This window comes from Oryctolagus cuniculus, chromosome 8 (assembly GCF_964237555.1).
Source record: "Oryctolagus cuniculus chromosome 8, mOryCun1.1, whole genome shotgun sequence".
NCBI classification, from domain to species: domain Eukaryota; kingdom Metazoa; phylum Chordata; class Mammalia; order Lagomorpha; family Leporidae; genus Oryctolagus; species Oryctolagus cuniculus.
The window spans coordinates 91,789,104-91,859,974 of NC_091439.1; the positions used below are offsets into that span (position 1 = coordinate 91,789,104).

Sequence of the window (70,871 nt, forward strand, 5' to 3'; positions counted from 1 at the left end):
TAAATAAAAGAACTCGTAGAAGAGATGCTCAGAGACACGAAGCCCAGTCCATGTGATTCAGGAGCTATTTTCTCTTCTTTTCCTACAGAAGTGGGCTCTGTTTCAGGAACAACCCCTGCTGAGTTTCTTCCTCCTTTCCCAGGTCAGCTGGAGTTGCCACTATAAAGAGAGAATGGTCGTTGGTGCTCGGAAAAGCTGGCTGCAGGGCACTCTTGTTCTGTCCCCCAGCCCACTGGGCTCTTTCCTCAGCCTGGTGCTTCAATGGCTACTACCTGTGGTGGCTGTGCCCTGCAGCAGAGACCTCCGGGCTGGCAAAGCTCTTAGTTAGGAATGGGGGTTGAGTGTGGTGCTGAGGTCTCTACTGGGATATTAGCCACACACAGCCAGAACCTATTGCTTTGTCTGTGGCACTGGACTCACTTAAGCCTCATAGCAACCTCATGAAGTAGCTACAGTGATAGCCCCTGTTATAATGAGTCCCAAATAATCTAAAGAATTGTGCCTTTGAGTCACCTGAGCAATGGGTCTAGATGTGTACCCAGTGCAGTATCTGAAAAATCTCAGCTCCTCACCACCAAGCTTTAGGGACCATTTTACAAAGCACTGTGGGGTCTGCTCTCAGGTTGGAAGCCCGACAGGAACTGGGGGAAATGTGTATATAACTTTTTGGTAGATCCAGCCAATACCAGCATGAATTGTAATGAGTGCAGCTGTACCGACGTTCACTGGAACAGGGAAAGGCTCTGGTTGGGTATGGAGGACACGAAAGGTCCTCTGTCACCAGAGCACAGCCGTGGTCCCGGTGGCAAATTGCTCTCGGTCCTGAGCTGCCCCCTGCCCTGTCCTGACAGCATTTCCAGGGGTCCCAGGGGTGGGAGCAGGGCCTGCAGCCGCGGGTCCCGGAGCCCCTCACTCACTTGCTGAGCCTCTTCTGCAGGAATTTCTTCACCATGGGGGCGGCGGGGTTGAGACAAGCTTCCTGCCCGGACTTGAGCGTGGCTCTGCAGAGAGACGGGAGGACCCGCGTGAGCCAGGGGTCGGGCCAGAGCAGGTGCGGGGCGGCCGCGGCGGCTGCGGCGGCGGCGGCGCGGAGCGGGCCGGGGCGGGACTTACATGACTTCGGTCTGGGCGCAGTGCGGGCCCGGCGACAGCACCTTCAGGTTCTGGATGTTCTTGAGGTGAATGCCCTGCACGGTCTGCAGACACTGGCAGCGCAGCTCGGTGAGCGCGGGCGCCCCTGCGGGGAGCGGAGACACGGTGAGCGCGGCTGTGCGGGACGCGCGCCGCCTCTCCCCCAGAACCGTCCCGGCCCGCGGTGGAGGGCCCGACACTCACCTGCTGCTCGCCTGCTGGCGGCCAGCAGCAGCAGCAGCAGCAGCGCGGTCCGCAGGAGCCGGGGAGCGCTGGGCGCGGCGGGGCACGCGGCGGGGGCCATGGGACTCGGCGGCAGGTGGCGGCGGCGGGGGGATCTGGAGCGAGGCAGCTGTGGCTGGTGTGGCCGTCCGGGCTCTGTGGCTCGCTGCGATCGGAGAACCCCTTTTATGCCCATTCGGGGCGGGAAAAGTGGGAGCCCCGGGGCCCGGGGAATTCCCGAAGCTCCTGGTGGATCTCTGGTCACGGAAGAATGACACCGGCCCCGCCCTCCTGCGTAACTGTGCGGGACCCCGGGGTGGGGGCCAAGCATTCTGCCCTCAGTCCTTAGGGAGATGAGTGGCCGCCGCGCCAGTCACCGGCTGGGAAGAACGCAGCAGTTATTTGGGATTTGGAGGCAGAATGCTTGCTCGCCTCTCGGGTTGTGCATTCTACAATCACACAGTCTCTCATGTGGATTTCCTTTTTGCTGGGAGCAGGCATCGGTGGCAAAAGCCGGTCCAGCGCTGACTGCAGTGACACCAACGGCTAGAAAGTGACTTCCACTTCCTGCATGACTCCCTTCTTCCTTCCCTCTGAAACCTTGGGACTTTCAAAATTTTCAGGAGCTTTCCTTTAACACGCACGAGACGGGCAGATTTGATCCATGGCACGGGCGAGGCAGCTCAGGGGCTGGATGCAGTGGGCTCCCAGGCCGCGCCTTCTGGCTCCGTCTTGGGACAGTGAGTGGGTGGGTGCGCCTTGTGCGGCAACCTGGACCCTGCAGGGTCCCAGCCTCAAGCCGCCTTCCATTCAAAGCAGAACCTTGGGGAGTCGGGACCCTGGGGGCCGGGGTGGGGCTCCCTCCTCCTCTAAGGCACACCAAAAGGCCTCTTTTGTCCAGACTGCGACTTTCCAAACTCTGTTAACCTGACGCTTTTCAGAGGACATGGTTGCACTTGTCGTGAGGTTTCAGAGTTGTGAGCTTCCAGGTCCGATTCACACATCTAGGAGACACGGAACATGATGGGAAGTGGAAGAGGAGAAAGAAACGCCCTCTGCCCTAGAGCAGGCTCAGTCCGGTCCCACTCAAGGCAGAAGGGCCCTGCCCTGGCCATCCTGTCCCCTGGATTTGCTTGCCGCTGACCCTTTCAGTTGGCTAAATCTCTGTGGTCATCCAGGGGATTATGTGAAGCCAGTCAACACCAGGAAAGAGGAAGCCAGGTTGAGCACATCCTAAATGTTTGTTAAATAAACAAAATGGAAGTAGACTCAATATGTTGTGAAATCTTGTATAAAGACAGAGGAAGAAAATTAATAATAGCTTAAAATGCTAATGGAAAAGATCACTCCCCAATTGTTCTTTTCACACTGAAATTTTTCTGTAGGAGCTACTGACACCCAACTAACTGTCCCTGACTGTTTACAACACTGGCAGGAGAATCGTGAAGAAATCAAGGCAGCATCCTAGATCCAGTGTCCAGAATGCCATGTGGTTAGCGATGCCCGGAGTACCTGTGCTGGTGTCACCAGCGTCTTGGGCAAGGATGGAAAGGGTGTTGCTTTAAAGCATTGTTTAGTAGACTATGAGCTCTGGCCTTTCCAATCACTTCTTTTCTACATGTCCCTGACTTATGTTCTCGGTCAGCAAGGATGTAAGGAAAGCACTGGCCCCATGGAAGCCAAGACACCGTGTCCTAAATGTCACCTGCAGTTTCAAGCTGTAGCAAATGCTGTAAATGTCTACATTGTAAAAGCTCAGTTGAGAATTTACAAAAATTAAAATGAACAAAATATTCTGTTTCAGGCTTTCAGGAGAAAAAGTACTATGGAGACGTGCACTTGGGTTTGGCGCTGTGGCGCAGTATGTTGATCCGCCGCCTGCGGTGCTGGCATCTCATATGGGTCCCAGTTGGAGTTCTGGCTGCTCCTTTTCTGATGCAGCTCTCTGCTATGGCCTGGGAAAGCAGTGGAAGATGGCCCAAGTGCTTGAGCCCCTACACCCTTGTGGGAGACTTGGAAGAAGATACTGGCTCCTGGCTTTGGATAGGCTCAGCTCTGGCAGCTGCAGCCATTTGGGAGGTGAATCAGTGGATAGAAGACCTCTCTCTCTCACTGTCTGTAACTCAACCTCTCAAAAAAAAAGTGCACCTAGATTTTTTTTTTTTTTGACTTTTGAGATGAGTCACTGATTTATTTGGTAGTCTGACTTTCAATTATTTCAGTTACAGAAAGGGAATGTGAATAAAAGTGATCTTTATTGGAAATGATGGATGAAATGAATGACTACCTCAAAGATACTTTACTGTTAGTCAGTTTGCTCCTAAAAGAAAAACTAGGAAAATTAACGGGAGATCAATATTTGTGTCAGGGACTAGGAAATGAGAAATACTCTAACACTTATGACATATGTGACTAGCTCATGAATAATTGAGGGTGACTCCTCTTTTTCTGGGATTGAAGGAAAATTAGCCCAGAAACATGAAAGTGGTTCTTTAAAATTTGAAAAAATTTTATTTGATATCTACTTGGAGTTATAACACATATTCACTCCATATCATTTATAAAAGAAACATATGAAAAGTTTTTTTCCTCTTTAGTCTATCTTAGCTTTTGCCTATGGAGCAAACTTTAACAAGTCACTGAAAATTAGTTTCATTTTCTCCAGCAAATGTATAGGCTAAATTTTCTCTCTCTCTCTCTCTCTCTCTCTCTCTCTTGATAGGCAGAGTTAGACAGTGAGAGAGAGAGAGACAGAGAGAAAGGTCTTCCTTCCGTTGGTTCACCCCCCAAATGGCCACTACGGCCAGCACTTCGCCGATCCAAAGCCAGGAGCCAGGTGCTTCCTCCTGGTCTCCCATGTGGGTGCAGGGCCCAAGCACTTGGGTCATCCTCCACTGCACTCCCAGGCCACAGCAGAGAGCTGGACTGGAAGAGGAGTATCCGGGACAGAATCTGGCACCCCAAGCAGGACAAGAACCCAGGGTGCTGGCGCCGCAGGCAGAGGATTAACTTAGTGAGCCACAGTACCAGCTGCGGCTAAATTCTAAGACCTAAAGGATTCTCAGTAAATATGAACTGTCACTTTCTTTATTTAGTTGCCCCATACCATGAACAAGTAACTGAAACTCTGCACCCACCCAAAGGTCCACAGTACTGACTTTTTCTCTCTGAAGCACTTTACAAACTTCAACTCATTCAGTCTTCTAAATAACCTGTGCAGTGGATACAATTGTTAGCTTTAGGAAGGTCAGAGAGGTTTAAGTAACTTTTCAAAGATCCTACATCCTTAAGCCTGGAGACCAAATCCAGAGAAAAGCACCTCTTAAACATGTTACTATGGTTAAAAACCTCTGTGATATATGATTAATAGCATCAGGAAAGGAATCATTTTTAAAAATCTGTTCATTTTTCCATAATTTGAATTTTCCTAAGTGAAAATTAGGAAAACAATCCTATAATCCCACAGTTTTATTTCACTAACAGCATCACTCTCTCCTGTGGCATTGACATAGCTTGTTATATTTTCTTGTAGTTCCCAATTCTGAAAACCAAAATAGTACCCTTACTACAGAGACACCTGCTAAATTATCCCTTTAGCAAAGGATGAAGTTTGACATCATTACTGTGAGATCACATGGATATAATTCCCTGCTCTGTCATGGGAAGTGTATTTCATGTCTTTGGAATTCTTTCCAAAATTTATGACCCAGATTTAGTATTTTCAGCCTCCAGAAGTTCAAGTTTAGTATTTTTACTAAATCTGAAGAATATTAAATAGCTGAGCAGTACTCATCAAAGCTGCTAAGTTTATGAAAAATAAGAAAAGGCTTAGAAATATCACAGTCCAGGCCTGAGGTTATGGTGTAACGGGTTAAGCCACACCTGCAACACTTGTATCCCATATTGGGTAATGGGCTCAAGTCCCAGGGGCTCTGCTTCTTCTCCAACTCCCAGCTAATGTACCTGAGAAGGCAGCAGAGGATGGCTCAAGAACTTGGATCCCTGCCATTCACATGGGGAGTGCATATGGAGTTTCTGGCTCCTTGCTTCAGCCTGGTACAGCCCTGGCTCTTGTGGGCATTAGGGAGTAAGTTGGTGGATGAAAGATTTCTCTTTTTTTCTCTCTCCGTCTCTGTTTCTGTCTGTCTCTCTCTCTCTCCCTCTCTCTATGTGTCTCTTCTTTTCTGTCACTCTGCCTTTGAAATAAATAAATAAACGTTTAACAAGAAAAAGAAAGAAATCATCACAGAGGAAACTATGGCAGACTCCACAACTAATTGCAGTGTGGGAACCTAGATTGGACCCTGGAAAAGAAGGAAGCCACTGATGGAAAAACTAATAAAATTCAAATAAAACTTGGAGTTTAGTTAAGAGCAATGTGCCAATGTTAGTTTCTTAGCCTTCAAAAATCTACCACGGTATTATAAAATGTCCACGATAGTAGAAACTTGGTGGAAGGCACACAGGTACTGCACTATCTTGGGAACTTTAATAAATTAAAATTAATAAAACTAAAATGTTTAATTTCTAAAAGGTGCACTTTCTAAATCAATTTAGAAAACCATCAAAGTGATATTAGTGAAGTTGTACAAGGATGCTTGATAAAGTTGGTGGGAAAATGGAATGGAATGATAATTTTTTTTTAGTGCAAAGCATTACTGAAATCCAAACATCAATTTTTCATAAAATGCATCTCCTTGAACTTTTTGAAGATGGCTTTTGTAGATGAATTTCAATTTTCTTTTGTACTAAAATAAGCTTATCTTTTATTTCACTTTCCTGAACCTTTTAAATCCCCCTGGTATGCTTTATCTGTTAACTTTCTAGAAAGGGAATAGAAATTTTGCTCAGATACTAACACAAATCCTCGCTGTTGCAGCTTGTCCACTTCATCATGCTTCATAGGATTAATAGCTTCCTTTACCTTTAAACACACTGCCCAAATCTGTCATCTATTTCTTGTAATTGAATGAAAACAGAAAGTGCTTGCTGTAATGGCATCCAGATCCAACCCTAAACTGACGTAAATGAGAGTACTCAGGGAGAGTAGAACTCTAATTTGTCCCCAGGAGCTGGCAAAAGATTGAAGGAAATAAAACATGTCACAATGTAGACAGCCTCTGCAGACTATGGAGAAACTTGACTCCCAGGAAAAACTTAAACAAAACCGCTGGTTTTGTAAGTAAATTAAGAGTGAAAGTCTTGTTATCATCCTTTTCTCCTTAATACACCACCATCCAATTCTAATTCAATAAGCAAGCTTTTAAAAAGGATTTTAAATTAATTTATTTTAAGCATTTTGTTGAAATATAATATGCACATCAAGGAATGCACAAAAATGTAAAAATAAATGAGATTTTTACTCTGAGCACACTCATACCAACACCCAAATTAAGAAAAGAAAAAAGCATTACCCTAGGAGTCATACCATTTCTCCCTCTCCATTTCTTTAACATGAAGAAATATACAAATAAGAAAAATCATGGGATATTTATCTTTGTGAGTCTGACTTGTTTCACTTAGCATGATCTCCAGTTGCATCCATTTTGTTGCAAATGTTGGGATTTCACTCATTTTTTATGGTTGAGTAATAGTCCATCAAAGACACACAAACACACACATATCACATTTTCTTTATCTAATCATCAGTTTATGGACATATAAGTTGATTCTGTATCTTAGCTATAATGCATTGAGCTGCTATAAACAGGATTTTTATTTATTTATTTAACTTATTTGAAAGAGAGAAAGGAGGGGAGAGAGAGAGAGCGAGAGAAGTCTTTCATCCACTGTTTTTTATTTTCCAAATATTTGCAACAGCCAAATTTGGGCCAGACTGAGGTCAGGACCCTGGAACTCAATTCAGTGCCCCATATGAGTACTAGGGACCCAAGTACTTGAGCCATCACCTGCTACTTTCCAGGGTACATACTAGCAAGAAGCTGGAATCTGGGATAGAGTTGGGATTTCATATGGGATACAAGTGTCCCAAGCAGTATCTTAACTGCTGCACTAAATGTTCACTCTAATAAGCAGATTTATTCTCTTGTTTGAAGACGTATTTCTTCAAGCCAGTGGCTTTTGAAGAGCTAAATGTTAGCATCTGTAAATGCTTGTAAGCAAATATCCCTAACGTGGAAGAATCTTTAAAAATGGAAACCAGCGTGGATAAATTCTGTTTGTCCTGTAATCATTATGGAACCTTCCAGTATTGAAAATTAGTAAAATCTAGGGTGCTAACATCTTTGATCGTGGTTTTTTCTTACCTTTGCTGTGTCAAGTATACATATGCCAGTATCTCACATCTTTTTACACTCAAATCAACTTATGTTTTAATTCTATTTTCCACAAACTTTTTGAAGTGCCTCCTATTTTATGCTCTGGTCGTGTTTCTCAGTTGCTGTCATGAAACAACATCTCTTGCCCACAATGAACAGCAGCCAGTGGATACATATTTCATTGTGCTTCATATTTCAGGCAGACATTCCACATTATTCCTGGGAGGGTCCCTAGCAGGATTGAACCCTAGCTATTCTCACCCACATCTTGTTTCACTCTGCTCGATTCTTTAGTCCACTAATTGGACTGAAGCACCCTGCATGGCAGGCTCACGATTCAGGTTCTGCTGTTTGAGTACAGCCAGAACTGAGAACTAGACAGAGACTGAGACCGAGAAGATACAGTGCCTTATCTACTGACCGGCAGGCAGGCAAGGGCATGTATCGCTTTCTATACTACCCCAGATTGCCTTAGAACCCGTTTTCCCACACCTGCCATTCAAGTTCCCTAAAATGATCTTTCCTGATGTAATGACTCTGCCCCTGAAAGTGGGAAGAGAAAATATCTGAGCATGAGATTGAATTTCTGGATCCATCCATTCCCGAAGTCCAAAGGCTCTGTGCCAAGGTCAAGGTCAGCCTCCCCAGAGACTGCTGGCTCCCATTTCTCTTTCCTCTGGCAGCACACCCTGGGTTATTTGCTCTCAGTCTGTGAGATTCAGGCAGAGGGATCCAGTCCTCAGTGCCTTTGGGATTCAGTCTTGAACTCTGCTGATTTATACAGCAGAAGTAAAGTGAGCTAAGCTGACCAAGTCAGAAACAGCCCCTGGAACTTTTGCTGGAACAATTGAAGAAGAGCTCCTTGATTCTACCTGGGGTTGTAAAACTGGTAAAATGGGGGCCTGAGAGTTCCTGCCAATACTTGAGAACCAGCCTAAGAAAGAAGCTGGCCCAGCAAAGAGCACAGGAAGTAGGGAACATTTGTAAAAGCACTAAGACACCTGTGCCCTCCAGCTGTCTCTGACTTACTCAACGCCTTTTGAGCTCTGTGGGCCAACAGAATTCTTTTTTCTTTCATTTTTAAAGATGAATTAAATCAGATGTCCATATCTTGCTGGTTAAATAGTCTTTAACACCCTCCATCTTCTTCAGTTCTGCACAAGATAGCTTTCCAACACAAGTTGACTTGTTACTCTATTTTTAATGCATCTACCCATTCACCTAGTCCTCATTTATGTACTGTATATAAGCTGTGATGTAAATTAGGTTCTCAGGCCACAAGAAGTGAAAAGTTTTTGCCTCTACTGAACTCATAGTCTTCGGAAAGATTCGGAGTTGTCTGGAGGCCAAAGGTAATCAGCAAAGGAGAGAGCTTTGCAGGCACTCAGAGGAGAGCCCCTGCCTCCTTCCCTTTCTTGGAAATATGGGAGCTGCCAGAGAAAGCTTTCTGGAGGAGGTTGCTGTGTAAGGTGAGTGGCAGGGGACCCATTACAGAAACCCAAGACCAAGTGAGTAAAGGCATGGAAGCTGGAAAATGTGTACAATGACTTGAGAACAAAGTTAAACAGTTTATTGTTTTAGCCTGGAGCTAAATATTGAGGCAGGGCTTGCAGAGAGAGAAAGTGGTAATGAGGCATGGCTCAAGTACCAGGCATCTGCTTGCCACCTTTATCAAAAGCTCATCATTTCTTCTGAGGGGTTATGTTGGCCCTGGAATACTGATCACATTTTGTATGGGGGCACTCAGGTATGGGGGACCTTTTTTTCTGTAAAGGGGCATTTGGATATTTATAATATTCAAAAGCCACAAAACTATCAATGGAAAAATTAGCCTGCTATAGATGAGTTGAATTTCAAATTCTTCCTACAGTTACCCTGGTAGGGACAGACCAGCCTGTGGGCTAGACATTCCTCACCTCTGGCCAGGTCGTGTGCATGTAAACTATCATATCTCATTTCTTCTTGCATCCACCAGTAGCCAGTATAGATCCGGTCATCTTAAGTACCCAACAAATACTTATTGAAATGATGCAAGAATACATGGGTTCAGGCCATAGTTTCATAACCAAAGTGTCCTGAAGTCCAAGACATTACAAAACTATCCTTGAAGGATAATAGAAGCTTAAATTTCCTTACGTTCTTTTGCTTAGTTTGATCACTTAAGAGCTGAATAAGAAGACATCTCATTGGACATAAGTGATCCCAGATGAGAAAGTTGAGCCACAGCCACAGTTTGAGTTCTAGAAGAGCTAGAAAAAAATATTTTACCTGGGACAGCCAGAGAAATGAATTTGGAACCAACTCCTTAGAATGTTCTGAGGCCAAGGTCTGCCAAAAATTCCAAGAATACAGATGAGACTTGCAAGTACATTCTAAGCTAGAGGGATTATCTATCCAGGTTTGGAACAAATGGGATCAATGTCAGGAGTAATGCAAGAGAGGTCCTGGTTGAGAGTCACAAATGGAACTGGGGTCTCTGAGTTCTGCATTTATAGTCCATTTGCCTCATGGGCATGCATAACCAGCTATTGAAAGGAACACAGTCCAAGCAGAAAGTAAATAAATAACAGGTATTCATCCTCTACACTTTTTATTCATCTCTGAAAATAAGGCATAGCCATAGGTTTAGTAGAAGAGGTAATGTTGCATAAAACTCAACTTTTTTCACAGTTTTATATATTTATTTATTTAAAAGGCAAAGTTACACGGAGACTAGGAAAGACAGAGAGGGAGAGAGAGATCTTCCATCTGCTAATTCACTCCTTAAACAGCTGCAAGAGTCTGGACTGGGCCAGGAAGAAGTGAAGAGCATGGAACTCCATCTGGGTCTCCAATGTAGATGTAAGGGGCCCAAGAGCTTGATCCATCTTTGTCACCTTCCCAGGTGCATTAGCAGAGAGCTGGGTGGGAAGTGGATGTAGACATTGTAGGCAGCAGCATGGCATGCTGCACCACAACACTGGTCCCCAGTGTTATATACGTATGTTATAAAAAATTAAAAGAAAAAAGGAGGAGGGAGAGAAGGGGTAGGAAAGTATCATTGGGATCTTGCAATCATATCTATGAACTTCACGAAATCTGTTCTCTATGTATTATTAAATAAAAAAGAAATTTTTTCCTAAAGTTTTTGAAAGCGGTACTCAGTAAATAAAGTACATCATGACCATATAGTGTAAAAAGAAGAAATACAGGATTGCCAAAATGACAAAAGAGTAAGGAAATGAGATAATTGCTCATGGAAAATATCACATGATGGATTTGTTTTGGAAATGAATACATCATTATGATTTTGATATTATGGAAGCAAAATTTAGGAAGTTGAAAGGTGGATGTATAAACCACAAATAAAAATAGCATACATAGCCTAAAGACACAAATTTCATCTAGGAAATTTGTGAATCATCATTAAAGCTTAATATTAAGTATACCATAGTATTTTTCATGGTTAATTATTCTGTAATTTTTTGGCCCAAAATAATTTTTGTTTTTATTTTTCCTCTAAACTCTGTCCATATACTCAGGCAATATTATTTTTAAAAATTTATTGTTTTTGAAAGTCAGAATTACACAGAGAAAGAAGGAGAAGCAGAGAGAGAGAGAGAGCGGTCTTCCATCCTCTGGTTCACTCCCCAGCTGGCCGCAACGGCCGGAGCTGTTTCAATCCGAAGCTAGGAGCCAGGAGCTTCTTCCAGGTCTCCCATGTGGGTGCAGGGGCCCAAGGAATTGGGTTGTGTTCTACTGCTTTCCCAGGCCATACCAGAGAGCTGGATCAGAAGTGGAGCAGCCGGGACTCAAACCGGTGCCCACATGGGATGCTGGCACTGCAGGGGGCGGCTTTACCCGCTAAGCCACAGCGTTGGCCCCCAGGCAGTATTTGAGGTAGAGAGGTCTGGATGCTGTTGCTTTCAAAGGAGTCACTTAGTCACTTTGCTGGTGTGTGACTGAGCTAGTTTGTTGATTAACATTTCTGAAGTGGTTAAGAACACTAAAGAAAAAGGAGATCCAATTAGATGTGGTAAAAACCATGGTGGAGTTGGGGAAATGTTGGCATAGTTGTGCATATTTTACATGTGTATGTTATAAATTCAATGTGATTATTTACAATCAAATTAATTTTTAATGAGCTGAGATTACAGCATCTGTGTGTGATTAGAGAGTGTGGATGGACAAATGAGAACTCTTAATAGATTCTCTATTAGTTACAGATGTGATGCTAACTGAACCATCAAGCAAATCACTGATTGGGCAAATGGCCTGTGTGTACTGCAATGCCCAGGAACACCTCTGTGTGATTTCTGAGCCTAACTTGGTTAGAAGTTGAGAAAACAGTGTCTTTCACACTCAATTAACTGTTGCCTGGGGGTGCCTTGTCCTCATGAGGCAACCCCACCATGCAGACCACCACTGACTGCATGATTTTCTGTGTAGCTGATATTGACATTTCTGCAAGGATATTGCGTCAGGCATTTTTCTGGTATCAGAAATAAAAGGAGGGAATCAGTTTGACTTTTATGCCCTACTTTTAAATAGGGAAACAGACAAAAAAAATCACAGGGCCATTTATTACTTGGGTGCATAATTTGCTTTAATCCTTATTTTCTATTAGTTCCAGAAATTATCACTAGAATTAATGAGGAAGAAGACTGATTCTCCAGCACAGCTGATCAGTAACAGCTAGTTGTCCAACTCTGCTCTGCTTTCCAATTTTCTTCCATCTAAGCACTCACACTGGATGATAGTATAGTCTCCACGCTGTGTCTGCCTCAGAGGAAATAAATATTTGGCAAGTTCACTTTGGTGTGGTTTGAATGGGTCCCCCAAACTGGATTCCCAAAATAGCTCTGTTGAAAGGTGGGAACTTTAGCTGGCACCGCGGCTCACTAGGCTAATCCTCCGCCTGTGGCGCCGGCACACAAGGTTCTAGTCCCGGTTGGGGTGCCGGATTCTGTCCAGCTCTCTGCTGTGGCCCGGGAGTGCAGTGGAGGATGGCCCAGGTCCTTGGGCTCTGCACCCACATGGGAGACCAGGGGGAAGCACCTGGCTCCTGGCTTCGGATCAGCGCAGTGCACCAGCCGCAGCGTGCCAGTTGCAGTGGCTATTGGGGAGTGAACCAACGGAAAAAGGAAGACCTTCCTCTCTGTCTCTTTCTCTCACTGTCCACTCTGTCAAAAAAAAAAAAAAAAAAAAGTGGGAACTTTAAGAGTTGATTAGGTCATGAGACCTCTGTGGTCATCAATGGGTTAATGACATTACCATGGGAGTGGGTTCATTTTCCTGGGAGTATGATCCATATGTGAACCAATGGAAAAAGGAAGACCTTCCTCTCTGTCTCTTTCTCTCACTGTCCACTTTGCCTGTCAAAAAAAAAAAAAAAAAAAAAAAAAAAAAAAAGGATGAGTTTGCCACCCCTGCCCCTATCCAAGTGATGCAGCAACAAGGCTTTTGCCACATGCAGCACCTTCATCTTGGCCTTCTTTGTCTCCAAAACCAAAAGTCCAATAAATGTCTGCTCACTATTAATTATCCAGTGTGTGGTATGCTGTTATAGCACCACAAAATGGACTAAGAGAATGGCCTTCCAAGTTTATGACTTTTCTTATCTTATTTGCTAGATAGTTAATGTCCTGCATATTTTATAATCTTTGGATATGCTGGTTGATAAACACCATGGTATTATTATTTGATTCTTTTAGTTGTTACCATAAGTGGACAATATCACATGTTTATCATTTTAACTTCTTTTCTAACTAGCTGCCTATACCCAAGCTTTGTGCTACGGTTCTACGTGGGGAATTCTGGGCTTCTTCACTGGGTTCTTATTAAGTTGCTTGTTAGTTCAAGGGTTGTGGTCACCAAGGTTGGGAAATGAAATAGACGCTGGGGCTAAAGTTCCAAGGAAAGGGAGTAAAAACAACAGGGGAGCTGTTAGTGTGATTTGCTCCTTTTAGGAGCCCCACACAACACTGCCCCCTTTTTGCAGTTGAGGGAACAAGAGATTCAGTCACACAGGTTCAATGTTTAGCCCAAAGCTCTTGTCTTAGCCTGTTTTGTGTTGCCAAAACAGAATATCATGGGATGGGAAACTTATAAAGAATACAAATTTATTTCTTAGAGTTCTGTAGGCTGAGAATCCATGGTGCAGAGAGTGGAGGATCTTGTTGTCCGTGTTAAAACATGGTAGAAGCGGTCACATGGTAAGAAAGAAAATGAGAGGAGGGTAGTAAGCTGAGGAGCAGAGAATTCAAACTCATTTTTACAACAACCCACGCACAATAATGAGCACACACCTACTCCCATGACTTAATCATCTCTTAAAGATTTCACTTTCCAATAAAGTCACTGTGGCAATTACATTTCAACATGAGCTTTGAAGGGGACATTCTAGCTACAGCAACTGCCTTACTTATAAGTCCATTGGGCAAAAGCTGGCATTCACAGGAAAAACAAAGAAAAGAGCTATATCGGAAGAAGAAACCAGTGTAACACCACTAATTAATCCTAGTGAATGTAAGAGTGCTTACTTTTTTAAGCCCTTCAAGAATGCAATGTGTTTCTAGCCTTAGTTAACTTTGCACCACGCTAGGGTGTGCATGGCTGAAACTGAACCAGAATGGACAGTGAATATATCTGTAAGTAATAAATATATCTGTAAGTATCCTTGTTGAAAAGGATCTATAATCTCAACAATCCAGATGGCATCCTCTTTGGTGTGAGGTCTTCAGCTCAAAAGCTCTTCCTCTTAGAGCTTCCAAGGACTCCAGACCAGGCCCTCAATGCAGACGCAGATTGAAGGAAGACCCTAGGCAAGGAACTTGAACAGTGCAGCTGCTCCTGAGCATTTTCTCCCTACTTACTCTCCAGGGAGCTTACCCAGAGTGTGGATTGCCACACAGAATGTCAAAATTTGACTCAAATCAAAGAATTGGAGTAGTGTTTTTAAATTACTAGTCATGGTTCTTCTGTGGGTTATGAGATCACTTCAGCCTGGTCCAGCCAACTTTTAAAAAAGTAGACTATGATAAGCTAGGATAGTATACAAACAAAATACCAAGACACTCAGTACAAACCAAGCATAAGTACTATATTGTAAGCTTGTTTTATGTGTGGTGTATCTGTGTGTAAACACATACACAAATTCCCACATAAATAAATACAAAGTAAATATATACACACACATAACCTATTCTGTATAAGCGAATGCTGGATCACATGGGTTTGCCATTCATCCCCTGGCTAAGGAAAGCTTACTCAATCTCCCTGGGACTTGTTCTTCTATCTGTTAAATTGGGACAATTTTCCATCTTTACAGTGATCTTTTGAAAAAAATTTAATTTAAATTTTTGATTAGTTTTTAACAGATTCAATATAATTCATAAATAAAATTCTAAGACTTGAATGATATTCTCTTCCTCCCTTCCTACCCCCTTCTTCCCTCTCTCCAGGTCAATCTCCTGCTCTCTAATGGCTAGCAATTGCAATTAAGTAAATGTTAAGTAAACTAAATATTTCCTTTATGATTACATGCAAATAAATGATACTTTATCAACAATTAGAAATTTAGCCTAAAATCATGTTAAATGGATGATATTTTGAAAAAGGAAATGAGAGGTTTTGAGTGGTAAAATTACAAGTTTAAAAAAATCCCCCTTCATTTCTTCTGTGTTTTTATTATCTATAAAGAGCATGCATGGTGTTTTATAATGAGAAAAAGATATGGATATATCTTTAAAAACAGCAAAACCCTCTATGCTCTATGCATGACAGAGGAAACCACAAAGACTTTAGAAGGTTAAAAAAGTAAAAATTACAAAAATGCAGAACTTCCAAGAACAGAATATCTTTTAGTGGTTTTGTTTGATTGATGGGGCCATGACCATGCAGTAAGTGCCTGGTTTGTGGACATTTTCTGCTGACTGTGTCTAACCACTGCCTGGGTTGTGGGAGCAGGGTGTGTATGTGGAGAGGGAGTTTAAGTCCATTTAATCAGGATCACCCCTTGGATGTTTAAAGAGCAAGGGGTTGCTGTGTGACTTGGGCTTTTTCTGACAAGAAAGCCCTCTCCCAATGCACTTGTTGCTACATGCATCAACTTGAAAGTGTTCCAGGGATAGTTAAACCAGGGTGATTCTGAAGCAAGTATTTATGAGGCACTAGGATCCAAACATCCATTCACTTAGCAAAGTTTATTTTGGTCCTTTGGCTCTTTGACTCATATCTATGAATTATTGAGTCCAGGAAAGTTGTTTGAGACAGACAGCAAGTGGGAAATAACCCCCAAAATTATACAAACCAATGCCTCACTCCCAAAATTCACCCCCCCAAATTTCACTTGATTTTTTAAAATTTAATTAGAGAGAGAGAGAGGGAGAAAGAGATAGAGAGAGAGAGATAGAGAGAGAGACAGATATCTCCCATCTGCTGGTTAACTCCCCACATGCTTGCAACAGCTGGGGTTAAGCCATGTTGAAGCCAGGAGTCTAGATTTCAATCTGGGTCTCCTACATGAGTGGAACTGGCCCAAGTAGTTGGTCATCACAAGCTACCTCTCAGAGTATGCGTTAGTAGAAAGCTGAAATCAGAAGTGGAACTGGCACTTAAACCCAGGAACTTCAATGTGGAATGCAAGTGTCCCAAGTGGCATCTTAACTGCTATGTCAAACATTCACCTCAAAGTTCACTTGATTTGAAGAACTTTCATTGCTATTTCAGCTTTTTGGCTACTTACTTATCACCAAATGTTGCTCTGTTAAACGTCTTACTCAAAACTCCAAACTGATGGGGATGGTACATTGAGAGCAATATTGATAGCAATAATATAACTAATAGTGGCTGATTTTTGAGCACATGCTATGCGTAAGGGACTGTGCTGATCATTTTGTATACTTCATCTAGTTAGTCCTCACAACAATTTATGAAGTAGAAAGTCATATTATCCCCATCTCCCAGACTAGGAAACTAAGGACAGAGGGGAAGTAAGTGTGGCACAGCCTTGAATGCCATGCCAAAGACTTTTGAGTGTGAACATTTAATGCAGGGAAGTGCATGCTTGCATCTGCATTTTGGAAAGATAACTGGGTATCAGTGAATAAGAGTTGTACCAAAGAGGAGAAACACCAAGTAGATAAAAACTAATTGGGGGCCACCACCCACTCTCTGTCCATCCTTGCAGAACTGTGTGTCCAAACATGCTGAAGATGGAATGATCTTGTGAATCCACTTACTTATCTTTCAGTGGTTCCCATTTCCTTTTGCTTCACTGGGAAATTCCTGCTCCATCTTAAAAAGCTGCTTAATGGGACAGTTCCTGTCTGAAGAATTAGCTAGCATGCCTCTTGCCAGTGTGAAAGGCTGAGAGCAGGGAATTTGGAGTCAGATGGATCTGTGCTGCCTTTCATAAGCTGTCTCTTATTCAAGACTGTATCTCAACTCCAGAGTGGGGATCTTATCACCTCACCTGTAATGTGGATGTGGCATCTCATAAACCTCTATAAATTGTATTTATTTTCATTAGTTTGTCATCCCAAGGATCTTCCCCCAATAGACTTAATTGTACCATTCTGTTTTTTCTAAGAGCTTCATCCTCCCTAACACAAACATTGTTACGGTAGGTGGAAGTTGCCTCTGCTCACCAGCAAGGGTCTGCAGCTTTCTCCTGCCTCAGCTACGTTCTGCCTTTTGGATCAAACACAGCAGCTTGACTGATGCTCTCCAGCCCTCAGATTTCCATGCAGCAATCCCCCAAACCTGTGACTATTTTACTTTAAATGGTAGAAAAAGACATCATAGGTGTGTTAAGGATCTTGAGCTGAAAAGATTATTCTGGATTATCCAAGTGGGCCCAATGTCTTCACAAGGCTCTCTTTAGGAAAGGCAGGTAGGGTATGAGAGAGGGGAGAGAGATAACGATGGAAGTGGAGGTTGTAGTGATGCAGTTTGGAAAGAGAGGAAGAAACCACAAGCCAAGGAGTGCCAGTGTCCTCTGGAAGCTGAGAAAGGCAAGGAAATGGATTTTCCTCTAGAGCCTCAGAAGGAACCCAGCTCAGAGTTGAGCTTGTAATATTCATGTTGGGTTTATGACCTCCACAGGACATATTTGTGTGGTTCAATCCCCTGAGTTTGTGGCAATTTGTTACAGAAGCCATAGGTAACTAATATACTCATTTGTTACACTTTTCCTTTCTCCCCAGAGTGCCGAAATGTCTTCTTAAACTATGAATAAAAATACCAACTGGCACCTCTCCTGGTTTTCACATCTGTTTAACATACAAACTTAACACCTCTGATGTTAAGGAACCCATTGAGGAGTGAACCACAAATAAGATTTCTGTGAATCTGAGAAAATTCAGGGGAAAAAAAATCTACATGTGTAGGCTTAGAGCAACATTAACAACATTAACAGTCCATAAATAGAATATAATAAAATCAGTCCCATAGGTTGTCAAATGAAGGCTCCACCACAGGAAGTAATATGGGAACAGGACTGCTTTTAACATCTCATTTTTGTGAAACGTCAATATTTTCAAAAGACCCCAATAAAGACTGTTTTTGAATGTAATTCCTAAAATTGTCAAAGGTACTTTGTGTATTGGAAAACTCCAACTGAAAGGTAATGCAGTTAATATACATTTTTTGTAGTACATGATTATTTACAGTAAGTAGTCATTCTAGGTTCATTTTCGTTAATTTTTTGCTGATACTAGGAGAGCCTAAATCATCAGGGGATAAAAGCAGAAACAGACTTTTTAGTGATTATTTTTTAAGATTTATTTTTATTTATTTGAAAGACAGAGTTACAGAGAGAAGTAGAGACAGAGAGAGAGGTCTTCCATCTGCCGGTTCACTCCCCAGATGGCCGCAACGGCCGGAGCTGCGCCGATGAAGCCAGGAGCCAGGAGCTTCTTCTGGGTCTCCCACATGGGTGCAGGGGCCCAAGCACCTGGACCATCCTCCACTGCTTTCCCAGGCCATAGGAGAGAGCTGGATCGGAACAGGAGCAGCCGGGACTAGAACCGGCGCACATATGGGATGCCAGTGCTTCAGGGCAGGGCTTTAAGCCGCTGCGCCACAGTGACCCTTTAGTGATTATTTTTTTAAAGCAGCCTGGTAACGCTTCATTGATATTAATGTTCATTTGGCAAAGCTAATAATAATAGTAAAAGTTAATATGTAGCTGTGAAGTAATGCAGTGATTGCAAACAAGCAAACAAATGTCAGCCAATGTACAACAAGCAAAACCGGTCTTCACTAAATGAATCCTTCCTCCAAATGATTTTCTACTTAAAATTCTAGAGTTTTTTTCTTATATGAAAATGTGATATGTCAACATTTTTTGCTCTATTATTAATAAACATTTTGACTCTACCAAGATCTGGTTTATATTAGTTTTTTATTTAAGATTTGAAAGATGATATAAACATCAGAGGACTCTTGGACAGTTAGGTGAAAGTGAAGGGGGAAAAAATAACCAAACAGGCGCTAGAGCAAACAAACAGATTTAGGCAGCAAGCAGCTACTCCTTCAGGAGTTTCTTGATCACTTTCTTGTACAGGGCCGCCTGCGGATCCAGGCAGAGTTTCCTCCCGTTCTTCAGCGTGGCTCTGCCAGGGATGAGAGGAGGTGGGTTCGAAGGCAGGAAGAGAAGGGGTGGGGTGGGCAGAAGCGCAAAGCATGGGCACCGATCCAAGATCCAAGGGACACGAGGACTTACATCAGTTGGGCGGTGGGGCAGTGGCCTCCGGCCTTGATCAGCTCCAGGTTGGTGATGTGCCTGGGCCGGACGAGGGAAGTGGTCTTCACACACACGCAGTGCAGGTCTCCCTCACTTTCTTTTGGGTCATCTGAGAGGGAAGGAGGAAGAGGAGGAGAGAGGGGAGGTGGCAGGGAGTGGGGGCTTTGGATGGCCAAAGGTACCTCAGCGGTATTTCCCACTGCCTTGGGCCTTCATTTCTTGCGCCATACATCACGCCGCCCTCGGAAAGGGGACGTTTTGACCGCCGGGTAAAGCATGCGTGCAGCCCAGTGCGGTGCCCACGCTCGCGGCAGGTGCGCCCAAGAGTAGCGGGACCCTGGGCGTTAGCGCCTCTTCCCTTGCCCCAGCACGCGGACCCGCTCTCAATCGCTCCCGGCACCTTCTCCGGTGTGGGTTCTCACCACTGGCGGCGGCTGCCACAGTCAGCAGCAGCAGCAGTCCCAGGAGCAACAGTCCGCGGCTTGGCCGGGGTCGGGGGGCACCAGACGCCTCTGGGATGCTCATATCGCCGGGGCTGCAACCGGATGGAGCGCGCGAAGGAAGGCAGGCTGGGGCTCCGCTGGCCAGTGGCTGCAGGGGCGCTGTGAGCCCGTTTTATCTTTACTGTCCATGCAGTCCGGAAGCCTGGGTGAAGGGTGAGAAGCCACGGCACGGAAGCTGTGCACTGAAGAACTGGGCTCTGGCCAGCCAAGATGAAAACAAAACCAAACAAAAACTGTCTGGAATCAGTCACTTATCTCCGCTGGGAGCTGGGTGCAAGATTAACATCGGCAACCTTAGCTGAACTTACATATGTGTATTACAAACATGTGTTTGTGCATCTAGAAATAGTGCTTGAATCTTGCAAGGTTCGCCTTTTCTCTTTTATGTTTAATAGCAGTCTTTTCTGTAGTCAGCAAGCAGCAGACACAGCAGGGATCCTCAGGACCCAGAGGACACTTTTTGTTCCCCTCCCAACTCCCACCAGCATTACCAAGCACTGCCCATAGGCTCCAGCCTTTCTTGTTGCTTACTAGCAAGTTGAGCCTTGTGGCTGTATGTGTTAAGAGTGTGCTGTTTGTAGATGTTTCTGCTACTAAAAAGTTGAATCTGGTCTCCTCCACCTCTATTCTGAATTTCATCTGAGTGTGGAAGCCTTCGTCCAGTCATCAGATTGGTCAGGTGGTACCAGTAGCCATTCAGCTCACTCCAGGAAATGTCTATTATCCTCAGCACTCTTACTCATAAAAAATTGCAGGTGATATTTGAATGCATTCTTTCATAAAAACTTAGTACCTGAATGTTCCTCCATCCAGCTCCATTCTAGACAATATCCCAGAGGAGAGGACAAGAAGAGTTTGCTGGGCCACATCTCCTAGCACCTGCTGTACCTTTGGCAAGTCCCAGAGATGGGTGAGACAACACCAAGGAAACCAGAACAATGGAAACTTAGTGTGAAGACAATATGGAGGCCAGGGGAGGGTATGCTGCAGAATCCCACACTAGAAATAGTACAGTCAGTGTGGACTGTCTCCCCTTCCTTGAAAAAGGATGACTTTGGCTCTTGATCGGGGTAAGGTTCACGTTCATTACAAAGCCAGAGGCCCTCCATCACGTTGATGAAGGGTAGGAAAGGTCATCAGCAGCCCACTGTATGAACTACTGAGGGCTTTGAGCTCAACAAGACAGGACTCCTGCAGGAATGTGCAATTGAATTCTTGGACCTAGCATTTCTTTCTCCTACTCTTCCACCACCTGCCTTTTCAGCTAAATCCTATTCCCGTCTCTGGCGTCAGCTAACATCTCATTTCCTCATCAGGACTCTCCTGGCAGCTCTATCTGCTATGATTGTTTGTTGTTCTATCTTGTGACACCCTCTGCTTTCCTGTTTCTCGCAGATGACACCAACACCCATGCACATATTATACACACAGAGATGTGTGAGTATTTAAAATGAGTTCTTTCCTGAAATGGCATGCTCTGTGAAGTTTCTGTTTATCACTCTTGTAGTCTCTTCCACCACTGTTTTAGCACACTGGGCGGAACTAAATATAAAGTAGCTACATTAGGGAATATAATAAGTGTTGAAAACGTGGTGATGAGGCTCTGACTTGTTCACATCTCAGTTCTTTCACGCAACTGGAGGATGCCTTCACGTTAACACATGTCACATTTGGTTGTAACAATGAGTCTCCCTGTCTGTCACCCTTAGACAGTGATCTATCTCTTTAAGGGGGGTTCTTTGGGACATACATTGCTGAACATACGGCATCCAACAGTGGCAACTGTAGAATATGTGCCATCCACATATGGAACTGAAACGTGAGGCCCTTCTGGCTTAGCAGCAGGAAGAATGGGCAGGAGGGATCCTTCTGAATATGAAGGAGCAGCATACCCCTAGCTTTCCGTATGTGCAGTGTTGAGGAAACTGGGTGGCACTGATTGGAAATTGAGCCATCATTTCTCAACATCTAAGAAGAAAATTTCTGCACATGTACACAAAAATAAAAGTCATCTGTGTCTCAGGGATTATGAACCCAAGGCAAACACTGTGGCAGCTCTCAAGAGCTGGCCTGTCAACTGTGAGTCACAAGCCTATTTTGAAGAAAAAAAAATAATGAAAACAACTGTAATCCCTATTTACTGCTTCATTACATGTGTCTTTTTGCCTAACTGTTACTTAGTAAATGCATTTAATTTTTAGAGAGAGCATTTTTTTAATGATTTATTTATTTATTTATTTGAGAGGCAGGGTTACAGACACAGATAGGGAGAGACAGAGAGAGAGGTCTTTCATCCACTGGTTCACTCCCCAAATGGCCGCAAGAGCTGGAGCCAGGCCAATCTGAAGCTAGGAGCCAGGAGCTTCTTCCGGGTCTCCCACACAGGTGCAGGGGTCCAAGCACTTGGGCCATCTTCCACTTCTGCTATGGCTTTCTCAAGCCATGGCAAAGAGCTGGATCACAAGAAGAAAAGCTGGGACACGAACCAGGGTCCATATAGGATGCCAGCACAGCAGGCAGAGACTTAGCCTGCTATGCCACAGTGCCGGCCCCTAGGGAGAACATTTTAAGGCAAAGAGCCCATGAAGGTTTGGAGATAAAATGAGTCCCAAGCAATGTGAACTTGGTGTTCTACATGCTGATGACATGAACACGTCCCAAAATCATGTTCAGGTTGGAGTAGCTGAATTCATTTCTTCTTCCATAACAAATTCAGTATATGTAGTATGCTATTTATAAGTCAGGTCCTATTTTGTGTGTCAATAACACAATGTGTGTGATATGTACATAATCTCTTCATCAGAGAAATAAGAATAAAGAAAGTGGTGTTGCATAGTACTTAAGAGCACAGTTTCAAAACCTTGACTGTAGCCTGCTTAGTTATCTGATCTTGGGGCCCATTGTTTAATCTTTTTGAACTTCAGTTATCTTCTTTGTAATAAGGGGCACATTTAATGATAACAAAATATCACTACCATTTATATATGGGTTGTTATGTGATATAAAATACTTCAAGCATCTTGAATTTATTAATATTTTAAAATTTTCACCTCAACTCTATGAGATAAACAATTTTATTATCACATTTTGTAGATGAGAAAACTGACACAGAGAGGTTACGTAACCTAAACAAAATTACCAGCCAGCAAGTGATAGTGTCAGGTTACCCAGTTATCTGGTTCTAGAGGACATATCCTTAACCAGATCATAGTTTGCAAGAATATTTAATTCTTACATGCAAAACACCTAACATGATAGCATATTAGATTGATATTTTGGTTATTTTTATACTACATTAAAAATGGACAGCTTGGGGCCGGCGCTGTGGCATAGCAGGTAAAGCTGTCGCCTGCAGTGCCAGCATCCCATGTGCTCCTCTTCCAATCCAGCTCTCTGCTGTGGCCTGGGAAAGCATTAGAACATGGCCCGAGTCCTTGGGCCCCTGCACCCACTTGGGAGACCTGGAAGAAGCCTCCTGGTTCCTGGCTTTGGATCAGCACAGCTCTGGCAGTTGTGGACAATTGGGGATGAACCAGCTGATGGAAGACTTCTCTCTATATATATCTCTCCTTCTCTCTCTCTCTGTAACTCTGACTTACACATAAATAAATAAATAAATTTTTTTAAAAATTGGACAGATCATCCACTTGTACAATACTAAAGTGTAATTCCTCCCCACCCCATTCTGCTAAAATTAATAACACATTACAATAAATAAATAGCACATTTTGATTTCATGTATACCTTCTATAGGAATAGTGTGTATATAAATTTTAGGGGTTAAGAAATGAATGAGGGGCTGGTATTGGGGTGCTGTGGGTTAAGCTAATACTTGGGATGTTTGCACTCCATATCTAAGAGTTTGGGTTCAAGTCATGGTTATTCTGCTTCTGATTCAGCTCCTTGCTAATGTTCCTAGGAAGGCAGTGGATGGCATTCCAAGTATCTGAGACTCTGCCACCCAAGTGGGAGACCTATATGGAATTTCAGACTCCTAACTTTGGCCTGGCCCACTCCTAGTCACTTCAGTCATTAAGGGACTGAACCGAAGATGGGAGATATGTCTATTTCACTCTCTCTTTCTCTGTCACTCTACCTTTCAAATAAATGACTAAATCTTTAAAAAAAATAAAAATTTGTTTGATTAATAAAAGTCTAGTGAAACTTAAATTCTCTACTGTATTTCTTTGCAAACATAATTCTAATAATAAATCTAGAAGCACATAGATATTAAAGAAAATGCAAACATTCCAGAGTAAAATATTTTTGCTGCAGAAAATACTGGAATTTTAAAAGTAGAATATATTAGTGTTTTTGTATCATGTAGTTTTTGCTTTACCAATGTTATATATATTCATCTGAAATTAAATAATAAGTGCTTACAAAGCTCAACATCAAAAGACTTTATTATTTTTAGCGTTTAAATGTGAAAGTAAACATTAGAAATACATTTCATAAAATTCTGGGAAACAAGACATCTTAAGACTGAGATAATGAAAACTCTATTAAAACACTAAACATGTTGATAAACATTTATCATGCAAGTATCCATGCTGGGCACTCTGCAATTCCTAATATCATTGCTCACCATAAATTTAATTAGTCTTCATGGGCATGTCTACTCTAACAGTAAAGCAGTGGAAACAATTAACACAAATGTGTTAGGAAAGAAATCTTCAAATAAAGAAATGCAAAGCACAGTACAATGTTTAGCCAAGAATCAGAGTAAGTCATGCCATACAGTTGTGTTTATTTTCATGCTCTTTCTGCCGTAGTTTAGCCAGCCTTTGCAGGACATAATGGGATTTTTGAGACTGAAAGAAAAACAGACCCCAATTTTAATACAGTGACAACAGGTATTCTGGATAAATAAGACCTCTAGCAAGTTAAAGCTTTAAAAGCTTACCATTCCTGGGAGGTAAGAAAGTCTGGCAGAAAGTGAACAGGTTAAACAACAGATCCGTCATGCTTTAACATTTTCTGGAGCATTTTCTTGATTCTTGGAGCTTCTGTGTTCAGGCAGATTTTCTTTCCATCCTTCATTGTGGCTCTGTAAGACAGAAGAAGTTATCTATGGGTGCCCTGGCTTGATTGTCAGAAGGGATCCATGATGTTGGAGCTAATTGGGTGGTTGGGGAAGGCAGTGGAAGCCTTCTCTGATGAGGCAGTGTTAGAGAGGCAGGAACTTACATCAACTCCATTTTGGAGCAATGGACTCCTTCCCTGATGACCTCCAATTTGCTGATGCTACTGGGATGAATTCGAGACATTGTCTTCAAACATGTGCAGCGCAGTTCAGCATACATCTCTGAATCTACCACTAGGGTAGAAAAGATGACTCTATTAGTGGTCATGATTTTTTCCCTCTTTCCTCTTTGTATGTATCTCAGAAAGCCATTGAGAATATAATCAGCAAACCTTTGGTAAAGCCTTAGCCAAAAGCCCAGCACATGAGAAGTGCCCGTTAAGCATCTATCCTTCCTTTAGAGTTATTAGTGTCATGGTCTTCTCCAGCCCCAGGATTCACAAGATAGTCTCATCCCTAGACACAGCTGTAAGAGAACAGCCACAGCTGCAGGGAAACAGGGCCCATGCCTTAACATTCCCCAAGTTTCTCTTACTTTGTCCACTGGTGGAGGGAACCAGCATGGTCAGGAGCAGTGACAACAGCAGCAACACCTGTAGGACACAAAACCGGCGGGCACTGGTGCCGAAGGAGGTGGTGTTCAGCTTGGGGCTCATGGTGGAGAAGATGAGCTAGAGGTGTTTCCAGAGCCAGGAGCCCTTCGCCTGGAGGTGAGTTGCTGCCTGGAAATCTTCAGCTCAGTGGGGTTTTTTTGCTCTTCAGATGCCTTTTATACACACTACTTCAAGCTCAATAGGGAAGAAGAGGCGGGGAAAGAGGATATGTGGTAAGATACCCATAAAAGTGCTGTCAAGTGTGCCTAACCCAGATAATTACCACACTGGTCAGAATTCCTGCTAAGTTGTGTTTTATGCTTATTTCACATTCTTATTCTTCCTTTCTCAATACCCATCTTCTTAACACACATATAAGCATTCTGGTTATGGAAGTAGGAACTAGACTGAGCTACTCTACGTATTTTCTTTGTATGACTGTGTAGCAGTATACTCTGACTTTCCTGTAATGCAGTTTATAAGTTTAATAGATACTTACAAGCACTAGAATTCATAAAAATGCATGAAAAAGGGAGTTACCTTTCCTTTCCAGTTGCTTGAAAAAGCAGTTCTGTCATGGTTGTTGATAATTGTGGGACTGGTTTGGAGTATGTGATAAAATATGAGCCAATACCACTTGTATAGAATCACTTTGTATATTACATTTTGAGCTTTTTTCTGTCTTCTAAAATGTATTAAATTTTGCAATTTCACTGAGAAATTAGAAGCAAAACTCACCCATACCCCTCCCCAGTATTATAAAATAAGGTATTTGTTTCTACTATCAGAATACATCCTAAAAAGCAAGATCCAGAATATTTTTTCCCTTGAGTCTTAAAGTAATAGAGAAATAATTGATAAAATTCATTCTAAAAGATTTATACACTGCAGATACATGTGGAGTACATGTAAGTTCCTCTTCATTATTATTCCACATTACCATTCTCCAGTGATACCTTTAGTAAAATTGACATTAGTTTTCTATTCTGTCTGCATTTATATTGTACATATGTATGCATGCACAGAGAGACATATAACACATGGAGATACATATTTTCATATGGATCATTAAATCATTATTCTATATGGATCATTAAATTCATATAACTTACTTTTGGCCTTCAAAACTATTTATTCAGCATCCTTATACCTACATCACTGTAGATTTGCCCCATTCATTTTAATATGGCACTACATTCTGTGGTAGGGATAATGTTCAGCCCGTGCCTTGCTGGTGACTTTGACTTTGCACTGTTACAAATTGCAGTGAAATCCTACTTGGAAAATCTCAGATCCTAATCTGAGATGTAGACTAAGCCCCACAGAGGTAGAGGGGGACTGCACGTCACATGCTGACCTGTATGTCAGGGTCTGGATCCCTGACCCAGCTCTAAGACTTGGCTCCTCACCTAGACTGTACACTCTTGAAGGCAGAGTACATCCTAGGTTCCTTTGACTATGTCATATATCTTATAGCCTGTAGAGTAATTCAATACACAGGTTAATCACACACAGTATCAGTAAATAAATCAATGGATATATATCATATGCAGAAAAATTTCTATTTTCTTACAAATCAGCTGAAATTCTCAAATCAAGCTCCACGTGATCCAACGCACTTGTGGTATAAAACAGTGAGTAAGGGTAAAGGAGAAGGCAGTTCACAAGTGGCCTGACCACAAGTTGTCTTCCTGTTACAACTACATACAAGTTATATGTGATATTAAACTTCCCAAATTCTTCTACACGTTTATGCCGTTAAAAGTCAAATAATTTTGAAAGCACTAAAATACAGAATTACATTATTCAAAAGAATGAGTACAGGATACCTTTTCCAACTGTTTACATTTTCACAGTTGTTTAATAGTTGTTGACTATGCCTACAAAAGTTCTACTTAAGTGCTATTTTTGAATGTATAATTTATTTTTCTCTACCTCATTTATTTTCTTATAAATTAGAATTAGTAGATTTAGTAGTGGACATATTAAACTAAAATAATTTCCACCTGTTCCCAAACAGAAATTCATAGGCAAGCTTAAAGGAAGGGCTTTAGCTGAGCATTAGTATCTTCCTAAGGGCTTAGTTGTGGAATCAGTGACAGAGAAATGCTTGGTAGGAAACAACAACGAGGGAATGCTTCTTTGCAGCTCTTTCTGAGTGGCAACGTCATAGTCTTTTCTCATTGTTTTCACTGAAATACTGTTAATTCCCTAGTCTGGTGTATTTTCACTAAATATAAGTTCAAGATTATTTGCAGAGGAAGATATGAATGTTTTTAACATTATTAAGTGTATCTTTCCTTTTCTGTCCATCACAACCACCCAAAACACATTGCTGACAATATTTACTGAATTCACTCAACATTTTCATTCTCTCGAAACTTACACTGTTCAGATTCTTCCCTAGATCATTCAGTATTATTACTCAAAAGTCCCTGACCCTTTTGCAGAATTATGTGGAAAATCATCAGAGATGATTAGGTCAGGGTATTTGGGGTGGTTGATACCAGTAAAGAGGTGACATGTAGCACAGTATCATCATCATCATCATCATCAAGTCATTGTCTTAATCAACAAATATGTCTGGTTACACTTTGTCAGCAAGTTTCAAATTGAAACATGAGCACATTTCTTCACTTATTAATATTTCACAAGCCGATTAGCATTTGAGTTAAAGCAACTTTCTGCTAGCTTTTATTTATTCAAGAAATATTGATTAAATATTTATCATATGCTAGGCATTACCAAGTTCTTTTTTGTGTGTGACTTTTTAATTTAGCTCTTTCTTATTAAAAAGTGAGCATTTGTGCAAAACAATGGAATCTAAATAATCCTCTACCATTACCATGACTACTCTTTTACTGTCACTTACATCATTTCCTTTAATTTCCATGATGAGAAATGCAATCCAGATGCTAATAAACTGACTTTACAAAAGTGGGTAAAAGATATCTTAAAATAAATTATTTAATTAAAAGCAGATGGCTTTTACAAAATTTTGAATTAAATGAATTCCAGAAGTAGAAAGAAGTTTCAGAAGTTCTTGGGTTTTAAAAATAACAATATCCTTTTTATAAATCTTGCACTGTCTCTGAATTTTTTTTCTTGTAAGCTATTTTATCTCTTTTCTCTTTGCAAAGTCACTAAGGAAATAAGAAAATTCCTTTGACCAGACAACAGAAATGATCTTTTAGCTATTTTAAAACATATAGAAAGAAAGACATGGCCAGTGCCACGGCTCACTAGGCTAATCCTCCACCTGTGGTGCCAGCACTCCGGGGTTCTAGTCCCGGTTTGGGCGCCGGATTCTGTCCCGGTTGCTCCTCTTCCAGTCCAGCTCTCTGCTGTGGCCCTGGAAGGCAGTGGAGGATGGCCCAGGAACTTGGGCCCTGCACTGGCATGGGAGACCAGGAGGAAATACCTGACTCCTGGCTTCAGATTGGCACAGCGCGCTGGCCGTAGTGGCCATTTGGGGAGTGAACCAACGGAAGGAAACCTTTCCCTCTGTCTCTCTCTCTCACACTATCTAACTCTGCCTGTTAAAAAAAAAAAAGACATTATCAGACTGTTATTCATTAAAACAAAGGGAATTAACCTTGCCTTATATAGAATAATTTGAACTGACATCTTCCAAATTCTTCTTTCATGTATAATGGAAACAAGTTATTATCTGGAAATTAATCATAAAAGCAATTGGTACAGCAAAATTGGAGGTTAAATTGTTAAATTTTGAGTCAGTTTGGGTCAATAAATTGAAATAGTAGCCAACAAAAGCTTTTCAATACGTGATGGAACCACATGTATCTTCAGCATGACTCTGATCTACAGTAAGTGTCCAGATCTCTATTACTCTAGCCTTCAAGTTAACTGAGTTTTGCTGTACACTGCCCAGAATTGAGGCATGGGTGGGTGTGGAGTAGAGTGGGGTTACTGAAAGAGTTGGGTGCTGGTACTTAGGAGTATTAAAAATGTTGCAGTCCTGAGAAACTTTAATTTTATGTTAATTGCTATCATTCATTGAACATCAAATGCATAAATATTACCAAATTAAATACAATACATTCATTGTTTTGAAGAGAATTCTTTTTTCTTTTTTTAATTTTTTTTTATTTTGACAGGTAGAGTTATAGACAGTGAGAGAGAGAGAGAGAGAAAGGTCTTCCTTCCATTGGTTCACCTCCCAAATGGCCACTACGGCCGGACTGAGCCAGGAACCAGGTGCTTCCTCCTGGTCTCCCATGCAGGTGCAGGGCCCAAGGACCTGGGCCATCCTCCACTGCCCTCCTGGGCCACAGCAGAGAGCTGGACTGGAAGAGGAGCAACTGGGACTAGAACCAGGCGCCCATATGGGATGCCGGCGCCGCAGGCGGAGGATTAGCCAAGTGAGCCATGGCGCCGGCTCCTTGAAGAGAATTCTAATACAGTGTCTTCTGAAAGCCTGCAAACACATTAAGTTGTTACCAGGATTAAGGATTTGCTTTTACTGTGTAACATGCTGTAGCTTAATGTAACAGTTTATGAGGTTTGGCAATTCTATGTGCTAATGAGAGGTTTCACTGCCAGGTCTTACCTGAGCTCTTGTAAGTGTGTGCAGTAAGAAAGTCATTGCAGCTGTCAAAAGAAAGTCAAAGACTGGCCTCATCCATTGTGGAGACAGCTGGTACTGGCTGCTAAGATTCCTGCTAGGCACCTGGATGGTCAGCTTCCTCCTCTCCTAAGTGGCACCATTTTAATTCTCAGCAATGAGTTGAAAGGATAGAGGGGGAAAAAGGTGGAGGGAGTGGAGAGAAAAAGGAAGGAAAGGAAAAAAGGAGGAGAAAAGAGAAAAACAAAGCAACGTCAATACAAAAGCCCTCCATTCCCCTCCTCCTGCTGCTGCTCTCTTCCATCTCTCTTCTCCTCCTTCCCTGTTCCTCCCCACTCTACTCTCCCCTCCCTTCTGCTCCCCTTGTAGGACAATCTTGGCCTGGGGGAAATACTGGGTATGTCTGCTGTAAAAATACATTAATTTAGGTTGAAAGCTACTCCTTCTCATCATCTCCACATCCTAAGGATGAGGAACAGGGTCTGTTTTGTATCAAGATTATCAACAAATGACAGTAATTTAGTATTTGATCACTGAATGATGTATTTGAAGGAAAATACATCATTAATTTGAAAATGCTACCTTGTAATTGACAGAAACTACATAGACAATACATAGTTTCCAGAAGCTTTTTAAGAATGATTCACAGTGTGGGACTGGCACTGTGGCATAGCAGGTTAAGTTACAATGTCAGTATCCCATTATCAGAGTGCCTGGTGAGTCCCAGTTGCTCTGCTTCTGATCCAGCTCCTTGCTAATGTGCTTATGAAAACACTGAAAGATGGCCAGGATATTTTGGCCCTGTTCCCTATGTGGGAGACCTGGACAGAGTTCTAGGCTCCTGGATTTGGTTTGGCCTAGGTCTGGGCCCAGGGCCAAGCCATTGCAGCAATTTGGGGAGTGAACCAGTTGATGGAAGATATTTCTCTCTCTATTTCTCTCTCTCGCTCACTCGCTCTCTTCCCCCTCCCCACCGCTTCCCTCCCTCTTGTCCTTCACTCCACTCCCCCGCCCCGTAGCCCTGATTTTCTCATGGAAACAAATTCTCAGGAGCACCAAAACATAAACTTTCATATGTGGTTAGAAAGAATATGGATAAAGTCAGGAAAATAGGGTATTTAAGCTATGCAGATCTCAATTCCTCATTTATAAAGGGGAATTTGAGCTGGAAAGCTTGGGAAAAGAACTCACATTTATCAAGCATCTATTTTGTTCTAGGACAGCCCTCTGTGCTTGGGAAATAGACTTGGCTACACTGATTTTATGAAGGAGAGAACTAAGAATAGACGTGTTCAACAAATTATTAAGGTCACTTATTTAACAGTACTCGAGATTAGACTGGATATGTAATTGCTCTGGCTTTCTACAGCACCATAAAAATATTTACAAACCATAAAGAAATTACAAACTGTAAAGAAATTACAAGCTTTACAAATTGTAAAGTAACTAGCTAGAAATGAGTCAACTACTTTTCTCTTTGTCCATCCCTAGAAAAGAATCAGAAACAACCACATAAACTTCTGTGGCAGGAGAAACCCATTTATTAAGAAGGTGGATTTTGCAGAGCCCTTATAATTTCTCTGTTTAAGAAACAGGACTCTCACTATACATACTTGAAATGTACACAGTCCTTCTCAGGAAGATAATATTAATTCCGCTGACTAAGAGCAAACCCAAACCGCCAGCCAATATTAGAAGCATTGTATACTGTCTTTCTCTTCCTTGATTTAGTCATGGGGACAACTAGAAATCCCCAGGTGCTAGGTCTGTCAGTAAATTTCTCATTTTGTAACATCCAGGAAGGACTTCTGAAGTTATATACAACATAAGATACCACAACACTCCTTTTCCTTGTGCAAGAATTAAACTATGATAGAAAAACAAAGTCACTAGTCATATTTGATCATGGATCTTGTCATACCTTTAGGAATTGCAGGATTATGTGAATGTGCCACACCCAGAGACAAGTAAGGAGGGCTAGTAGAATGAAGGACATTAAAATTACATATTGGATTGAGAGAGTAAGTTAGAATAGATTTTAGCTGATGATTTGTTCAGTCTCAAGTAATTTCATGTATGAGAAACAGTTTCAGAAGAAAAAAAGAATAAACAGAGTGAAAATAGTATTTAGAGGTTAGCATGAGGAAACTAAAGATGTATCTCTAGGAGACATCTGTTAGATTACTTTTCCCCAATGTTAGTCTTGATTTTTGCTAGTGATAGGGCCAAGGATCAACTAGTGAAGGTAGCAATGGTAAACAGCAGCTGTCATTGAGGTTCTTGTGTAAGTTAGACAAGGTATATACTTGGCAATGCTATCATACAATCTAATTTCTCTACGGAATGGCCAAATGTAAAATGGGCATGACAACCACAATTGGACAAATATTGTAGTGAGATCTTAGTCTATGGTCTATGCACAAACTAAACTTCTATGTCTTGCTCCTGGAAAGTTCAAAGATCTTGAATGGTCATAAAGCAAGAAGTAACCAGTGATGTTTTTCACAATACTTAAGTTTATCTATGCGAGGATCATTTTATATGCTTTCACTTACTACTATCATGCACTTATTTAATAAATATTGTGAGGCTATTGGGACAAATCACAGATTGTTTAAAATATTAAAATTTAGATTTCAAACATTCATAGTAATTTGGCTTGCTTTTTAGTATTGCCACAGAATTAGTATAAAATTCACAGATTCAAAAGAAGATACTACTTGAGAAAGTGAAGAGAGGCCACTTAAGTTTAATACTTTCTTAAAAATTAGATTTTGTGCTTTTCCATATTGTTAAAAAATTACAAGCAAACTTATGTATGTGAGGCTACTCTAGGTTTTTCCATGCTTATATGTCTCTCTGTTAAAAAGATATATCAGTATATAATAATAGAAAATATATTAATCAAATTGATCTTTTATATTTATAAGGAGAGAGAGAGCAAAAGATATAGAAAAACCTAGATTGGATAGATATGCTAATAATATATGGATCCATACAATATAAACAAATACATTTTAAGTCAAGTATATTTAATATATTAATCAAATCACAGTTTGTTGATTAGTCTTTTTCTCTATTTTCCTAAGAATGAAATATTTTTATGAAATAGCTACTTTTAACACCAGAAACAGTGAGTCCTCTTTTTTTTTAAATTTATTTATTATTTGAAAGGCAGAGAGAGAGGGGTCTTCTATCCCCTGGTTCATTCCTCAAATGGCCACAACGGCCAGAGCTGGGCCAATTCAAAGCCAGGAGGCAGGAATGTCTTCTGAGACTTCCACATGGATACAGGGGCCCAAGTACTTGGGCCATCCTCTATTGCTTTCCCAGGCCATAACAGAGAGCTAGATCGGAAGTGAAGTAGCCGGGACTTGAACCGGTGCCTATATGGGATGCCAGCACTGCTGGCAATGGCTTTACCTGCTATGCCACAGCACTGGCACCAACAATGAGGCTTCCTTAGTTTGGAGCACCCTTGTGCTCCTTACTATGTGCTAGGCCCAGTCCTGGGGACTCAGATGAGCATCATAAGCATTGTCCCTGCCCTCCTGGAGCTTACAGAGAATTGGAATGGATAGACACTAAGCAAATGCCCACATTTGTGTTAGCCCTGTAAACCTTACGGTCCCGTTGGTGAGAAATGTTATGAAGGAAAAGTCGAGTGCCAGGAGAAGGTATAAAAGGAAGCTTAATCTGGCAGAGGGAAGGGTCAGAGAGCTTGCCTGAAGGAACTGGGAGTTAGCCAGAAGAAAGAGAGAGGCAGTTGTTATAGGACAAAGAGATTGCATTTGCACAAACCCTTATTGAATCGACAATAGCCAAGAAGGATAATAGAACAGACAAGAATTATGGCTTAATCAGCACCTACCATTAGCTATGTTACTGATTTTAGGATACTATGACAAACTCAGGGTTAGAGTAGCTTGCATTATGAAGCCATTTGGTACCACACATTGAGGATACAGAAATGAATGAAATATGACTGGTGCGCTAGGAGAGCTCTCAGTAGAGTAGGGTGAAGAAACCTATAAACAAAGAATGCACTATGTTATAATTCTGATAACTAAAAGATTTTATAGGAGCATCAAAATGGAAGCCTTGAGCTCTGTTGGGAGTACCAGGGAAAACTTGATGAAAGAGCTGTTATTTGAGCAGCATTCTGAGTTATGAATAAATTTACTTCCAGTTAGAGGCCCCGGCAAGTTCAAAGGCATGAACTCAAGATAGAAAATGCTGGGTTAGGGAACTGAACACCTGACTGCAAAAGCATGAGGGAGATCTAGAGCCAGAAGTGGGATAGGCCAGAGCCACATTTGCCATGCTTAGCCACTTTTTTTTTTTTTTCCATATCTAGGAAATGGGAAGCTAGCTAAGGATTTATTTGTGTTTTCTAAGGCCCCCACAGTGAAGCAATAACTGCAGGGAAGTGAGTGGAGAAAAGGTTGAACTAGTGTGATGGTATTGAGAAATGAGGGTCCTTTCTCCAGACGAAAGGACTGGTTAACTTTTCAAATAATGTAGAATTGAACATGAATTTCTTGCCACCATACAATAAAGAAGAAACAACATGAGTAAAATTTTAGAAATTTTATTTTTTCTCAAGAACAAAATAGTATTGTAAACCAATGAGACACACAGTACATCAGTACAATTTTAATATACCAAATGATGCATATTTAACAAAATGATCAAAACCTTTGAAAGATACACACTATAGGCATCCAAAAACCTTAACAGGTTTGTGTGTTTTAGAATACTAAATGATGAATTTACATTCCAACAGTTTGAATGAATATGTTCTCAAAACTTTCAGGGTAATTGATAACTGTTGAGCTTTTCTTTAAAAAAACTAAAAGAATGGTTTTTTATCAAAACTAGAGTGTGGAAATTTACTTGTTTCTTATCTTCTGCAGCTATCAAAAGGTGTATATTTAGTGACCATAATTATAGCACTGCTAATAAAATAGTTAATAAATAGCACATAAAATCAGTTTAATGAGTAAATCATGACATTATGCCATACTAAGAAGACATCAATTGTCTAAAATTATAGGAAGAGAATATATTAACCTTATAGGACTTAAATACTTAGAAATTCTAAATAAGGAAATATATTCTACTCAGATAACTGTATGACACACTCAGCTTTCTAATGCAATACAGCATCTCAGGGTCAAGAGGGGAAGTTTGCTAACATATTCCCCAAGAAACAACACAAAAGTATTTCCTATTTCATGAGGAAAGTGAAGATAACAGTGTGTCTTCCTCATTGGTATCCTAGTGAAACATCATTTTCCTAGCAAATCCACAGCCTTTTCAGAGACACAATAAGAAATAGTTAGAAATACCACACAGTGGGCTCCATTCGAGACATTTTGGAAGATTAGCAACCAGTGATTATTGGCTCACAATATAGTCGATTGCAAGCAATTCCAATAACATAGCAGATAAAAGCAGCAAATGGCAGGACATGTAAGCTAAATACTTCATAAGACGAGCAGAACGCTTCAGGGACAGATGAGGGGAGTCCAGGAGGAAAGCCGCCCAGGCACTCCTTACTGTCTTCTGAGTCCAGCGCTCCCTAGAAAACTCTCTGCTGAAAACTGGGTAGTTTTTCCAATGCTTGGTTCTCTCTCGTAATCAGTTTTCCTTGTTTCCACTGTGGAAAACAAAAAATTACATCAGTTTGGCCAAATTTCCACACTGCTACCTTCTCCACCGTGGTTTCAAAGCACAGCATTTAAAGCAGTGAAAACAGAAATAAAGATCAATAAAAGCAAACAGTAGACTAACATGTGTAGACTATCTCAGTAATCAGATAAGATTGGTGATAAAGGGTTTCCCAGAAGATTCCAGATCACAACTTTTCATTCTGAGCCTCCTATGGAATGTGGCACTCAAATCCTATAGAAATCTAAGCTCTCAGGAGATAAGATCTAAAACCCACAAAGATCAAAGTGACAAGTACCTCTCTAAAATTTTCTGGATGGCTTTCTTGATCAAAGGGGCTTCTGGGTCCAGGCAGATTTCCTTACCGTTCTTCAGAGAAGCTCTGCAGAGAATTAAAAAAAAAAAAAAATGCATCCTGCGACCCTGAGTTTTGGGGGCCAAAGACCAGGGTGTAGGGCGTCCCTGTGACCAAGGTGACATCGGATCAGAACTTACACCACTTCCACCTTGGAGCACTGGGGACCCGCGGCGATCACCTGCAGACGAGCGATCATTTTGGGGTGAATGGCCGTGGTGGATAAACACACGCAACGCAATTCTCTCACCACCGCCGCGACGGGGCCCGCTGCGGAAGAAAGAGAACGTGTTAGAGCTCCTGTTGCTCGGGAGAGTTGATCCCCGTGTCCTGGTCGCCGCGCCTCCCGGGTGCGCCCCGCGTGCCGCGCGCTCTCACCGCTGGCGAGGGGCGCAGGTGGCGTCAGCAGCAGCAGCGCGAGCAGCGCGCACAGGCAGCTAGAGGGGCCAGAGAGGCGGGAGGCGCGGCTGGACAGGAGGCTCATCGTTGCAACGGGAGCGCGGCGCGACGAGGGGCGCGAGTTCCAGAGGCGAGAGGAAGCGCGGAGAGGTTCGAAGCTCGAGAGCACCGTGGCTTCCTGCAGCGCTCTGCACTCCTTTTATCCGCTCTCGCCCCTCCCCTCCCCAGGCAGGAAACTCAAGCTTTCGGATGCACGGGAAATTCCCAGGACTTTGGAGGGGTAGGGGCACGGGGATGGATGAGGGAGGGGCTGTGGGAATTGGGGAGAAGGGCGGAGGGGAGGAGCTGCTGTGCCCGCCCCTCAGGGATCTCCTCAGCCCCGCCCCTAGGTAGAGGGAGCTGTGGCTCCCGCCAAAAGTGAGGACCGATCCTTCAGGTGCCTTCTCCCAGGTGCGCACCAGGACCGGCGAAAGCCGGAGGGTCAGGGGTGAGGGGAGGGGGCCATGGGGGAGGTGTCTCGAAAGGCTGGAACGGAACAGGGAGCAGAAGATGTGACTTTAGGAAAACGCCTGCACCTCCTTAACACCTTCTGCCTGTGATTGCTGTTTAGGAAATGCAATCCGAGATTAGGACTGCGCCAAACTGAAACGGCTGCTCTACTCCCGCTGGAAGCCAGTGGCAGGAGCGGGCTCCAAAACCCAGTTTGCTTACTGGAAATCCTACGCTGGTGCTTTAGCGAGCAAATGTGTGTCGAAGTGGTTTCGCAAACACAAGGCTTCCCTTGGAAAATGATTCCTCGGTTTTGGGCAGTTCCCTTGCTACTGACTTGGAAGAGGTTTGGGGTGAGTCGGGCTGGGTTGAGTGCCCTAGCTGGCACCAGCTCCGGCCCCTAGGTCAGGTGCGCGTTTCACACGGGACGCTGCGGAGTTTGAGGGGACCCATCAGGAAGTTGTGTGTAGAGGATTGAAAACTGACAGCCAGGCGCTACCCACTCTGCCTCTCCCCAGACAGCCTCAAGGTGGAGGGGCCAGGAGGTGTAGTCTCTAGATTGTAGTCTCTAGTGAGCCCAGAGCTGGCTCCTTGCAGGGGCTCCCAACATCCTCTCGCTCCTTTCTGTTTTCTGTGGAGGTGGCTAGGCCAGTTAGGTTTAGCAGCCCAGTGTTTCAAGTGTCTGTCTCTGTGCAGGAATGGCTAGGATACAATGACTTTTCGAAGTGCACTAGATCCTCTTCTGTTTTGTTTTGAAGACCCTTGTCCTAGCCATTGTAGGCCAGCAAAGCTAACCAGTAAACACCACGGCAACCAGAATCCAGCCAGGAATGGGAACTCTTGTCCTTGGTGTCCCAGGAAATTTCCTGAACTTCCCCACCCATCTTCCTGGGAAAGACATCGCATCCACTGGTGAGCCAGAAAGAGGTGTCATAGACTTTAATAACTTTTATCCTGGAAGGAAACTTGAGAAATTCTCTGACTGAGGCAGACTGGGGGAGGGGGAGGGGTTGACTGTCACTTTCTGGGAAGCTGAATAGGAAGTTCTCTGGCCTGTAGTTTCCTGATGCCATTAGCATCATGCCTGACTCAGTGAATGCAACTCTTCACCCTTTTGGGGAGCAGTGCACAGTGAAACACAGCTTGCAGGTTGACCCCGTTGACTGTAGAGACTAGAACGTATCTAAAGACAAAAGACAAACCTGGCTAAAGTGGGCTAAGACAAAACTTCAAGAATGTGACTAAAGATGTTGAGCAATTACATTCATTTTAACCACAGAGAATCAACCATACAGCGTAATGAGTCTTTGTGAAAGAAAAATGTTTTGAGGACATAGGTTTTTGACTTTTAAAATGTGCATGTGTGTAGTGATGGTGGTGGTATATGCAGGGGATGGGGAGAGGTAGATTAGTTCCAAATGAGCCATTTTAAATATACTTGAGCATACGAATTAGTATTTGGCACCAAACATTAAGTAAGAACAGTGAAGGGTCATGCGATGAGCTCACCAGATGCATGGATCAGGTGTGCATGCCTCACCTGGTTTGCACTCTGAATCAACTCCCTGTGATTGTTTGGAGACTATAAAGGGAAAAAATTTCTCAAATTGACAAGCAGGTACTAGAAAGGACCTTACCCAATCTAATCAAGGAACTTAGCTGGGCTTTCTAATTGAAAGCATCCTGACCCACTGTTCATGTCTGCTTCCTGTCTCCGCATCTCTGATGCTGGCCTTGTAGAAAGTACAGGCAGGAGTGTGAATGGCTCCAATACCTGCTGAGGTTGAGAGTGATGGCACCAAGAACCTGTGGAGACAGAGCACTTTAAAAACAATTGCTTATTTTTCTCTCATTTGCAGGGAAGCCATTTGTCTTACTCATACTGTGTGCAGGTAGTAGAGAGAGACGGTTAATTTTGTTTCCAGCTGCAATAAAACAGTCCACAAATGACACTGGTATCCTGACAGCCTACAGATTGACTATCAGAAACAATGGGATTCTAGTCATTATACCACAGAGTAATCTAATATGGATGAAATAATTTCAAATGGTTTTCAGCTTCCAAAGTGCTTTCACACTCACTATTTCTGGAGCCTCACATAGATTCTTTGAGGCAGATGGGAGAAATTATCCTTGTAATTTTTCAGTTAGAAAATGTAAGGTCTGAGAAATAGTTAAGAAGTAGAAAATCCAGGGTGGGAACCCAAGCACAGAAGAATCTGCCACAAATATGCAATGGCTTCCAGATTACAAACCGCTGTCTTCACAGCACTGGCCAGTACTCCCCAGCAGCTCCCCACAGGCTGGTTAACCACTTTACCGTGTTACCCAACAACCATCCTTTAAGCTAATGAAATCTTCAGTCCACTCATTCCTCTCTTTGAGACCGCAATGATATCAAAGTCCCAAAGGACTTCCAGATTACCCAATCGGATGCTGACCTGTACTTTCCAAATCCATCATTCTCTGCACAACAAACTCCAACTCCTGTCTTCTCCAAAAAAGGCTTTTTCTGACAAAACCATTCGCAACTTGTTCCTTTCACTTTTGGTCTTTGGACTTTGAATGTACCTATAATAGCTACAGCATAACACAGAGTGTAATTATTCCTGAATTTTATTTTTGTTTCCCGCAAGCCAGTATAAACTTTTATAATCAGCAGTGATGAGACTTTAAAAAGTTGATGGAAATAATGAAAAATAAATTTACTTTGGTGCAAAAAAATTTGAAATCCATCTTCAAAAGTTCATGGAAAACACATATTATGGAAAACTATGCATGACTTTAAAATTTTGCACCAAAATAATCTTTAATTCCATTTTTATACAAACTTTTCATAGTCTCCTCTTATTTCTCTCATAATCTCCAATAAGTTCTAAGTTTGGTGATGAGCTGCCTATGACCACCTGCTAATATATCATAATAATAATTTTTTATTTTACAGTGTTATCTATCTTATAAGTAGATTTTAAGGGGAAAACTGTAGGGCCATGTACTGTTACTAACTTCTCAATATTTTGGGCTCCACTATTTTGAGACTTTTCTGATATGATGGCAATGTCTCTTGGTTCTTCTCAGAGAAGTTCAAATGATAATTTCAGTCTGTGGAATCAAAAGAATGCTCCCAACAGAGAGGGACATTTGATATTTAAAGGAAGGAAATTATACAACTAAAGCATTGACCAAACAGCATGATTTCTGTGACTTAGACATAAGTTGGAGATAAATGACAAGAAAAAAAAATCTGATTAAGTTAATGCTGTACTGAATGCTAACAGTGTGAGAATGTCATTCTAAATTGGTCTTTCCTAACAAAACAGGACAGCTTTCATTGTGTGATTTACTGGATGGCATAGTCCTGGCCAAATGTTTTCTAATTCTCCATTTCTTTTTTCTTTTTTTTCTTCTTCTTTCTTTTCTTTTCTTTTTTTTTTCTTTTTCTTTTTTTTTTTTTTCTTGACAGGCAGAGTTAGATAGTGAGAGAGAGAAACAGAGAGAAAGGACTTCCTTCCATTGGCTCACCCTCCAAATGGCCGCTATGGCCAGTGTACTGCGCTGATCCAAAGCCAGAAGCCAGGCGCTTCCTCCTGGTCTCCCATGCAGGTGCAGGGCCCAAGACCTTGGGACATCCTCCACTGCCTTCCCAGGCCACAGCAGAGAGCTGGACTGGAAGAGGAGCAACCAGGACAGAATCCGGTGCCCCAACCGGGACTAGAACCCAGAGTACTGGTGCTGCAAGAGGAGGATTAGCCTAGTGAGCCACGGCGCCGGCCTCTCCATTTTTTTTTTTTATATCTACTACTCTTTCTGTGACCTCAGAGAAATGCTGTACAGTTGAGATCATTCAGTATGTACACATATCTACACATATCATTACCAGGGCAAGCAGAGCAAGGATATCAATACGAGGAACACAGCAAGAGTTTAAGTGGAGGTGAAGTCACTTGCGTGTATGCACAAGAAAAGGAAAGGACCAGTAATCTCATCCGATTTTGCAGAGTCAGTGCAGTTTGGCTGTCTCCTCCCCCATGGGGCCTGGCCACCTAATGAAGACGCAGCATAACTCAGGAAATGACTTTGCTTCATTGCTTCAGCTTTGCTGTGAAATGTCAGGGTTACTGCCCCTCCTTTAGCCCATTATCCAATTTTCCTTGCTGGACATTTCAAGTTAAATCTGCTTGAGAAAAGTGTCTATCAGTGAGCCTTTATTGAGTCTATACTGAGCTAGTTTCCAAATAAGTGCGGCGGAGCCTTTTCTTATCACCTTCTGGATGGATGGGCAGCGAATTTTCTTTTGTTCAGTTGTGCAAGTGTACAAAGGCTTTCTTTTTTTAAATTTTTTTAATTTTTGACAGGCAGAGTGGACAGTGAGGGAAAGAGACAGAGAGAAAGGTCTTCCTTTGCCGTTGGTTCACCCTCCAATGACCGCCGTGGCCGGCGCGCTGTGGCCAGCGCGCTGTGGCCAGCGCACCGTGCTGATCCGATGGCAGGAGCCAGGTGCTTCTCCTGGTCTCCCATGGGGTGCAGGGCCCAAGCACTTGGACCATCCTCCACTGCACTCCTGGCCACAGCAGAGAGCTGGCCTGGAAGAGGGGCAACCGGGACAGAATCCGGTGCCCCGACCGGGACTAGAACCTGGTGTGCCGGCGCCGCTAGGCGGAGGATTAGCCTAGTGAGCCGCGGCGCTGGCACAAAGGCTTTCTTAACAACAGATGACATATAGGAAACAAAAAAGATGAGGATTAAACATATACATGTTTCAGAAAGCTTTGAACTTTTCAAAAATTAGGAACCATTCAGAAATTTGACTTGGGTTAAGAAAAAAACCAGGAAAGGAAGAAAAAAAGAACCCTCCCCAAAGGAGTTTTAGGACTAACTAACTGCTTTTAATACCTTTGAGAAGACAGTTTTATGATACTGCTAAGATTATTATAGAAGTTAGACTTCTAATACTGCTCTTAATAATTGTTGTTTGAATACTAGCATTGTTGTACAGTGGGTTAAGATACCACCTGTGGTGCCAGTATCCATGTGGATGCTTGTTCAGTCTCAGATGATCCTCTTCCAATCCAGTTCCCTGCTGATGTGCCTGGGAAGTCAGGGAAGATGCCCCAAGTGGTTGGGCTTCTGCCACCCACATGGGAGACATGGATGGAATTTCAGGCTCCTAGCTACAACCTGGCCTAGCCCTGGCTGTTGCAACCATTTGGGGAGTGAACCAATGGATTGAAGACTTCTCTTTCTGTCCCTCTCTTCTATAACTCTGCCTTTCCAAAGGTAAATAAATCTTTAAAAAAAAAAAAAACCAAGATAATGGCTGTTTGCTATGATGTTTCAGAACACTACCACTTTCATACCTTGTATTTTTTTTTTTTTTTTTAGAGAAGGAAAGAGAGAGAGAGAGAGAGAGATCTTCCATCTGCTGGTTTATTCCCCAAATAGCTGCAAGGACCAGGGCTGGACCAGGCTAAAGTCAAGGGCCCAGAGCGTCATCTGGGTCTCTTACATTGGTGCAGGGACCCAAGCACTGGGGCCATCCCCTACTGCTTTACCAGATGCAATAGCAGGGAGCTGGATGGCAATGGAGCAGCCAGGACTTGAACCAGCACCCCTATGCAATGCTGCCTCTGCAGGCTGTGCTTTAACTAAATGTGCCATATTGCTGGCCCCAGTATTTTTTTTTTTTTGCAGACTATTCATTTCTGCATAATCTCACATTATATTTCATTCTTGTTTAATATATGGTAAAACTTTACCACTGCTACCTTAGTAGGAATAAATGCAAATGTTTTTGTATGTATGTGACTTATGTGATTCTTAGACAATGAAACCTGTGATTTGCCTCATTGATCATTGTTTGATGATGTAGCAAAAACCTAATATTTCATAGGCATCCAAGACAGTTTTCATGAAGTTAAAGGCCAGACACACACACTCCACTGCCATCACCATCACCATCACCATCACCATCAATAAAACAAAAATCAAAAGAGAGAAATACAAAGTCATGTCTTATTGTTGATTCCTTGCCACCAGTGTTTTGTTAAATCTGATTATGAATTCCCAGTGAATAACTGCTTTCATGCACATTTAAAGTATTATTTTTATAAGAACTGGGAATTAGGAAATTGCTGTCACTGACATAAAGGGGTTGCAACACCAAACCAAAGGTCACAAAATCCTAGAAATTCTGGCTAATGCTGGGCTCTGAGTTCTTTGCTGACCAGCTGGAATGTGAAAGCATGGCACTCTCTGGAGAGTTGAAGTAATCAAATTGATTTACCAAAATGTTTTGCTTTGAATCATTTTGGTTTCCAAAAAATTTAGTATTAGTAAATCAGACTGGAGGCCATTTACTTTGGAACAGAATGTTCTTTGGGAATAGTTTTTTTTTTATTTTTTTCCTAAATTTCCTAAATTTGAGACCAGACTGATGAATGCTATGGCTGGGATTTTGTCATAGAAAAGAAAAATATGGTAGTGGATAATGTATCAGAAGTAGACCATAAGTTAGCACCTGTCACAATGTGGAAATATACAAGGTATTTCTTTGTAGTAAGGGAAAGTTGTGGTTATGTACAAGTTAGTTTTGGTAATAAATGAAAATCATGAAAGCCTTGTATCAAAGTATATGTGGTCAGCTTTCCATGATTGGAAATAAAAGCATAAATTAAGGCAATCATAAACTTCTTTTTAACTTTCTATTTCAGAATAATTTTAAATTTACAAAATGAAAAAAATGTGAAGTAGTACAGGGAGTTCCCATATAACCCACATGCAGCTCACCCTATTGTTGACATCTTAATCAGTATGATGTATCTGTCAGAATCCACAACACACCCAACTTCCCCTATTTTTTTAATCAAAACTCCTTCTCTCCCTCCCACGCCTCCTAGCATCTATTAATTAAAATTCTGTGTTTGGATTGAGGCATGTTTTTGCTTTAGCTCCCATGTATGAGGGTAAACATGTGGTATTTGTCTTCCTGTATCTAGCTTATTTCACTAAAGATGAATTATTTTTCCTGGCTGGATCCTAGCTATTCTTTTGCCATGAGCTTCTGTATGACCTTAACCAATGTGTCACTTCTTTAAATGTAAAATTCTAATCACAGTTTTCTTCCCCATAGAATTATTGACATGAACAAACAGGATGCCTGTGACACATTTTGTTTTTATATTTTTTTATTTTTAAAGAGTTTATTTATTTATTTGAAAGGCAGAGTTAGAGAGAGAGAGAGAGAGAGAGAGAGAGAGAGAGATTGGTCTTCCATCTGCTGGTTCACTCTCCAGATAGCCACAATGGCCAGAACTGAGCTGATCCGAAGCCAGGAGCTTCTTCTGGGTCTCCCACATGGGTGCAGGGGCCCAAGGACTTGGACCATCCTCTACTGCTTTTCCAGGCCATAGCAGAGAGCTGGATGAGAAGAGGAACAGCTGGGATACGAACTGGTGCCCATATGGGATGCTGGCACCCCTGGCAGAGGCTTAATCTATAATGCCACAGCATTGGCCCTGGCAACTTTTAAATACAGGATTTTGTATTTTATGTTTTAGGTTGAGGTAAAATTTATGTAGTGAAAAGCATACATCTTAAGTACACAGTTCAGTAAGATTTGAAAAATGTGAACAATTAATTAAGACACAACTTTTTCATCTCTCCAGAAAATCTGAGCTCTTTTTGAGTGAATATTCCTTCTGCACAAGAAACCGCCATTTTTATTTTTAGTTTTGCCTGTTGTTGAACTTCGTATAATAGAGTCATCCAAGATATCTTCTTGGTACCTGGCTTTTTTCTTGTGATTTTAAATTAATTAATTAATTAATTAATTTTAATTTTATTTGAAATAGAGAGCAAGAGAGAGAGATTTCACATTTGCTAATTCACTCCCCAAATGCCCACAACAGCCAAGACCAGGCCAGGCCAAAACCAAAATACTAGAGTCCAACCCAGAACTCCCACATGGGTGGCAGAGACCCACGTATTCCAGTCATCATCTCCATGTCTCAGAGTGTGCTTTAGCAAGAAACTGGATCAGAGTAGAGTAGCTGGGGGCCAGTGCTGTGGAAGAACAGGCTAAGCCTCCTCTTACGGCACCTGTATCCCATATGGACACCAATTTGTGTCCTGGAGGCCGCTCTTCAATCCAGCTCTCTGTTAATGGCCTGGGAAGGCAGTGGAAGATGGTCCAAGTGCTTGGGCCCCACACATGTAAGAGACCCAGATGAAGCTCCTGGCTCCTGGATTCAGATTGGCCCACCTCTGGCCAGTATGATCATATGGGGAGTGAACCAGCAGATGGAAGACCTTTGTCTCTGTCTCTCTCTCCATTTGTAACTCTGCCTTTCAAGTAAGTAAATACATCTCTAAAAATATTTTTTTTAAAAGAAGAAGAGTAGCTGGAACCAGAAATCCAGACATGGAATAAGGGCATTTCATGTGGTATCTCAATCACTGGGTCAACGCTCACCCCAGTGCCTGGTTTCTTTTACTCAATTCCTGTGATTCATCAATGGTGAGTATTGTGAATATTAGTACTATAGTTCTCTATGGAATTGAATATCCATTTAATAAATTAAATGAAGTATCTGATTACACAAATATATGAGATTTTGTTTTACAGTTGTCTGGGAGTGGATATTTGGGTCATTTCCAGTCTTGGGTTAGCAAGTTGGCTGTTGTGAATGATGTAGCTATAAACATTATGTAAGTCCTTTTGTAAAGGTGGGCAAAAACATGGCTCAAAAATTATTGTTCTTCCCAATTAGATGTGGCACATATTTTTCCCATCCTTGAATCTGACTGACTCTGTGACTAGTTTGGTCAACATGGCTTGGCAGGAGTGATACTATGTAACTCACAAGAGTAGATTTGCAGCTTCCAACTTTGTCTTTGGCATGGTTGCTTTTTTTTAAATTTTATTTATTTATTTTTTTGACAGGCAGAGTGGACAGTGAGAGAGAGAGAGACAGAGAGAAAGGTCTTCCTTTGCCATTGGTTCACCCTCCAATGGCCGCCACGGCCGGCGCGCTGCGGCCAGCACACCTCGCTGATCCAAAGCCAGGAGCCAGGTGCTTCTCCTGGTCTCCCATGTGGGTGCAGGGCCCAAGCACTTGAGCCATCCTCCACTGCACTCCCGGGCCATAGCAGAGAGCTGGCCTGGAATGGTTGCTTTTGACCTCCAAGCAATGTACTGTGTTCTGTGCAGAATCCATCTGAAAGAGAACCAAGGCACTCCAGCTGATAGCTCTACCTAAGCTCCCCTTTGAAAGCCAGCACCAAACAACCAAGCAACCATGTAAGTCATCTTCTTAAACATTCCAGCCCCTCCAAGCTTCAAATGACTGCAACTCCACCTCACTGGGCAAAAGAATCACCCAGATAAATCTAGTTCCCGGTCAAATCAAATAATATTGAGGTGATAATTATTCCTCCAATAAACTAAGTTTAGGAAAAGTTTTTGCACAGGAATAAACAAAATAGATATTTTCAAATTCTTGAGTAAATACATAGGAGTAGAACTGGTAGAAATAGAACAGGTCTATAGTAAGTAGCTGTATAGTAAAGTAGCTTAGTAAATTCACACTCTCACCATCTGTGGGGAGCAACTGAGACTAGACTAAGTTACTGGAATTAAGACTTATTCTATGCATCTGCTCTCCCACAGTATGGCGCTGAGAGAGACCAAACAACCTCTATGCAGCTGCCTCATCAGTTTGACACGCTGCAGGAGCTGATCTTGCTCCTGATTGGAGGAGAGCAGCGTGCTCGGCGTGTGGGTAGCAGAGTTGGGATTGGTGGAAGAGGACTATAAAGGAGGAGAGAGACAACATGCACCAGGAACATCTGAAGGAACATCTGAGCAGCCCCCGAGAGAGCCGGCCAGCGGTGTGCTGCTCCTCCACAGAAGCGGGGAAAGCGGCTGGGGGAGCCGCCACTCCATGGAGGTGGAGGGGTTGGCAGCCAACCCGGGAAGGACCAGCGGCAAACCCGGGAAGGGCCGAACCCGGGAAGGGCCAAGCAGACGAAAGAACAGCGCAGGGTCCGGTGTCGTTCCTCTGCGAATGGGGGAGCGACAACCATCAAAAAGTGTTGTGATTAATGTATATTCTCCTCGTCACTCTTTAACATTTTTTGACACTTAATTATCATTTAATGATGACTAATGGTGTACAGCATCTTTCTGTGTGCTCATTTGTCACTTGTAAATCTTTCATGAAGTGTATTTTCAAATCTCATCTTTTGCTTTAAGTTGGTTTAAGGCACTTTTTAATATTGATTTCTTGAGTTTTATCATACATTGTAGTTACAGATCCTTCCTTTGATAGATAAATGTATTATGACTGTCCAAGTCTATAGTTTGAGTTCTCATTGTTTTAAATGTCTTTTTGAGGAGCTAAGTTTTTTAAATTGAATGCCTAATTTATTGTATTCCTTATATCTAGTTAATTATATTTTTCTGTATCATCTCTTGGAAATCATTGTCTACTCCAAGGATGAAATATACCTTCCTATATTTTCTTTTTGAAGCACTGTACTTTTAACTTTTATGTTTATGCATATAGACCATATAGAATTATTTTTTATGAATAGCTTAAATTATTTGTTGAGTTTCATTGCTTCACTTTTGTATCCATATGGATATCCAGTTATTCTAGAAAGATATTTTGAAATTTTTCCCACTGAATTTCCTAGGAACCATTATCAAAATTAAATTGATAGCATATGTGTGTCTATTTCTGGACTTTTAGTCCAGTCTCTCCTTACACCAAATATCCTCATTAATGTGGTTTAAAATAATGAAATCCCAACTTTTGCAACAAAATGATTACAACTGAAGATCATTATGCTTAGTGAAATAAGATAGATCCAAAAGACAAAATTCACATTTTCTGATTTGTGATGGTTAATACATATAGAGAGAATATAAAAAGATTGCTGTTGATGAAACTGACATCTTTGAATTTGATTATTGCTTATAGCCCTTGTCCATATTTCTGCTGAACAGCAGTCTTTACTTTGTACTTATTGAACTATTTACTTAATGGAAAATTAAGCCTTTTACTATAAAGTACATTCAAAACATATTATCTCAAAAATTTTTTTTACTTATTTGACAGGTAGAATGAGACAGTGAGAGAGAGAAACAGAGAGAAAGGTCTCCCTTCCGTTGGTTCACCCCCCAGATGGCCACTACGGTTGGCGCTGCATGCCGATCCGAACCCAGGAGCCAGGGGCTTCCTCCTAGTCTCCTATGTGGGTGCAGGCATCCAATCACCTGGGCCATCCTCCACTGCCTTCCTGGGCCACAACAGAGAGCTGGACTGAAAGAGGAGCAGCCGGGACTAGAACTCAATGCCCATATGGGATGCCAGCGCCACAGGTGGATGATTAGCCAAGTGAGCCACGGCGCTGGCCCAAAAATTTTTTAAAAAGAAAAGAGATAAAGGCAGAAGGAGGGAGAAGTGAAGGAGAGAAGTATCATTATATTCTTAGAATTGTATCCATAGACTACATTAAATCTGTTCTCCTTATATTAATAAAATAAAAATGTAAATATTTTAAAAATTGAATAATATGGTCACTAACAGGCCAAATGTTGCTAAGGGTAGATTTTCAATGGTGGCAACAAGAAGAAAGTATATAACGTCTCAACAAAAAAGATGATACACAGTACCCATGTGCATAGGGATGAATGATTTACAAGGTTAAGGTTAGATACCAAATGAATTGTAGGAGTGATAGTGTTGGAAAGCATAAGTTGACTGCTGTTGTGGGTAAGTGGATGGAGAACCAATTAGTTAATATTTCAAAATATCCCGTTCCATATGCTTGTTCCCAGATTAAACTAGCTGATTCTAATAATTATTCAGCTTTAACTTCAGCATTTGCAACATATTCAACACAGCTTAATTGAACTTCTCTGTTGATAGGTGTTCTTACATTTGTTGTTAATGTCTTCTGCCACTTGGGGCCAACCAGTCCCTGAAACCTGGACTCATACTAGTCACGAGTCGTTTCCCTTCCTGTATTATTAAATTGTAAAATCATATTGTCAAAATAAAAGATAGTATTTCTGGGGAAAAGCAATTTTGGCTTATTTATATAAAACTCTTTTTTTCCTAGAAAAATGAATTTTTATCTTTCTATAAGGCCTTTCTCTAGTCTTCTCCCACCCTCCATTTTGGCTCAGATGTTTTTGTTGTTTGTATGAGACCTTATTTTAACTGAAGCATCCTCTTTGCTAACATCTGATGTATAGTACATTTGCAATTACCATCAGTAGTATTGACAACTACTTTTTCCAACAGTTTTTAGCTTGGCCCTGCTAAAGGCATAGGTAACAGAGGAAGTTGTCAGTTCACACTTGCTGAGTAATCCTAGAAGTATTCTCCAAGTTGTACATGTGATTGCTTTTCTCAGAACAAGAAAATCTGGGATGTTGTATCATGAGCTAATGCAAATTTTTAAAAATTCATAAACTATTCATTCATTACCTTGATAAAAGAAATTTTCTAGACCCTCAAATCTGATGACAGTATAAAAACTGAAGGAATTGTAAGATCAGCCATTGGCAAACCAAAATCTCTTAGCACATGTACTCCAAAATCTTATATAAAGTACTTCTTTCCTCTATGCCCATAGAGTTTGAGGAGTTGAAAATTCTGTATAATTGACAAACTGATGTCTTAATTCCTATGGAAATGTAAGAGACCTGGAGGAGCCAAAGTAATCTTGAAAAAGAATAACAATTTGAAGGGCTCACATCTCCAGATTTCAAAATCTACTACAAAGTACAATAATCAAGGCTAAGTATTGCTGGTCTAAGAGCAGACATATAGATCAATGCAGTAGAACTGGGAGTTTGTAAATCCACTCATACTTTTCTCATGAACTGATTTTTAACATGTGTGCCAAGATAATTAAGTGGGAGAAAGAATAATCTGTTTAATAAATTATGCTGGACAACTCAATAACCACATACAAAAGCATGAAGTTGGACTCCTATGTCACACCATACAAAGAAATAAACTCAAAATGAACCAAAGAGCCAAATATAAGTGCTAAACTAATAAAACTATTAGAAAAACCCATAAACATTGGTCATTGTGACTTAGATTAGACAATAAACATAAGCAACCAAAATTTGGACTTAATTAAAATTTAAAAAAAATTTTTGCTTCAAATGAGTTTATCAAGAAATTAAAAATATATACCACAGAAGGATGGCCCAAGTGTTTGGGCCCCTGCGCCCGCATGGGAGACCAGGAAGAAGCACCTGGCTCCTGGCTTTGGATCGGCACAGCGCTGGCTGTGGCGACCATTTGGGAAGTGAACCAACGGAAGGAAGACTTTTCTCTCTGTCTCTCTCTCTCACTGTCTACAACTCTACCTGACAAATAGATAAATAAGAAAAATTTTCAAAAGAAAAAACGAGAGCCATTGTGTCCATGGATTTTAAAATATATATATACCACAGAATAGGAGAAAATATTTGCAAATCATATAGCTGGAAAGTATCTAGTATCCAGGATATATAAGTAACTCCTAAAATATAAAAATAGACAAATAATTCAAAGTGGGAAATCTGTTAGAACATACATTTCTTCAAAGAAGATATATAAATGGTCAATAAATGCTCAACATCACTTTTGCTCAGGGAGATACAAATCAAAACCACAATGGATAACTAGAATAAAAAGTCAGAAAATATTAAGTATTTCAGCGATCTGTAGAAACTGGAATCCTGATACATTGCTGGTAAGAAGGTAAACAGTGTAGCAAATTCGGGAAACAGTTAACATATTTTTAAAATGTTAAACATACAGTTACTATATGATCCAATAATCTCACTCTTAAGCACATAACCAAGAGTTATATAGGAAAATATATCTACGAAAAGTTTGTCTGAATTCTAACAGCTGCATTATTTTTAATCATCAAAATGTAGAAACAACCTAACCATAATCCATTGATGAATGGATAAGCAAAATGTAATATATTTATCTTGTGTCAGCCCTAAGAAGTACCAGTTCATACTATAACATGGATGAACCTAGAAAATATGGTGCAAAATGAAAGACGTTAGATACAAAAAGCTATATACTGGATGATTCTATTTATATAAAATGTCCAGAAGAAACAAATCCATAAGACAGAAAAGTTAGTGATTTCCAGGGGCTTGGCCTGAGAGGAATGGGGAGTGACTCTTAATATGTGTGAGTTTCAGGAATGAAGAGACTGTTAGGGAATTAGATAATGGTGTTGCAAAACTGTGTGAATATATTAAAAACCACCAAATTAAATGCTTTAAAAGGGTGGATTCTAAGGCATGTGAACTGAATCTGAGAAAAAAAAATTCTTGGGCCCTGCCCTGTAACTACTTCTAAATCAAAATGAGATGGTGAGGTTTCAAATAATCTATATTTTAAGTTCTTTAGGAGATTCGTATGTACATTAATATTTGAGAATTGTTCCTTTAAACCATTTTTTAAAAGTCTATGTCTGATTGGTGTCCAGAATGTTCTTCTTGGCCTCTTTTTTCCCATCAAGGTTTCAGAATATATCTTTATAAGACTTCATGATAATGAATTTTTTCCTATGTATATATGGTAATTGGTACAATAATAATAAAGAATGCTGTAAGTGTTGAGCAAATTTTTAAAAAATCATAGAATGTTCAGATCACAGCACTTCATGTTCTCTGATTTCTTTTTTGATGAACCAATTCCAAGTAAAGCTTTTATTTTTTTTTTTCTTGGTCAGCAATTTCTTCTATTCTCTTCAGCACTAATTCGGAACTTCATTGGTCTGGTCTTCTAATCTCTTCAAATCTCTCTCTCTCTCTCTCTCTCTCATTCTCTTAAACTTCAATTCGTGTTGCCTTGCCTTCAGACTTTGCTGAATTTTACCTGGTTTTATCTATTTTTATTTTATTATTTCAAATACTGAAGTGTTTTTTTTTTTTTTTTTTTTTTTTTGACAAGCAGAGTTAGACGGTGAGAGAGAAAGGTCTTCCTTCCGTTGGTTCACTCCCTAAATGGCCACTACAGCCAGCGCTGTGCTGATCAGAAGCCAGGAGCCAGGTACTTCTCCTGGTCTCCCATGGGGTGCAGGGCCCAAGCACTTGGGCCATCCTCCACTGCACTCCCAGGCCACAGCAGAGAGCTGGACTGGAAGAGGTGCAACTGGGACAGAACCGGCATCCTAACTGGGACTAGAACCCAGGGTGCTGGCGCTGTAGGCGGAGGATTAGCCTAGTGAGCCACGGTGCCAGCCAAAACTGAAGTTTTTTTTTCCCTTATTTTGAGAATTTTCATTTGTTAAGTGCTGAAGACACAGAGATGATCAGGGCTGTCAAGGACTTTGTCTTTGTGGAACTTACAATCTGGAGGGAGAGATAGAAATAAAATAGGTAAAGAAACAAGATAGTGACTGTGAATATTTTCACAACTTGATTTATAAGGCAACATGGGCTTGGAATGCTTAGAGTAGAACGGTGGTCATTGAGATGGTGACGTTTTAAGCTGACATTATGAAGACAGAAATGAATCAGGCATTCAAAGAGCCTAGAGGAAAGACCCAGGCAGAGAGAGCAGCAAAGGGAAAGGTAGAAGCAGGAAAGAGCTTGCTGTGTTTTTGTTGTTGTCTTGACTGTCTAGGAACATTTGTTTTGTTTGTTTGATTGTTTTCTGAATGGAGAACTGGGTTGTGAATGGAAGAGGGAGGAGGAGGTGGAGTGGGAGTGCAGGTAGGAGGACGGATATGGTGGGGAGAATCATTATATTCCTAAAGTTGTACTTAAGAAATTTGTACTCATTAAAGAAAATGTTTCTTTGGAGAAAAGAAAGAAAAAAATGTAGTCTGTGATTGCTAGAATTTAGCTAGAAAGGGGAAGAAAATTCTAGGTTAAATTTACAGAAATTTCTAAGCTAAAGTATTGAGTTCTGTTTATTTAATTTTCAATTAAAGTAATTTCAATGACTTTTATGTTACAAGAAGTTAGATCTGCTTTGTGTTTTAAAAACGAACCCAACATCTGTGTGGAAATAGTGGTGTCCAATTTGGATTTAGAAACACAAGCTAGAAGGTTAATTAAACCCTAGATAGGCAAACTATTGCCCATGAACCAATTCTGGCTGACCACATATTTTTGTAAATAAAGTTTTTAAAACACATAAAACACAACCACAATGATTTGCATACATTTTGCCTACAACACCTTTCATGCTACAGTGACAGTACTGAACTGTTTTGACAGAAACTATATGGCCCACAAGTCAAAAATATTTATTATCTTGTCCTTTATAGAAAAAGTTTGTCAACCTCTTGTCTGGATAAGAAATTTTGAGTTGGACAAGGACAATATCAATGAATATGTGGAGAGGCTGGGAGTTCCTTTGTGTAGTTCATGAATACAACATTCAGAATATGATAACGGCTTTGATGTAAGCAATGAGATAATCAAGAATTATCCCCAACTGATGAAAATTCCTCTGTATATGGTATGCTATCTTTTCATAAAGATTTATTTATTTGAAAGTCAGACTTGGTGGGGGGAGAATCTTCCCCCTGATGGCTACAACAGCCAGGGCTGGTTCAGACTGAAGCCAAGAGCTTCTCCAGGTCTCAGGGTCCAAAGCACTTGGACCGTATTCTGGTGCTTTTCCCACACGACCAGCAGGGAGCTGGATTGAAAGTGGAGCAGCCAAGACATGAACTGGTGGGCATGGGGGATGCCAGCATTGCAGGTGGCAGCTTTACCCACCACACAGCAATTCGGGCCCCATGTTTGTAACAGTCAAGAACACAAGGAATAGTTTTGTGCAGGAACCATGTATGTGAGAGACATTACAGAGAATTAATCACAGAATCCACCTAGAGAGAGAGCTAGAAAGAATTTATGGCTTCGAATGTGTATTGAGTGCCTCTGTTTCAAGTCATTTCCTTCTTTCTTCATTACCCAACCCTTTTTATCTTCTGTAGGATCTGGCTTGGTATTTCGTATTAACATTCCATGAATCTTATATTATCCTTTCAAAATAAATGCTATTATTTGTTGTAAACATATAAGAAAAAATGGTCTCAGATAGATAATTGGTAGAGTTTTGATTTAAAAGCCTATGATCTTCTCACTCTACTGTTTTGCTTCTCAAAGAAAATCTGTGTGTTGAACATTAGTAGGATGTCAGGTGTCACTCATGTCTACCTTGCTGCTCCCTCATGTGGTGCAACCAGAGAGATATTCAGTGAAACTTCATGCAGTCTCTCAGTATCCCTAATATCCCAGTAAAGAAAATCATATCATCCATCAGTTACTGCTGTAGTTTAAATATGGGTTGTACACCTTAATTCATGCAGGAATTTAGTCTCCCAAAGTCTTATGTTAAGATAGGAAGAAAATAGAAATGTAATCTGAATATGATGTTTAGATGTGGGACCTTGGGAAGTGTTTAAATTGGATAATGCCATTAGGGATTAAATCCCCATGATTTAATAATGGGGGATTTATAAGGGAGGGAGGGAGGGAAGGAGGAAGAGAGAGAGAGAGAGAGAGAGAGAGAGAGAGAGAGAGAAATTAGTTCTTACCACAATGTTTTGAATCCCAGAGGGGTCCTCATAAGAAATTGTCTCCAAACCTAAACAAAATTACCCTCTTTTCTTTACCAGTGGTGTGCCTCAGGTGTTTTGTTATAGTAACCAAAACCAGAATAATATATTTACAAATAGCAATTTAAATAAAAAGAAGTGCACTAAAATGTTGCGAGACTCACAGAGTTTCCAGGAGCACCAGCTAGCCAGTCTTAGAAGATGCACAAAAGAATGATATCCAAACCCATGCAGCAGTACCAGGTTGGTAAAAAATCACAAATCTCCTCCACTGGTCCTGAATACCATCACTTACATTACTGTACACACTTGCAATGTTGTATAGTATGGATGCTGTCGTTATAACTACTGAAACTGCTATGCTGAAACAAGATATATGTGCTGGCACTGCCACTACTCATTGCTGGCATTACCATACCCCCTTCAAGTGAATCTCAATACTTTCTTCATTAACTGTTGAAATCTTTCAGAAGCTCCTGCTACATCTCCCTCATCATCCACTGGAATGTGGTAAAAGATCTTAGTTATAAAACACAGATTTTGTAGCAAGATAAAAAGTTCATCTTGCTTGGCATGAAGGCAGTCTGAGACAATTAAGAATATTATAATCAGGGCTGGTGCTGTGGCGTAGTGGGTAAAGCTGCCACCTGCAGTGCTTGCATCCCATATGGACACCAGTTCAAATCCTGGCTGCTCCACTTCTGACCCAGCTCTCTGCAATGGCCTGGGAAAGCAGTAGAAGATGGTCCAAACCCTTGGGCCCCTGCAACTGCATGGGAGACCCAGAAGAAGCTCCTGGCTCCTGGCTCCTGGCTTCAGATTGGCACAGCTTCAGCCGTTATGGCCAATTGGCAAGTGAACCAATGGATGGAAACCCTCTCTTTCTCTCTCCCTCTCTCCCTCTCTCCCTCTCTCTCTCTCTGACTCTGCTTCTCTGTGTAACTCTTTCAAGTAAAATAAATAAATCTTAAAAAAGAAAAAAGGAATATTATAATCAACAAAGGACGTTCACATGGTTTTCTCCAGAATTCTTTCTCAATTGGTGAGGTATTCAGATCAAGTGATCTGTTAATAACTGTCTAGACAACTGTTAACTAATAGCTTTTTAACAGCTGTGTTTATGTCATTAATCTGCAATAATACAATTATCTAAGATTTATTCTAACACTGCCATGAATCATATGTCTTTTAAAAAATATTTATCTTACTTATTTGAGAGGTTCACATAGAGACAGACTGAGATCCCATCTACTGTTCACACCATAAATACCTGTGAACCAAGACTGAATTCAAGTTTTCCACATAGGAGGTAGGAACCCAACCACTTGAGCCATCACTGCTGCTTCACAAAATGTGCCTTAGCAGGAAGCTGCCTCTTGAGCAGAACAGGTACTTGAACCAGTCATTCTGACATGGAATATGGGCATTTCAGGCATTTTCAGATGTGCATTCCAAATGCATATCTCTCATTTGATATGTTGCTTAGTGAGTAGTCAATAAGTATTTCACGTAGAAAACTATGGCAACATTAGCAATGAATTCCCTTTCAATGTATTCTACTACTATATATGCAATAAATCTTTCCTTGATTAAAGATATTTGGACTCAATTCATGCAGTCTTTTGAGAAGATACTCAAGAGGAAAAGAAATTATTGATGATTCTATGTTTCTCTTCATCTCTTTGAAGTCAAGGAGTTTGACTTTTTGCTAGTCTACTCTTTAGATAGGTATGAGGATCTTAGAAAGTATAAAAATAGTCCTGGCAACACTATTACTATTATAGTTCAAGTTGGATTCCCATCATTAGAACACATGAATGTCCTTTAATGTTATAAATTCACAAATTCTACAAAGAATTTAAATCTCTTCATTGGGCATCCTAGATTTAAAATCCACTGGGACTCAAACCACAAAGTTCTGTTAATTAATGTATTAATGTACTTATTCCACATATATTATTGATCACCAATTGGTATGAGAAGCAGGTTGTTTTCTCATCACATTTGGTTATAGGAGAAATAGACAATAATCAGAAAAAAATCCTTAAAATTATATTTTGACCTGTCTTCAGAAGATTCTTTGATAAAGGCTTATAAGTTAGAAAATAAGCTTCCACACTTCTAAGTATGGCTTATCATTAAGATTCTGAATTCTGTACTATTTATATCATTATTACTCATCTCTAACCCTTTCTTAGAGGCCATTTTCTTAGTTATAAACAGTGGTTCTTTGGTGGCTAACTAAGCTGCCTAACAGTGATAATAAAGACATAAGTATGCCACTGGGATCTTGGTTTTATATGGGCTGAGGATATGTAGTCTCTAGTAAGGAAATAGCTCTGGCTACCCACAACCCTGAAAGCTTTTAATGTGGGAGACATGACTTCAACAGGCTACCATGGCCACATCAGTACTTAAAACAAAGGCACGAGCCAAGGTCTGACCTTTGTGGTCTCTTACTTTCTTTATTATGAGCTTCTATACCACTTATGATGCTTGCTTCTTCCTCTAGTTCTAATAACTTCCACCAAAATTGGATTGATGTGGTAGCCACTCAGTATCAGTACTCACAGATACTTAGCTGCAGCCAGCATCTGTTTTCACATTTTCTAAATGAAGTTAATCTGTCAGAAACTGCCCCTGTCTACTGTCCTCATAAATAGATTTTTCAGCCTCAACACATGAGAAATTTCTATTTGCCTCTATATTTTATATTAAGCTATACAAACTTTATGAATTTCATACATCCAAATTTAGGAGAATAATGATACTTCCCACACTACTCTCCCTCCTGACTGCACTCCCACAGTTCTTCCTCCTCCCTCTCCTATTCTCATTCTTATTTTTTACAAAGATCTAGTTTCAGTTAACCTATACTCATAAGACTAACCATTCATGAAGTAAAGAGTTCAACAAAAGTAGGAAAAAAAATATTGTTCCTCAACAGTTGATACAAGGGCTGTTCAAAATCATCACATCTCAAAGTGTCAATTTCACTACTATACATCACATTTTATGTACTCTATTAGTTACCACAGATCGGGGAAAACATGGTGTTTATCTTTTTGGGACTGGCTTATTTCACTAAGTATAATGGCTTCCACTTGCATCCATTTTGTTGCAAATAACAATTTCATTTTTTTTTACTGCTGTATAGTATATGTACCATAATTTCTTTATCCAGTCAACAGTTGATAGACATCACTGTTAATTCCATATCTTAGCTATTGTGAATTCAGCTGCAATAAAAACTGCAGGTACAGATAACTCTTTCATATACTGATTGCTTTTGGCTTGGATAAATTCCCAGGAGTGGTATGGCTGAGTCATATGGTAGGTCTATAATCAGATTTCTGTGGAATCTCCATACTGCCTTCCACAGTGGTTGCACCGTTAACATTCCCACCAACAATGGTTTAGAGTATCTCTCCTCCAGCATCCTCACCAGAATTTGTTATTTATTGATTTCTGTATGAAAGCCGTTCTAAGTGGAGTGAGCTGAAACTTCATTGTGGTTTTGATTTGCATTTTCCTGTTGGCTAGTAATCCTGAGCATCTTTTCATGTGATGTTGGCCATTTGAATTTCCTCTCTTGAAAAATGCCTGTTCAACTTCTTTGCCCATTTCTTAACTGGACAGTTTGCTTTGTTGTTGTTGAGTTTCTTGAGCTCTTTATAGATTCTTGTTATTAATCCTTTATCAGTTGTATAGTTTGCAAGTAATTTTTCCCATTCAGTCAGTTGCTTCTTCACTTTGTTGAGTTTCTTTTGCAGTGCAGAAGCTTCTCAGCTTCTGGGGTCTTTTCTAAGAAGTCTTTGCATATGCCTGTGTCTTGCAGAATTTCCTCATTGGTCCCTAGTAGTTTGATGGTATTGTGTCATAGATTTAGGTATTTGATCTATTTTGAGTGGATTTTTGTGTAAGGTGTAAGGTATGGGTCTAGTTTCATACCTCTGCACATGCAAATTCAGTTTCCCCAGCACCATTTGTTAAAGAGATTATCCTTGTTCCAGGGATTGATTTTAGCTCCTTTGGCAAAAAAAGCTGGTTGTACATGCATGGAATGATTTCTGGAGTTTTTACCCTATTCCATTGGTCTAGAAGTTGGTTTTTGTGCTAATATCAGGCTGTTTTGATTATAACTGCCTTGTAGTATGTCTTGAAATCAGGCTTTGTGTTTGTTGTGTAAGATGGGTTTAGCTATTTGGAGTCTTTATTGAATAGTAATGGTGAGAGTGGGCATTCTTGTCTGCTTCCAGATCTTAGGGGGATTGTTTTCATGTTTTGTCCACTCAGTAGGATGCTGGCAATGGGTTTGTCATTATTTGCCTTGATTATGATGAGGAATATTCCTTCTATACACAGTTTTCTTAAAGTTTTCATCATGAAAGGATATTGTATTTTACCAAAAAATTTTTTGCATCTGTTGAGATAACCATTATGGTTTTTGTTTCTCAGTTGGTTACTGTGATGTATCACATTGACTGATTTGCAAATGTTGAAACATTCCTGCATACTAGGGATAAATCTCACTTGATACAGGTGAATGATCTTTCTGATGTTTTGTTGGATTAAATTAGCTAACATCTTGTAGAGGATTTTTGAATCTATGTTCATCAGGGATATTGGTCTTAGTTTTCTTTCTCTGTTGAATCTTTCTGTGGTTTAGTAATTAACATGATACAGGCTTCATAAAAGGAGTTTGGAAGGATTCCTTCCCTTTCATTTGTTTTGAATATCTTGAGAAGAATGGGAATTAGTCCTTCATAAATGTCAGCAGTGAAGCTGTCTGGTCCTAGGACCAGGTACCTTCTCTCAGAGTCCCAAATCAGATGTGATTTAAGGTCTGAATTTTCCAACAAAATGTTCATGTTCAAAAACAAAATTTTTTTGTTCAATGTCTAATTTAAGGATTTATCCATTACTGGTTAACTTATCTAACATTGAGGTTTGTGGAAAACACCTGATACTGATGAGAAAAGGAAGAATGATCTGTCTGCTGACTTACAAATATAAGACTGGAGTGCCAAATTAGAGATCCACAGTGAAAACAATGTTACTGAGATCTGTCATTGCAAAGAAATAGCTTGCCAACCTAGTTGCTTTAATCATGCCTGCAATCCAAATCTTATTATTTAACATTTTGGTAAAAGCTGAAATTATGAATTAACTCCATTCAAGCATGTTTATGAATCATAGAAACCTTAAGTGCTGTGATTAAATGTGAACTAGTATTTAGAAGATCTTCTAACTCATTATAGGTATGTATGTATGTATATTGGGGAGAATGGAAAGTAAATAGAAAAGCAGATCAAATATGTCATCTGTTTTTCTCTGATATGTTGCAGTTAATATAGAATATAAAATGTATAAGAATGAAACTGACATCTTAAGATTTGATTATTTTTCTTAATCCTTGTTTATACTCATGTAGTTTCTACTGTTTATTTGAACATTATGGTTAGTGGTACATTCAATCTGTGACTATAAAGTAAATGGAAATTATGTTATTGCAAAAAGTAAGGGAAAATGAAAAGAAAAAAGAACAAGTAATTGAAAGAAGCAAGTATGATTATTTTCTTGGACTTGCATCTGAAATACATGAAATCTGTCCTATTTATATTAATTTTTTAATGTTCTAATATGTTCGAGTGAATGTAAAAATATAATTCTATGTCCACAAAATGCTATAAATCATGTATTCTGTCTCTGAGTGCAAAGGTTGTTATGCTTTTCTTTATCATTTGATGGCCATGCTGACTAAAGCAGGAGTTGGCTTCCTCTGGCAATCCCTGCTGGTATTGAGCAAAGTTGGCTTGAACCATTCTTATGTTGCTGGACAGCATGAGTCTGGATAATGACCTAAAAGCATAACAGGATGTGGTGTAGCATGACACACTCAATCCTCTGCTGAATCAGGCTTTTTTGTTTTTCTCAGCTGTCTTCCTCTTTTCATCTGACACATGATCTGATTATTCCTTACCTCTACTCATGAAATAGGTCAAATTCGATCAATACTATAAAGATTGTGATTGTTTGTGTCCTACTTACTTCCTACTCTAAATATCATTTTAGTGGCAAGAATGGTATTTCTTCTCTAAACACTTGTGGCAAAATAAGCCCGGTGTCTTGGCTCTTTTGAACATCTTTCTCCTCTTCCTCCTCCTCCTTCTTTTTCTTCTCCCTCTGCTACCACATACCAACAAACAACAAACTAATATTTGATGATAATTACTTTATGTCAATGGAATTTTATGAATTATCCTCTTTTAACTCTACCCCAAACAACTGTTTTATCCCTTGTTTGGATAAGGGTATAGAAGCTTATGAAGTCAACTGACTTTCATGAGGTCACACAGGAAAATGGCCTGGTATTCTTCCTTGCCTAGTCTAAGGCTTGCTTTACATACACACAGGTTTGCCTGCCAAGAAGAGAGATAGATATTTGACTTTTTACAATGGCAGTGCAGGTGTGTCAGAGACATCATTGTGTATTTTCCATAATCCTGCCATCCAACACCATTTTCCTCTCTGTAGCCTCTCACCATCTCCTTGGTGTGCCATTCATTTACTCATAAAATATTTATTGAGTTTCTGCCACATGTAAAGCAATGAAAAAGGCACTGAAGATACAGCAACAAATGAGAAAAAGATGTGTGTGTATGTGTATGTGTGTGTAGAATAGAATGATTTGAGGAAGATGCCGATTAAGAATATTTGAGAAAAATCTGAAAGAAGTAAAGGAGAAATCATGTATTTCTGCAAGAAAGAATTTGAGGCAAAGAGAACAGCAAGTCCAAAGATCACAGGGCAATGAACCTACTTTGTATTTAAGAATCAGTGTGGGCCAGTGCCTTGGCTCAATAGGCTAATCCTCCACCTGCGGCGCCGGCACACCAGATTCTAGTCCCAGTCGCAGCGCCGGATTCTGTCCCGGTTGCCCCTCTTCCAGGCCAGCTCTCTGCTGTGGCCCAGGAGTGCAGTGGAGGATGGCCCAAGTGCTTGGGCCCTGCACCCCATGGGAGACCAGGAGGAAGCGCCTGGCTCCTGGCTTCAGATTGGCGCAGTGCGCTGGCCGTAGCAGCCATTGAGGGGGTGAACCAACGGAAAAAGGAAGTCCTTTCTCTCTCTCTCTCTCTCTCTTTCACTGTCTAACTCTGCCTGTCAAAAAAAAAAAAAAAATCAGTGTGACTGAGCAATATTAACAAAAAGAAGTCAGAAGCTCTAAAATTAGAGAGTTTGTGCATTGAAGGATGATGAGAACTTTGATTTTCTCTAAATGGATTACAAAACAATTTGGAGGATTTTGAACAGGAAAGTGAAATGATTCTTTTTTAAAAAACAAATTTCTGGGCCGGCGCCGTGGCTCACTAGGCTAATCCTCCACCTTGCGGCGCTGGCACACCAGGTTCTAGTCCCGGTCGGGACGCCGGATTCTGTCCTGGTTGCCCCTCTTCCAGGTCAGCTCTCTGCTGTGGCCTGGGAGTGCAGTGGAGGATGGCCCAAGTACTTGGGCCCTGCACCCTATGGGAGACCAGGATAAGCACCTGGCTCCTGCCATCGGATCAGCATGGTGCGCCAGCTGCAGCGCGCTGGCTGCGGCGGCCATTGGAGGGTGAACTAATGGCAAAAGAAGACCTTTCTCTCTGTCTCTCTCTCTCACTGTCCACTCTGCCTGTCAAAAAAAAAAAAAAAAAAACACAAATTTCTACATGCTGTTGTAAAAAAGAATGAACAAATGAACGGAGAGAGGAAGGAAGGAAGGAAGGAAGGAAGGAAGGAAGGAAGGAAGGAAGGAAGGAAGGAAGGAAAGAAGGAAGGAAGGAAGGAAGGAAGGAAGGAAGGAAGGAAGGAAGGAAGGAAGGAAGGAAGGAAGGAAAAACCAAGACCAAGATTACAGGGAGATAAACCAAGATAGAGATCAGCGTGAAGGCTTTGTAACAGTTCAGGTGCCAGGCTATGATACCCTGGCTTACAGTAGGAGGCATGGAGCTGATTCAAAGGTGTTGGGTTGGAGTCTCTATGAAAGATGCTGCCAGCAAGACTTACTAGTAAGTGAAATGTGAGGAATGATATACATGATGAAATTAAGATGACTTGCCAGAATAAGTGGAGGTATGAAGTTGCCATCAGTGAGGTAGGGAAATTCAAGAAGAAATTAGATCGGGAATGGCTGCGGATTTAAAGTTTTGTTTTGCTAATATTAAATTTAGGGTTTCCTATTAGATCACCCAGGTAAAGATAAAAAAAAAAGTTAGATGTAGGAGCATGTAATTCAGCAGAAACTTCAGGACTTGCATTATCCAAATTTGAGATTCGTTATCGCAAGGATGTTGTTATTTACAGATAAAGAATTGAATCAGATTACTTAGGAAAATGAGTACAGAGAAAAGAAGCAAACTATTCTCTTGATAATTCACTCTAGTTGCACTACAGAATTTCCATGGAGCTTTAAAATATGTGTACTCACCAGACTTCACTATTTCCCACTGAATAAGAATCTTTGAGAACAGGGTACAGGAATACATTTCAACCAGCTTCCTTAAACAATTTATTATTTAGAAACTAACATGTGCTTAGAAGTCAGTATTATGAGCCACTGTTTGTGTTTATAATAGGAATCCATTGCTAACATTGAGAGGATACTTCATTGTAGATCAACTTCCATATAACCAAATCCAAAATCTGGTCTTCCTTTTTCTGTATTAATTTTTAAAATCATTTATTTATGGCCGGTGCCGCGGCTCACTAGGCTAATCCTCCGCCTTGCGGTGCCGGCACACCAGGTTCTAGTCCCGGTCGGGGCTCCGGATTCTGTCCCAGTTGCCCCTCTTCCAGGCCAGCTCTCTGCTGTGGCCAGGGAGTGCAGTGGAGGATGGCCCAAGTGCTTGGGCCCTGCACCCCATGGGAGACCAGGATAAGTACCTGGCTCCTGCCATAGGATCAGCGTGGTGTGCTGGCCGCAGCGCACCGGCCGCGGCGGCCATTGGAGGGTGAACCAACAGCAAAAGGAAGACCTTTCTTTCTCTCTCTCTCTCTCACTGTCCACTCTGACTGTCAAAAAATTTTATTTATTTATTTATTTGAAAGTCAGAGTTACACAGAAAGAGAAGGAGAACCAGAGTGTGGGGGGGTCTTCCATCCGCTGGTTCACCCCCCAGTTGGCTGCAACAACTGGAGCTGTGCTGATCTGAAGCCAGGAACCAGAGCTTCTTCTAGGTTTCCCACGTGAGTTCAGGGACCCAAGGACTTGGGCCATCTTCTACTGCTTTCCCAGGCCATAGCAGAGAGCTGAATTGAAAGTGGAACAGCCAGAACTTGAACTGGCACCCATATGGGATGCCAGCACTGCAGGTGGCATCTTTACCCACTAAAGCACTGTGCCTGTTCCTCAATAATCACTTTCTTAGAGAGGGATTGTCTGATTTTTCTGACTATATCAAATCCCTCCATGGCATCAGGTTAAGAAATAAACTTAAAAGTTATGGCCAGGGTCCAGCATTATAGTAGAGCAGGCAAAGCTGCCACCTGAAATGCCAGCATCCCATAGGGGACATTGGTTTGTGTCCCGGTTGCTCCATTTCTGATCCAGCTTCCTTATAACAGTCTGGAAAAAGCAACAGAAGATGGCCCAAGTATTTGGGCTCCTGCACCCATTTGGGAGACTCAGAAGACGCTCCTAGCTCCTAGCCTCAGCCTGGCCCAGTGCTGGCTGTTGGAGCCATCTGGAGAGTGAATCAGTGGATGGAAGATTTCTCTATCTCTATCTCTCTTCTTTTTCTCTGTGACCCTGTCTTTCAAGTAAAATAAATGAATCTTTAAAAAAGTTATTGCCAATATGTTTTAAAGAAAATAGAATAGAATAGAAAAATATTAATGTGGGTTGCTCATAATAAGGATAAGTATGTCATATGCTTCATTTGATATGCACTACAAAGGACAAAGGACTCAGCTTGTAATAGTTTCACATTTGTAATATTGTGTGTGTGTGTGTGTGTGTGTGTGTTTTATTTTTTCCTATGGTCTATCAAATTAGACTGTATGTTCCATGTTCCACTTTCTTTCCATTTTATCCTTATTCCTTGATCTAAGCACTCAAAGCTTATTTTGTGGAAAAGAGGGAGGAAATTAGAAGGGGTAGAAATTGATACTTGGGCAAGATAAGCTGTATTTTCATGCTTTTTAGTACAATCATAAGTAGCCTTGCAAATGCAAATTTTGTGGGTTAATCATCTTTATACTTGGAAAAAATAATGTGTCCCAGAGCTTTTACTTATTTTAATAATATTTAAAGGAACAATTAAATGGCTTTATTTACTAGTGTTAAGTGAAATGCTCACAGAATCTGAAATTAGTCTAGATTGTGTTCTTGCTCAAGATGAACTTTGCAAATTCAAGTCTTCCTATGAGTCACACTAAGATGATCTTTATCTTTTCTCTTTTGGAAATCTAGCATTCTATAAAAATTAATGAATTGGCATTTCATCCCTGGTTAGGGATGCTATTCTCTTCCCCTGTGAAGTTCCTTTACTTGCTGCTATAATCACTGTTTCCAGCGTTTTCTACTCTATTGGTTGTATTTGCTCTGTACTGACTATTAGAAACCCTAACATTCATGAGAAAAGGGAATTAATTTGCTACTTAACTGGCTATTACAGAATTAGAATTAGTTTAAATGTAACTGAATCCAGGACCCAGCTATTGTCAGTCACCAAACCTTAGTTTCTTGGCTCAGCCTTAATGGTGCTGTCATTCTCAGATTCCAACTAGCAGCAGCTTGGTTTCTGGACCTCAGTCCCTATACATCTGGGGTCCATACTGGTGAACTTCCTAGCAGAACTCTCATTTTCTTCCATTCATATCCAAATACATCCCTGAATCAATCACTGTGGTTGGAGGAATGTGATATTCTAATTGACTAAATCCAAATCTTTTACCTAGGGTGAATTCAACTTTTCAGAAAGTACATGGACTAAGAATGGGGGCCAAGTGATTCCCCTGAAGGAAGTCAATATATGGTGGCCAGCAGGAAAGCAAAGCCAAAGTGACAGCAGCAGTGTCTTCTCATACACCATGTTTTTCTTAAATTATTTCCTTTTCATTTAGGAATTGTCATATAAATGTGTCTTCACATACTATGTTTTACTACATGGCTTTTCTAATAATTCCATGCATGAGAGTCCTTCAGAAAGTTCATAAAATATGCATTCTGAAAAAAACTTTTTTTGCACTAAAATAAATATCTTTTAATTCCATTTACCATGAACTTTTAGAAGTACCTTTTTATATAACTTTCCATCTCAAGTACAAAGTAGTTTCTTTGTGAACACTATGATATAAGTTTGATTTTACCTATTAAAAATGTATTTGTTTGAGGTTCCAATATGACAGAATAGTGACAGGACAGTCCAAAATTCATAGAGCAAAATAATTAAAATAAGGATAGAAACTACACATCTGAGATGAGGCCATGGGGGATTCGCAGCAGGAAACTAAGTGAGTTCAGCAGAAATGGTCCAGGTCCCTGCCAAAAAAGCAAATAAAGAAAAAAAGCAGAGGTTCAGACTGAGAGAAGAGAGCACAGACCCCAGCGGACCAGTTGAGGGAAGAAATCATGGATCACAGAGCTGTGGATCACAGTGGCAGAGAATGTTTGGTGAACTGCTTTTGAAGTTCCACACAGGGAAAAAATAAATGAACAGTTAAGGAGATGGCACATTCCTCCCTCTCTCCCTACCCTATAGGGACCAGCAGCCTGCCAGCTGGGAGAAACCACTCCATTCCTCTGCTTGTTTTTTTTCCCCCATTTTCAGATGTAAGCAGGTGGCATGGAGCAAGGGGAAGCCCTGCCTATTGAAAGATTGTGCCTACTCACCACCATTGAGGAGCGAGCCAGGTTCTAGTAGGCGGGGGCTCCGTTCATGTGCCCACTACCCACAGATCTACAGCAGCTCATAACAGAGGAAATTGTGCTCATAGGAAAGATGCCACAAATCAAATGTGCAGGTTATTAAGCAGTGCAGACTAGTGCTGAAAACACCAGGGCGTCACATAGCTGTGAGAAGGGTAGATCACATCAACTGAGGTGAACACCCTCCTCCATCCAGATAACCAGAGGAGAGCTACAAAGCCCAGTGGAGGGCTTACCTTGGATACTTGCTCCACCCAGGAATACTGAACAGTGCAATCAGGTCACACCCAGCACACATCTCTTGGTACTCACTGAAAGTATAGACATCCCGCAAAGCCACAAAGACACAAAACAAAAATAAAAGCAACCGGAACCCCCCCCCCCCCCAAAAAAAAAACTACACAAATCCTTCAAAAACAAAGGAAGAAACTTAAATAAGAATAAGGAAGACACTATGAGCCCCCCAAAGGAACTCTCAACACTTCAATAGTAGAAGGTGAAGATGAAGAGTTTGAGTATATGCCAGAAATTAAATTCAGAAAATTTAACATCAGATTACTTAGAAGCAACCAGAAGCAAATTTATGAACTCAATGAAAGTTTTTTCATGAAACTGAGATATTAAAGAGAATTCAGAATGAAATACTAGAAATGAAGAACTCAATAGATCAAATAAAAAATGCAGCATAAAATCTTAACAGAGTAGGGGAGACAGAAGAAATATATCATAACTAGAAGACAAATTTCTGGAAATTTCACAGTCAGACCAAAAAAAAAAAAAAAAAGAAGAAGAAATTGGAAAACTAAAAAACACCACTGGAGATCTGCAAGATACAAATAAATGCCCCAAAATATGGGTCGTAGGAGTTGCTGAAAGTGTGGCAAGAGAGAAAGGATAAGAAGGCCTTTTTAATGAAATAACTGAAAACTTCCCCAGTTTGAAGAAACAAAGGGACATCCAAGTAGAGGAAGCATGCAGGACTCCCAATAGACATGACCAGAAAAAATATTCACCATGATATATTGTACTAAAACTCTCCACAGTAAAACAAAAGAAAAGATTCTAAAATGTGCGTGAGAGAAATGCCAGATCACATTCAGAGGAACTGCAATTAGATCACAGTGGAATTCTCATCAGAAATCATATAGGCTAGGGGAGAAGGACGATATGTATTCTAAGTCGTTAGAGAAAAAAATCGAGCCATGAAGACATAGAAAACCACAACAGACCAATAACCAAGACAAAAAACTCGAATCAGTGATAAAGACCTTCCCCAAAAAAAGCCCAGGACTGGATGGCTTCACTGCTGAATTTTACCAAACATTTAAAGAAATAACTTCAATTCTTCTAAAGCCATTCAAAACAATCAAAAAGGAGGGAATCCTTCCAAATTTTTCTATGAAGCCAGCATCACCTTAATTCCTAAACCATAAAAATATACAACAGAGAAAGAGACCTACAGACCAATCTCTCTGATGAACATAGATGCAAAAATCTTCAACAAAATACTAGTCAATCGAATCCAACAGCATATCAGAAAGATCATCCACCCAGACCAAATGGGATTTATTCCTGGTGTGCAGGGATGGTTCAACATTCACAAATCAATCATGTTCTCCCTGACCTGTGATAACTAACAGAGCACATTATAGACAACATGTAGAAATGAAATGGACATTTTGAGAAGTCATGATTTTGTATGGCCCTTCTCTTGACTGTTGAGGAATGGCTTCTTATTCTGTATTTTTGTTTATCTTTTCCTTTCTCTTTTATTTTCTTTTTCTCTTTCATAAGATTCATTGAATGCTATACTTAACATAGAGTTAATCATATATGTCTAAGCAGCTCTTAGTAAAGAATAAGAGTGAGATTAAGAAAGGGAAGAGCAGAGGATGGGAGTGTGCATGGGAAGGTGGGCATAATGGGGAGAATTGCCAAGATCCTAAAGTTATAATTGTGAAATGTATGAAGTCCTCAACTGAAAAGCAATATAGTCCTACATATATTCCTACGGATTTACTTCTTTTTAAAAAAGATTTATTTATTTATTTGAAAAGCGGAGTTACAGAGAGAGAGAGAGAGAGAGAGAGTCTTCCATCTGCTGTTTCACTCCTCAAGTATCCACAACAGTTGGAGCTGGGCCAATCACAAACCAGGAGCCAAGAGCTTCTTCTGGGTCTCCCACATGGGTGCAGGGGCCCAAGCACCTGCACCATCTTCTACTGCTTTCACAGGCCATAGCAGAGAGCTGGATCAGATATGGGGCAACTGGGACATGAACGAGTGTCCACATGGAATGCCAGCACTGCAGGCAGCAGCTATACCAGCTATGCCACAGTGCCAGCCCCTGGACTTACTTCTAAGGGTACAGCTTAACAACTAGCCATAGGTCCCCCAAATCTCTTAAACTACCTGATAAAAATAGCAGCTTAAGTGTTATGAAGATCAAATGGATAGGAATAAATGGTCACTTTACTATGATCAAGTGTTAAAGTGATCACATAAATAGGACAAAGTGTTTGGAAGCAATAACAGAATTAAAAAAAGAGTGATGGCTCCCACATGGAAAAGAGTCCATATAGCAGCCTCACAGAATGCCAATCGCTTTAAGTAGTTCTCTAATCTCAGAATCAGCCCTAAAGGCATTCTAGTATGGCTGGAAAGCCCAGGGGGAGCATTTCAGGCATGGAAAGCCAAGGCACTTTGGGAAAATAATGTCCTACATAAAGGACCCTTGTGGATGAGACCCCAGTGGATAGAAATGGCAGCCAGCCAGTGCCGTGGCTCAATAGGCTAATCCTCTGCCTTGCGGCGCCAGCACACAGGGTTCTAGTCCCAGTCGGGGTGTCAGATTCTGTCCCGGTTGCCCCTCTTCCAGGCCAGCTCTCTGCTATGGCCTGGGAATGCAGTGGAGGATGGCCCAAGTGCTTGGGCCCTGCACCCCATAGGAGACCAGGAGAAGCACCTGGCTCCTGGCTTTGGATCAGCGCAATGCTCTGGCCACCACGCGCTGGCCACGGTGGCCATTGGAGGGTGAACCAACGGCAAAAAGGAAGACCTTTCTCTCTGTCTCTCTCTCTCACTGTCCACTCTGCCTGGAAAAAAAAAAGAAAGAAAGAAATGGCAGCCAAAGAAGGATGTACTTTTCTCTGAAGGGAGGAGAGAACTTCTATGTTGCTTATGGTCATGTCTAAATACTGACAGAGACTGTGGATTCAAAAGATTTACATAGTCTAGGCAGCTCATGTGAAGAGTTTCAGGTGATCATACAGAAGAGTGTCATACATAAGAGTGTTGTTTGCTAAATAAACAACAAGAATCACTGTGCACTGACTTGCCTTGCAGGACCTCTCTCCTCAGAGTTGTATCATGAGACTTAATAGTAAAACTTATTCTCAAGAATCACATCCATTTAGTGTATTAAATGAAGGATAATACTATGTCTCATAAGTTAATGTTATGTCTAAGAGCTCAAAACAGGTGTACCATCCTTGGGTTCTTCTTTAAAGACAAGTAACTTTCTAATAGGAAAGAAGGAGGAAGAAAGAAGGAAAAGAAGGAGAAAAAAGTGAAATCACCTTTGAGAAGCAATAACATAGGACAGCCCTTGTCTAGACAGTTGATGAACAGTTCTCATAGCTTTTTAAATTCCATTCTTTCTTTTGTTTCTTACTTTCTATTTTTCTTCCTTTCTTGGACTAAATAGGAGAAGGAGGAGAAAGCGGGGAAGAAGGTGGGAGGGTGGGTATGGTAGGAAGAATTACTAGTTCATAATGTTGTGTTTATGAGATACATACAAATAAAAATAAATAAATGTATTTATTTATGTATTTATTTATTTAGAGAATCTCCTTTCAGAATCTCCCTAAGTGGCCACAACAGCCAGGGCTGTGCCTATAGAAGCTGTGAGCTGGGAACTCAATCTGTATATCTCACATGGTGACAGGGACTCAACTTTTTGAGCCCTTACCTGCTGTCTCCCAGGGTGCACATTAGTAATAAGCTGGAATTTGGAGAAGAGTTGGAACTTGAACCCAGGAATCCTTATATAAGATGCAGGCATCCCATGTGGCAGCTTAACCATGCTGCCAAACACCCGTCGCTGGGTTATACCTTTTATGGAGGTGGAATACTGATTTCTCCAGGCAAACCTCCTCCCTAGTGAAATAAGACAGTCCCCCAAACACAAACGTCATATGCTTTCTATGATATGTGGTAGTTTATATAGAATACAAAAAATACTTCAATGTATAGGAACCAAACTGACATCTTATGATTTGGTTATTGTTTACAGCTCTTGTCTTATTC

At 41.0% G+C, this 70,871-nt stretch overlaps 4 protein-coding genes and 1 long non-coding RNA gene across 6 annotated transcripts in view; 1 reads left to right on the forward strand and 4 right to left on the reverse strand.

Annotated features, from left to right (window-relative positions):
- The window catches only part of CXCL1 (C-X-C motif chemokine ligand 1), a 2,234-nt gene extending 541 nt beyond the window's left edge, over window positions 1–1,693 (reverse strand). Inside the window, exons 1-4 of one of the 2 annotated variants that reach the window (XM_002717021.5) lie at window positions 1,336–1,611; window positions 1,114–1,237; window positions 918–1,001; window positions 1–159 (exon numbers count right to left, since the gene is read on the reverse strand). The exon at window positions 1–159 is cut by the window's left edge and continues 541 nt beyond it. In XM_002717021.5, coding sequence (XP_002717067.4) covers window positions 144–159; window positions 918–1,001; window positions 1,114–1,237; window positions 1,336–1,549 — 438 coding nt within the window. In that variant the 5' untranslated portion in view covers window positions 1,550–1,611 and the 3' untranslated portion in view covers window positions 1–143. Of the gene's footprint in view, window positions 160–913; window positions 1,002–1,113; window positions 1,238–1,335 lie in introns of those variants that run through there. The other variant, XM_070048027.1, reaches the window with a different exon arrangement.
- Window positions 1,694–18,998: 17,305 nt separating this feature from the next.
- Window positions 18,999–19,948, reverse strand: LOC100008921 (platelet microbicidal protein 1). Its single transcript, NM_001082162.1, has 3 exons — window positions 19,782–19,948; window positions 19,339–19,468; window positions 18,999–19,228 (listed from the first exon to the last, which is right to left on the reverse strand). Exons 1-3 carry the CDS (start codon window positions 19,882–19,884, stop codon window positions 19,141–19,143), a joined length of 321 nt encoding a protein of 106 aa, NP_001075631.1. The 5' UTR covers window positions 19,885–19,948; the 3' UTR covers window positions 18,999–19,140.
- Window positions 19,949–24,250: 4,302 nt separating this feature from the next.
- Window positions 24,251–25,728, reverse strand: PPBP (pro-platelet basic protein). The gene is made up of 4 exons (XM_008267883.3): window positions 25,484–25,728; window positions 25,053–25,182; window positions 24,769–24,912; window positions 24,251–24,676 (listed from the first exon to the last, which is right to left on the reverse strand). Exons 1-3 carry the CDS (start codon window positions 25,602–25,604, stop codon window positions 24,810–24,812), a joined length of 354 nt encoding a protein of 117 aa, XP_008266105.2. The 5' UTR covers window positions 25,605–25,728; the 3' UTR covers window positions 24,251–24,676; window positions 24,769–24,809.
- Window positions 25,729–34,701: 8,973 nt separating this feature from the next.
- LOC100008716 (alveolar macrophage chemotactic factor-like) lies at window positions 34,702–36,863 on the reverse strand. Its single transcript, XM_002717113.5, has 4 exons — window positions 36,533–36,863; window positions 36,295–36,424; window positions 36,098–36,181; window positions 34,702–35,788 (listed from the first exon to the last, which is right to left on the reverse strand). The coding sequence occupies exons 1-4, from the start codon at window positions 36,636–36,638 to the stop codon at window positions 35,770–35,772; spliced, it is 339 nt and encodes a 112-aa protein (XP_002717159.1). The 5' UTR covers window positions 36,639–36,863; the 3' UTR covers window positions 34,702–35,769.
- Window positions 36,864–36,923: 60 nt separating this feature from the next.
- Window positions 36,924–51,700, forward strand: LOC127483197 (uncharacterized). Its single transcript, XR_011378394.1, has 2 exons — window positions 36,924–46,340; window positions 46,710–51,700. It is a non-coding gene; the product is annotated as an uncharacterized lncRNA (long non-coding RNA).
- Window positions 51,701–70,871: the final 19,171 nt, after the last annotated feature.

Excerpts from the sequence above, each read along its gene's own strand:
- PPBP (XM_008267883.3), bottom strand. The coding sequence starts at position 25,604 with ATGAGCCCCAAGCTGAACACCACCTCCTTCGGCACCAGTGCCCGCCGG. Across the intron at positions 25,183-25,483 it reads TCCCTCCACCAGTGGACAAA|TGGTAGATTCAGAGATGTAT; the intron begins GTAAGAGAAACT and ends TTTCTACCCTAG. Across the intron at positions 24,913-25,052 it reads TGCTCCAAAATGGAGTTGAT|AGCCACAATGAAGGATGGAA; the intron begins GTAAGTTCCTGC and ends TCTGTCTTACAG.
- LOC100008921 (NM_001082162.1), bottom strand. The coding sequence starts at position 19,884 with ATGAGCATCCCAGAGGCGTCTGGTGCCCCCCGACCCCGGCCAAGCCGC. Across the intron at positions 19,469-19,781 it reads TGTGGCAGCCGCCGCCAGTG|ATGACCCAAAAGAAAGTGAG; the intron begins GTGAGAACCCAC and ends CTTCCCTCTCAG. Across the intron at positions 19,229-19,338 it reads TGCCCCACCGCCCAACTGAT|AGCCACGCTGAAGAACGGGA; the intron begins GTAAGTCCTCGT and ends CATCCCTGGCAG.
- LOC100008716 (XM_002717113.5), bottom strand. The coding sequence starts at position 36,638 with ATGAGCCTCCTGTCCAGCCGCGCCTCCCGCCTCTCTGGCCCCTCTAGC. Across the intron at positions 36,425-36,532 it reads ACCTGCGCCCCTCGCCAGCG|CGGGCCCCGTCGCGGCGGTG; the intron begins GTGAGAGCGCGC and ends TTTCTTCCGCAG. Across the intron at positions 36,182-36,294 it reads TGCTCCAAGGTGGAAGTGGT|AGCTTCTCTGAAGAACGGTA; the intron begins GTAAGTTCTGAT and ends AATTCTCTGCAG.